The sequence below is a fragment of the Salvia miltiorrhiza genome, unplaced genomic scaffold (assembly GCF_028751815.1).
Source record: "Salvia miltiorrhiza cultivar Shanhuang (shh) unplaced genomic scaffold, IMPLAD_Smil_shh fragScaff_scaffold_173, whole genome shotgun sequence".
Lineage (NCBI taxonomy): Eukaryota > Viridiplantae > Streptophyta > Magnoliopsida > Lamiales > Lamiaceae > Salvia > Salvia miltiorrhiza.
In genome coordinates, this window is record NW_026651437.1 from 489,888 (window position 1) to 561,976 (window position 72,089).

Sequence of the window (72,089 nt, forward strand, 5' to 3'; positions counted from 1 at the left end):
TGGAAGGCCCGGATGGCACGACCAACTTTCGCGGCTTACGATTGTCAGGAACCTCTGCGCGGAGCATGGAAGGCCCGGATGGCACGACCAACTTTCGCGGCTTACGATTGTCAGGAACACCCTGCACGGAGCGTGGAGAACCCGGGGGGTGTAACCAGCTTTCGTGGCTTACGGTTAAGGACAACCTCTGCGCGGAGCATGGAGGACCCGGGGGGTGTAACCAACTTTCGCGGCTTACGATTATGTGTCACCTCTGCGCGGAGCATGGAAGGCCCAGATGGCACGACCAACTTTCGCGGCTTACGATTGTCAGGAACCTCTGCGCGGAGCATGGAAGGCCCAGATGGCACGACCAACTTTCGCGGCTTACGATTGTCAGGAACCTCTGCGCGGAGCATGGAAGGCCCGAATGGCACGACCAACTTTCGCGGCTTACGATTGTCAGGAACACCCTGCACGGAGCGTGGAGAACCCGGGGGGTGTAACCAGCTTTCGTGGCTTACGGTTAAGGACAACCTCTGCGCGGAGCATGGAGGACCCGGGGGGTGCAACCAACTTTTGCGGCTTACGATTATGTGTCACCTCTGCGCGGAGCATGGAAGGCCCAGATGGCACGACCAACTTTCGCGGCTTACGATTGTCAGGAACCTCTGCGCGGAGCATGGAAGGCCCAGATGGCACGACCAACTTTCGCGGCTTACGATTGTCAGGAACCTCTGCGCGGAGCATGGAAGGCCCTGATGGCACGACCAACTTTCGCGGCTTACGATTGTCAGGAACCTCTGCGCGGAGCATGGAAGGCCCTGATGGCACGACCAACTTTCGCGGCTTACGATTGTCAGGAACACCCTCTGTTCTGGTGAAGCACGATCCCTCTGTTTTTCCCTTGGCTTGCTGAGAAGCCATTTTTGAATTTAAAAATTGGGACCTACGGGTATACACCCTACTCCCCCCTCTGGTGACATGTGCAATACTCCGTTATGAACATGTTGGTTCCATTATTTCCTACTCCTTCCACGGCCCGTAAACTCGCGTAGGCCCATTATCTCTTAGCCCATTTCCTGAGCCCAGTATCGCCTCTATATATATCCTCCACCCTTCGCGAATTAGGTTATAATTCCCTCATTTCTTTTCCGCCGCCCCACACTACTTTCTTTTCTAACCCTAGATCTCCTGCTCCCTTGGCGCCAGCTGCCTCCTCATCCTGGTTGTAACGCCCTCAGTCGGAGGAGTCAGTCCTTTTGAGAAAGTACACCGGCTCCCATTGGTGGCTGAGAAAACAGGACTCTCCTCCGCCTGAGGGTTTTATCTCCAGGATTCCTGAAGAAAATTTTCTCGTTGCCCTTTCTGATCTCCCAAACCCTGGATCTGCCGACATTTTGCCTCCCTAGATCGGTTGTAAGGCACTCAAGTAAGGGAAGTTCCCCTCTGAACACTCACATCCCTGAGCTTCTGATGCAGATCTCTAACTTTGTGGTTGTAATGAGCGGACTTCCCTTGCTTGAGAGCATTATTACCAGGCTTCCCAGATCTAGACGTTGGTCCTCCGGATCTGAGCGTTGATTCCTCGGATCTGGGCGTTGATTCCTCGGATCTGGTCATTGGTTTGCCCCTTTTCTGTATTTCTTCTTTGTAGCATTTTGACTTGCTATTTTCCTTGATATTCTGCAGACACAAAGTGGAGTTGAAGTAGATCTGAGAGATGAGCGTGTCCCAGCAACGAATAAGAACTCGGAGTGTTGGATCGTGGAAGAAAAGGTGTTCATCCCTGATGTTTGTTTTCCCTCTGACCTGCTAAGAAGCAATTTTTTGTATTTGTTTCGCCCCTGTCCTGTTAAGAAACAGTTTGTATTTTGAATTTGCAAATTGAGGATTACGGGTATACACCCTACTCCCCCCTCTGGTGACATGTGCAATGCTCTGCATGAACATGTTAGGTAGCATTTGTAATGTAAGAAAACGATAAATATAGTAAATAAAACGACACCGGGGAATTCCCTAGAACCACATATCTGTTTTATTGATATTATGGCCCCGGACCTCGTTAAAACCCCTGTGGGGAAAAAGAGTATCCGGTCTACAAATGATCATTCTTGCTAGGTAGCAGTTACACATAGAACTTTTTAAGCGTGTTTATATTCCATGGTCTGGGGAGAGCTCTGCCGTCTGAATCCGACAATATGTACGCGCCGCCTCCCAAAACCTCTGTGACGATATATGGCCCTTCCCAATTGGCCTCGAACTTGCCCACCGCCTTTAACGCATCAGCTCGCTTGAGAACCAAATCTCCCTTTGACAATTTCCTCACTCTGACTCGCTTGTCATATCCCGCTTTGATAATGCCTTTGTACTTGGCCGCTCTGACACGGGCTTCCTCCCTCTGTGCTTCCACCAAGTCCAGCTCTGCTCGGCGGAGCTCCTCATTGTGCTCAGTGTCATACGTGGTAATCCGGTATGATTCTAGTCGTGCCTCTGCTGGTATCACCGCATTGGATCCATACACCAGCGTGAATGGTGCCTCCCCTGTCGCCGTTTTTGGACTAGTTCGGTGAGCCCAGAGAACGGTGTCTAGCTCTTCTACCCACTTCCCTCTGCTCTGAGTTAGCCTCTTCTTGATTCCTTCACATATGGTCCTGTTAGCTAATTCCACTTGTCCATTTGCCTGTGGATGAGCCACTGAGACAAACCGCTGTGTAATATCCATTCGATCACAGAAATCCGCGATCCTCTGCCCTGTAAATTGAGTCCCATTATCAGATACTATGATTCGCGGCACTCCGAATCTGCAACAGATATTCCTCCAGATGAAGCGTTCCACAGTAACTTCATCAATCTTGCTCACAGCCTCAGCTTCGACCCATTTAGAAAAATAGTCTACTGCCACAATGAGAAAGCATTTCCCGCCAGGTGCTGTAGGCAACTTCCCAACTATATCAATGCCCCATTTGTCAAACGGACAAGCAGCGTACATTACACCCATGGGCTCCCCTGGTATGTTGATTCTGCCGGCATGCCTCTGGCAAGCTTCACATTTGCGGACGAACTCCCTGGCTTCCTTGTTGATATGAGGCCAATAGAACCCTGCCCGAATGATCTTGCGTACAAGGTCCCGAAATCCCGTATGCCCACCACAGCAACCTGCATGAATCTCTTTCAGAGCAAAGTTAGCTTCATCTGGCGATAAGCATTTTAACAGAGGTTGAGTAAAAGATCTTTTGAAGAGTTGATCGTTGATTAGGCAGTAATTCTCATAACGGGCCCTCTGGTTGGACTCTCTGCTTAGTCGTTCCCCTGTCTTTAGAAAGTGTATGATCGGAGCCCGCCAATCATCCCTGATTTCTACCGAGAACACCTGCGAAGTCTCCATCTCTCTGGTATCACAGAGTAGAATAATTTCATCACTCCAAGTTTGTTCTACCGCACTAGCCATGCGTGCCAGTAGGTCTGCCTTCGTATTCTCCTCCCGAGAAATTTGCTCGAGCTTGAATTCCATGAACTTTTCTTTCATCTCACTGATTTTGGTATGATACGCTTTCATCCTCTGATCTTTGATATTATAACCCCCCGAGAATTGTTGAGCTACCAGCTGAGAATCTGTCCTGATGATGACACACTCGACCTTAAGTTCTGACAAGATATGTGCCCCTCTGACCACTGCCTCATATTCTGCCTCATTGTTAGATAACCGGCAGGTGAATTTAATAGCGAACTGATATGTTCCATATCCTGGCGAAGTGATATATACCCCGATTCCACACCCCTCTTTTGTCACTGATCCGTCCACACAAGCCACCCAGAACTCTGGTATGGGACGACGAGTTGTTTCTTGTATGAAGTCTGCCAATGCCTGCGCCTTGATTGCCGTTCTCGGCTCGTACTCTACATCATATTCCCCTAGTTCCACAGCCCATTTGACCATTCTTCCCGACAAATCCGGGCGCCCCAAAACTTGTTTAAAAGGTAAAGACGTGCGTACCACCACTCTGTGTGAAAGGAAATAAGGCCTCAGCTTTCTTGCCGTGATCATGACCGCCAGAGCAGCCTTCTCGATCTCTGTGTAGTTGAGCTCAGGGCCCTGGATAATTCTGCTGACAAAATAAATGGGTCTCTGATGACTTCCCTCCTCCCTGATTAACACAGAGCTGATTGATTCCTCCCCCATAGCTATGTATAAATACAACGTTTCTCCCGGAACTGGTTTGGTCAAAGTCGGTAGTTTTGCTAGGTATACTTTAAGATCCTCAAATGCCGCTCGGCATTCCTCTGTCCACAGAAACTTGGTTCCCTTCCTCAATACTTTGAAAAACGGCATGCTCCGTTCTGCCGATCTCGATATAAACCTGCTTAGGGCAGTGATACACCCGTTCAGAGTCTGCACCTCCTTGATTCCTCTAGGCGGTGTCATTTCCAAAATTGCTTTGACCTTTTCGGCATTAACCTCAATCCCTGCAGGCGTGACTTTATATCCCAGAAATTTCCCCGTTGTGACCCCAAAAGTGCATTTCGCTGGGTTCAGCATAAGCCGATGCTCTCTGACCACCATGAAGATTTCTTCCAGATCGGAAACATGATCTTCTGCCCTGACACTTCGCACAAACATATCATCCACGTAAACTGAAATGTTCTTTGACAATTGTTCTTTGAAAATTTTCTCCATCATCCGCTGATATGTAGCTCCCGTATTTTTTAAGCCGAAAGGCATACTTCTCCATCCATATACCCCACAACAAACAGCGAAAGCCGTTTTGGCGATGTCTCCCCTGTTCATTTTTACCTGATGGTATCCCTGGTATGCATCCATCATAGATAACAAAGCACACCCTGAAGTAGAGTCCACCAATTGGTCAATCCTCGGCAGAGGATAGTGGTCCTTCGGGCAGGTAGCGTTTAAGTCTCTGAAATCCACACACATCCTCCAGGTGTTTGTTTTCTTGGGTACCATCACCGCGTTTGAGATCCACTCTGGATATTGCACTTCCACAATGTGTCCAGCTTTCAATAGTTCATAGACCTGCTCTCTGATGGCAGCATCCTTTTCAGCCCCGAAATTCCTTGTCCGTTGTTTCACCGGCTTGACCTTAGGGTCCACATTGAGGCAATGCTCCGCCAACCCTCTATCAATTCCCTTTAACTCTGCGGTGCTGAAAGCAAACACATCCGCATTTCGCCGAAGACAACCAATGAGCTCCTCTCTGACCTGATCACTCATGGCCGATCCAATCTTAGTCTGGAAACCCTCTTTCCCTGGAAATAACTCGATCATGTTGCACACATCACTGGTGGACACCAGCGCGGTTTTTCCTGTGGAGTCTCTGTTTTGCAGTAAATCTGTCAATTCTTGGCGCTCCTCGGCTGAGGCATGCACTTCGCCTACCTTCCCCTTCTTCCGACTATCCGCCCCCTCTGTCAGTCTTTCCCTTTTCTGCCCCGCTGACTGTGTCAGCATTTGTACATGGCATGCTTTTGATGCCGTTTGATCGCCACAAACTTCTCCCACTCTCCCTCCCTCGATGGGAAATTTCATTTTAAGGTGAAACAAAGAAATGACTGCTCTGAACGCCGTCAAGGCAGGCCGGCCGAGTATGACATTGTACGAGGGTTTATGCATATCCACCACTAAGAAACGTACCATCCTTGTTTTGTTGCCCGCAACTGTACTGCCAAGAATCAATGGCAGCTCTACATATCCTAGAGGCATGACCATTTCCCCCCCGAACCCAAACAGAGGAGCATTTGTCGGCTCAACACGAGCGTTAATTCCCATATTTTGGAGACATTCCTTATACAAGATGTTTACAGCGCTGCCCGAATCCACGAAAATACGGTGGATAATGCAACCAGCGATGTCTGCCGTTATGACCAGTGCATCATCATGCGGGTACATTAGTGTACGTATATCCTCTGTCCCAAAAGTGATCGCCGGCTCCTCTGCCGCGCTGGTGACTTCCATGACCCTTTTAGGATAATATCCTGTTTTAACTGCTCTGACGACTTGCTTTTTAGCCCTATTTGATGTGGGCATCCCGTTCTCCCCACAAATCATGTGAACTTCCCTTCTATACGGGGGAGGAGGAGGCGCTTGCCTATCTGCCCCCTCTCTGCGATTATCGCGGTTATCATCCGCTCTGCGATCCCTGTTGTTCCCCTGATCTTGTCGGTGATCACGGTTATTCCTTTGATCCCTCTGATCTCGCTGATCCCTCTGATCTCTTTGATCCCTCTGATCATTCCGCCTCTGACCCTCATTTCCTCTATCAATGAACTGGTCGAGGTATCCCTGGCGTACCAGTAGCTCCAATTGGTGCTTAAGATGCCCACAGTATTTTGTGTAATGCCCGAAAGAATTGTGATACTCACACAACTTATTATTAGGCCCCTCCTGTGGTGGCCCAGTCCGGTAGGTTCCTGGTGCCCGAAAGAACTGCTGATCTTTTATCAAGTGAAAAATTTCGTCCTGTGGTTTATTCAGGGGCGTGTACTCGGTGAACCGCGTAACCTCATTCACAGTGCGCTGTTGTTGGGGCGGCATTCCTCCCTGGGGTGGGAGTACTCTCGGAGGCAACCCTCTGAACGGGGCCCTATCTTGATGTCTCTGTCTTTCGGGTGCCTCCTCAGCTTTCTTGACCCTGTGTTTCTCATTTTCCACCTTCCTCGCCATTTTGGCATCCTCCAACTGTAGATAACCCGGCAGCCTTGCCATGATGTCATCAAAATCCCTTGCTGGTCGAATTTGTAATTCGTCAAAAAAGATCCCCGGCCTGAGTCCTCTGACATAGGCGCAGTTTTTAATTTGCGATTCTGCCTCTGGCACCTCCAGAGCGGCAAGGTTAAACCTCGCTGTGTACTCCTGTAGCGTTTCTCCCTGCTCCTGCTTAATATCCATCAGCGAAAGGGCTGACTTCCCTACCCTCCGTGAGCTCGCGAACTGACGCAAAAAACGAGTCTGTAATTCTTCGAAAGAGTGAATGGAATTTGGGGGCAGTGTCCCAAACCATAACTGAGCCGGTCCAGTAAGAGTAGTGGAGAAGATTCGGCATTTAATGCCCTCAGTGTACATGTGCAATGTGACCAATCCCTCAAACCGATTGAGATGCACTTCCGGATCGGTAGTGCCATCGTAATCCAACGAGATGGGCTTGTAGCTTCTGGGTAGGGTATCTGCCAAAATATCATCAGAGAAAGGACTACGGTTGTTGATGGGATGATATCGTGAAATCCTAGCCCTCTTGTCCCCCTTTTGCCTCCCCTGCTCCCTTCTATCCCTGGGTGTGTCATGAGCGTGGCGCTTGTGAGTTCTATATTCATGTCTGCCAGAGGAATACTCTGGCTCCCTCTCCTCTGATCTTTCCGTATATCGGGATTTCTCTTGACGGTGGGACTTCTCTACCCTGTACGAACGCTCCCCTCTGTTCGACCTCTCTGATCTCTGACCTCTGTCGTCTCTCCGGGATTTCTCCCTCAGAGATTCCTCCAGATCCTGGAGTTGATGTTTCAGCTGGGATACTTGGTTTTTCAACCGTGCCTTCTCCTTCGGTCTCTCTTCTTCGAACACAAGGGAGACGGATTGACTATCAGATTCGTCAACCCTCTCCTTTCTAACAACGCTATTGAGCCTGACACGGCTCCCCTCTGGTCTTCTTTCCACTTCCCTGTCAACGGGATCCCCTTGCACCTCCAAGGGCATCACCACCTGTTTGTTGATTGCCAAAGTGTTTACCTCCTGGGCAGCGGGAGGTGGGGCCTCAGTGCCCTGCAAAGTAGCCGTTCCCACCAATGGAACTACAGTGGGAACAGTGGACAACATGGGAGCTCCTAGTGCCTGACGCACAGCGGAGTAGTGAAGTAGCGCCATCATCTGTTCCATCGACCCAAACGTGAGCTGTCCCGCTCCAGACGCGGGAGTTAAGCATGGCATGTCAGATCCTGGAGTCACCAGAGCAGTTCTCTGGAGGCTTGCATTCAACCCTGTCAACGGGGTGGCGGAGATAGCCTGAAACCCTGGTGGGGCAGTGAAGGTAGCATTGCCCTGTAGGCTAGTGAACAAGGAGGCAGGCACCTCAGTGGTGAGAGCAGCGGAGTCGAACTCTTTCTCCAGGTTGCGGTGAGCATCTGACGATCCCATAGTACCTACATGTAAGCAAAGTGAGAAAAGTCCCAAGGACAAAAGAACAAACCCTCCGTTACCGATGGGAGTCCCAATATAAGAAATCCAATAAAGAATCCCGAGCACCGGTACAAAGACCGTTAAAAAGTTCCGAGTAATTCTACACTCTGGAAAATAAACCCAGAGTATAGATTGAGAAAAACAGAGCCCTCAGTAAAATCCAGCAGACGCGAGATACCCAGAGATAAGTACAAACAGAGCAACCACCAGAAGACATGTTAGCACGATTCATTAAACATGATAACAAAAAGAGTTATGTAAAATATTACCATAATACGAAGATTAGTCAAGGAAAACATGGAGAACATGAATAATAGTTTCCCATAAGTGAAGATCGTCCACAAAACAACAATATGAATCTCACCACAACTAAGACAAAGTGTTTAATTATCATATTATTGAGGTAAATCCCTTGCATCAACGACAATAAATACCCTTGAAATCGAAGACTAGCCACAAAACCCATATATCCACAGCAAGAAACCCCAATATATCAGGAACAGAACAGAACTTCCAATTCAATCATCGAAATCGAAGATCAACCACGAAAAACATGGAAAACACCCATAAACTCCCTCCCTTAAACGAAAAACGTCTATAAACCCCCGGCACAGAACCAACGTAACAAAAACAGATTATCAACCCCGATCCAACGATATAGAACCAAGATTTATCACCCAGGCAAAGGAAGTAACGGTAATTATCAACCTCAAACGAAGAAAACCCGCGGATTAACAACGCGAAACCAAGCACAACAGAAGCAAAGTACTAATCGACGTACTATCGATGCAAACCCATGAATTAACAGTAATAACCACACGGTTCACCGGAAACAGGGTAAAATTCGACAAATCATGAGCACAAATCTAAGATTATCGGAGAAAACACGAAGATCACCCACAGTTGTCACATTAACACGCAAAACACCCACATACAAGCAGCATAAACCCAAAATATCAGGGATCCGTAAGAAACGACTGATTAGTCACAATAGAGCATCAAACCATGATTTCCTCATGCAAAACATTAAATCGGTGGAGAAAACGTCAATTCGGCAAGGAAACCCCTTATTCGCAGACAACTACTCCAAACAGATGGTAAATAAACGTAAATTTCCCCCGATTCATGTTTTATGCCCATCGCCACCTTTCCCCATGCACTCAAAACATAAATCAACGCAGATCATAGAAAATTAACGACATATTAACCCAGAAAACACAATTAACCGATTAAAAACAGCTGGATGTCCGGATTATCGGACCGATCGGTGCCGACGCCCGCAAATCCAATTGGATTTACAGATCTGCGTACGACGGCGACCGTAACCTCACGTCTTAATTCAGTAGCCTTCCCACAGACGGCGCCAGTTGGTGTTTAACGTAACCAACACCTAAATCTATAAAGGGAAAACATAAAATTCTACCTAGTCGAGAAGGCTGGAAAGAGTAAAAGTAGCTTATCGGAAACCTTGCACGAGAAAGAAAACAACTATTGTATTCGAAAATATGAGAGAGCGTAAATTATAATACACGAGCTTGGGCCCTATTTATAGATTTACAAACGGAGGGGTAAAATAGTAAAAACATCTTCGGTGCATGCGTCTTGCGTGGTGGAAGGGTATACTGGTAATTTCGATAATACGCGGGAGACCTTCCCGCGCATTTAATGACTCCTCTGGTAGAAATGTCTCTTCTAGCAAAGGCGTCTCCTCTGGCGATGTAATCTCTGGTGGAGGTGACTCTTCTGGTAGACACGTCGTCTCTGGCAAAGGCTTCTCCTCTGGCGATGGTGACTTCCCTGGCGCGGATGACTCCTCTGACAAACACGTCGTCTCTGGCAAAGGCTTCTCCTCTGGCGATGGTGACTTCTCTGAAGAACGCGATTCCTCTGGCAAGAGCCATTCCTCTGATGGGTGAGATCCTTCTGGTAAGAATGGTTCTTCTGACCCATACGGCTCCTCTGACGGGAGTGATTCCTCTGATTTGTACTCTCTCCCTACTCTGCACATATTGCTCCTCACCAGTGTCATAGGCGGCAGCGGCGGCTTCGATTTCATCTTCGTCGACAGAGGCGCCATTTAAATTTCTTGGTATTGTTGATTTGTAGTTGGAGGCTATATAGTTATTTCTTTACATTATTTAAATAAAAATATTAATTTAGCATATTTAGTTTAATTTGAAGATATGAAATATAGAATAAAATAATAAAGTTTTAATTATTTTAATTATTATTATTAAATAAGGGGCTATAAAGAGTAAAATGGGGACTGTGAATAGAATCACCCTACAAGATAATGACAAAGGCAGAACACACGCTAAATTTTAGTAAACCAGACTTTTCAGAATGCAAAGTCGCTATGAATATGTTCGAATAAAGCCCAAATAGCCCATTAGTATTGGACTTGTTTTTCTCTTCTTAAATAAAATAACCCATTTCGTATTGGTTTGTAGCTGTTTTTTTTTTTTTTTTTTGGAGAAGTTTGTTATTAGATCATGCGTTTTCCATAACTCTTTTATTCTTTCTATTTTCTTGAGTTCACAAAGGATTAGCATCATTTATTGTCCCTTCAATGAAGATCTTTATGTTAGTAATGAGATTTATAATGTCTCTCTAACTTAAATAAAATAACAATTCGTCCAATGATTTTGAAAAAAAAATAGTAATAACTATTAGAAGAAGAATACATTTGGATCACTTCCAATGGATACCCTATTCAGAAAATGTATATGACAACATTATTGCTTATGGTGTCAATATTAAGTAAAATCTTGATTAATCAAACAATTCATTAGATTTTTGGGCCAGTCCCATTGAGTTCAGACTATTTTTTGTTGTGGTCAATGAAGGCGAAAATAAATTTCGGGATATAAAATTTCGAATTTAATACTTATTTTTCATTAAGTTTATAATTTCTACTGCTAGAAAATATGATTCTAACAACCAAAAATTCGGTTGTTAATACTCAAAAAGCAGTCATTAAAATAGTTAACAATAGATTTGAGGGATCAGATAGAAAATTTGATTGTTAATTTAGTGACTGATTAACTACCCAAAATTTCGGTATTGCAAATACTGATTTTAGTCGTAAATTTCAACCATTTTTTATTTTTGATGACCGAATTTTCGGTCATTTAAGATAAATATTAATTTTCAATTATAGCAACATAGCTTTGCCCCACGAGCCTTTGTAATGTATTTTGTACTCATTCGCACACACCTTCATAAGCTTCACAGTGGATCACCTATCATGGAACTGCTCTAAGTCAAGCCCGATTAACCATAAAATTTCTTTCGAGTAGTCATCAATCAATTCATTTAATCTCTTCTTTAATATACGGTATCATACATGCATATTCTTAGAATATGTCGAAAATGATACTAATTAAGACTTATGATGTTGACGGAAGAGTGACAAACAAAATAACGATTGATTTTAAAATAATATTCCCTCCGTTCTAGCCTTTAGTATTCAATTTTATTTTTTTGGCCATCCTACATTCTAGTATTTATTTATATTTTTAATAAAAGTAGGTGAGACTATTATTTTACTTTAATTATTTTAACACTCACGTACAAAGTGAAACTCTTATTTTATTTACAACACATCCAACCATTTTATTGGCACTCTATTGTTCATAATAACGAAAGAAATAACGATTAACACCACAGTGTAGGTACAGTTAAATTGATGTAAACAGTAGTACTAGATATTGGACATGTACACATGGTGTTATGCACTCTATTGGAAATATATGCTTTATGCCTATTTTTGATGACGTCCACCATCGAGTATTTTTTTGTTTTTTTTGGAAAGAAGACGTCTAGCTTTGCATATTGGGCGAGGCATATAATTGATATATCAGTTGACTCAGTTGGTACAGCCCTTCCAATAATTAATGATATATATTTTGATTTTATGAAAAAAACGAAGATATTTTTGATAAATTCCAATTCCCTTTATGTTATCTCCAAAGTCTGAAAAAACTCATCACTAGCTTATTGTTGTTTCAACTTCCTCCTCCATGGCTACCACCGCAACTCACTTCATAATTACAAGCCTCCTCATTGTGATCTCTCTTGATTTCACATGTAATTTTTCTTAATTTCTCTTAATTCACTAACCGTTTATATAATTATTATATGAGTTTGTGTTGCGAGCCCTATAATTTTACCAAATGCCCATTGATAACAGTGAAATACGAGAATTAAAATCAATTTATATTACAGTTGGTGGAGTAGGTGTCTGCTTCGGAAGGCTGGGGAACAATTTGCCGAGCGTACAAACAACCATAGCTCTGTACAAAAAGTACAACATCCGAAGCATGCGGCTCTACGACCCCCACCCGCCCACCCTCCGCGCCCTCGCCGGCACCGGCATCCGCCTCATGCTCGGCATCCCAAACGACCGTCTCCGCCCCCTCGCCAACTGCCCCGACGCCGCCACAACCTGGGTCCGCACCAACATCCTAACCTACCCCAACGTCACCTTCCGCTACATCTCCGTCGGCAACGAGGTCGACCCCGACTCCGACCCGGGCCGGTTCGTGCTCCCCGCAATGCAGAACATCTATCGAGCCATCCGAGCCGCGAGGGTGGGGGGCCGGATCAGAGTCTCCACATCCATCAAAACGGATCTTCTAGAAAGATCGTATCCGCCGCAAGCGGGGGAGTTCAAATGCAGCGTCAATTGGTAGGGTTGTTTTGAGGTTGGATTTATTTGGAATGTGGTTGTGGGTTTCGACGTATTGTGTATATTAATATTGATAACAGGTACATTAGGCCGATCGTGGAGTTTCTGAGGGACACGCGCGCGCCTCTGCTCGCCAACGTGTACCCTTACTTCGCCTACATCAACGACCGCCGCAACATCAACCTCTCCTACGCGCTGCTGCAGCCCAACAGCGGCGTCGTGGCCGGCGGCGTCTACTACGACAATCTCTACTACGCCATCCTCGACGCCGTGGAGGCGGCCATGGACAGGATCCTTGCTGCGTCGCCGTCGTTGTTTTCCGACCAGAAGCAGAGCGCCGGTAGTTCGCGTGCAGCTGGTTCGGAGACCGGCTGGCCGTCGAGCACGGGCGGCACGACGGCCCTTGACGACGGAGATGTTAACACCGTCGAAAACGCGAGAATCTACAACAACAATTTGATGCGCATCGTTAAGAGTGGGACCCCGAGAAGGCCGGGTCGACGTCGTCGTTTGGAGACGTATATATTTGCTATGTTTGATGAGAATTTGAAGCCCGGCCCCGCCTATGAGAGGCATTTTGGGATTTTCTCGCCCGACGCTCGACCCAAATACCCGCTCCGTTTCCGGTAGCTGCCTCGTTTTCATTTTTTTTTTCTAGGTGGGATAGATCATCTTTTCTATTCCCTCCATCCCACAAGAGTGTGCATCACTTTTAATGGTACGAGTTTTAATAAAATGTTATATGAGTGTATTGAGAGTTGAAAAAGTGATTCACTTCATTATAAAATAAGAGTAAGAAATAAGGAGTTAGTGGTGGGGTCATGTCCAAAAATGGCAAATGCACACTCTTTTGAGACGTCCCAAAATAGAAATAAGGACACACTCTTATGGGTCGGAAAGAGTATAATTTAGTGTATCTCATCGTTTCTCAATCTTAATCTCTTCATTTAGTCATAGGAAATTCTAGCCATATAAATAAAAATATAGAAATAATATTATTTCTGACTAAAATACTTTTTTACTGTGTAACAATGTAAAATACACTGTTACACACTTTTTCGAAAGCGAAAAAGTGTATAATAGTTTATTTTGAACTGTTGTACACTTCTTCACAATTACACTTTTTTACTGTTATTACACACATTTGCGAAAAAATGTGTAACAGTATAAAATACATTGTTACACGATTTTCGTGATTATTACACGATTTTTGTATTTTACAGTATTACACACTTTTGCCAAAGACTGTAATAGTCCTCATTTTGGAGGCGACAACAATTTTTTTTATTTTCTTAAAAAATCATTAAGGATATATTTGTACATTTACATAAAAAAAGACTAATTTTTTCAGTTTTTTATCCTTATGGATATTTTTTCCTTTTACTAATCGGGAATGTATAGTTTGATCTATTAACTCTAATAATTAACCATTCAAAAGATGTGGATCCTACTATTTTTAATCAATTTATAAAAAAAATTCAATATTCGTGTCCAAAAATTTTGGGACAATAATAGTTGGACGGAGGGAGTAATTGTTTGTTATAAAATTAGAAAATATTATTATATAATGAACTCTAATTAATATTTATGACTAAAAATTGAAATTTAAAAAAAAATTATATATCATATATAACTTTGAATTAGTTAACCCAAATAATTCATTATTAATTCAAATAAATATAAAATTAATTATAAACCCTAATTGAACGAGTGAACTCACAAAAAATAATTAAAAAGTATAACAAATTAAGAGTGGGACGCGGTGATACACGTTAAATTGTCGGATAGAGGATCTTAGGATCCCATCCATAACTAAATATCCATTGTAATTGGTATGATTATCTTATACTCCCTCCATTCACAACTATGCAACAATTTTCTTTTTTGTCCGTCCACAAAAAGCATGTCACATCTTTTTTTAATAGTAGGATGCACATCACTCCTCTCACATTTAAAGTGAGACCATTACTCTACTACTAACTCCACTCACATTTTATTAAAATCTGTGTCAAAAGTAATGTGACTTATTTATCGTGGGTGGAGGAAACAATGCATACATGTTGTCTATCTGAGAAATGCATATGAGGCTCCCCAAGGAAATATTACTCCATATTGATTGGATGAGATCCTCTGTTTTACAATTTATTGTGTCTCACTATATTCCACTCTTAGAAAAAAGATCATGTAGTACCCAAGTCTTAGGTAGTTTATAATATCAATTCTAAGAGCATCCACAATGGTGAGCCCCAAGTGGGTGCAAATGATGGTCCCAACTACTATTGCACCCACTTTCCACAATGAGAGAGCCCACCATTGGCTCTCTAATTTTTTTTTACGTAAAACATGAAAATAGGAATAAAAGAGGGAGGTGGCAACACGCGCAGTGGCTTGCACCCGGAGCGCTGGGGCGCTTCGGCCCTCTGCACCGCCGGTGCGGCAACGGGAGCGGGTGCAATAAATGGGGGCTCGCACTGGTTATTGAGCCCTCCATTGTGAATGCTCTAAATCACACATTTTGTTCATGTGACGCACTAAGAACGCCACATGTGGTAGAGACCTTCCAATGATAATCAATGTCTTAAACAAACTATCTAACAAATTCTTCACAAATAATAAATTTTACTAAACATCATAAATCATAATCAAGTACTAGGATCAAACAACATGCATCTTCCCTTTGTATGACCACTCTCATGGAAAATATTGTACCGCTTAGGTCAACGAGGACGATCAATTTTATGCTCTTCACTTTTTGAAATTGAAACTTCTACCTTGCAAATCGACCAGTAATGGCCAGTTTAATGGCATCTTGAACAAAAACTATTATGTGACCTTGTCGATGATTCTGCTGCAGATTGAAATTCTTGAGGTCCGTGGACGATTTGTCTAGGACTCTGTGGTGCACCAACTACCCTTGTCCTCACCTCCATAGGAACATCTCACACTTCTTGATGTGGGATAGAATTCACATCAGCAAAAATGCAAAATACATCTCACGCAGGGTTACTGTAGTGTAGTAACATATGAAACACAAGATTGTTTCGACTTAAAACATTGCAACATATAAATTAATAGCGTATACTGTGAAAATGGGGCTAAAATAGAAAAAACAACGAAAAACTATAAAAGCATACCATATAGCAGCAGCAACATGGGGCAAAAAATTAAGTCAAGATCAAACTTGAGATAAGAATAACTCTTAACACGGAGATCAACAGTATAGTTTTCGAATGCATTGATCGGATCCACCTCTATTGTTCGACCTTCTTCAGCTAAGGTTTCCAATTTCTTTTGCAGCCCACTCTTTAAGTGGATGAGTTCTAGGCATAGCCTTGGTACGCCTATCTACAAACTAATAAACTATCAATGTCCTTGATTGGGCGTATTTTATACGCATATTTTGAGTGTTTTTGGTGGATTTTAATGCATAGTTCATGCCTGTTATTATCTTTTGGAGTTAATTGTGGATCTAATTAATCTTTTTGATGATTTTTGATAGGTTTTAGAGAAAAAGCTCAGTTTTAGAAGAGTTTGGAAGTAAAAAAATCGTGAAGAAAAAGTTGTTGTGTGTCTGCTGTGCGGTGTACCCATACTGTCTGAAATGTCTGAAAACTTATTGGCGAGAATCTTGTGGGCCGAAACTTTTTATTCTCTTAGTGGACTATGTTTAGCTAAGTTTAATGGGCCTGAACGTGATGTTTAGGCTTAGTGCCTTTTTTTCCTTTTAGAGATTGGTTTTAATCTCTTATATATAAGAGATTCACACTACAACATATACACAATATAGACGCCACTTTTGAGGAGCAGCAACTGAACGAGAGTTTTGGGAGTTCAATCAAGTTTTTGTTTTATTTCTCGTAATTATTTATTTAATTTATTTTGTTATGCGTTTTAGTTAATTTCTTTTATTCCAGCAACAATTAGGGAAGCACTAGCAATATTATTTTGTGAGATCTAATTTATTCTTATACTTTGTTAGGTCCCGGAAGGTCTACAATAGGTGTATGGGGGGAATACACCTATAGGCTATTTTTCAAAACACACAGAACAACCTTTTGAAGTTAACTGAAAGAGTATCAAGTGATACTGACAGTTAACGAAAACTTAGTTAAACAAAGGTTGAAGACTGATACTGAAATTACTTCAGTAAAGATATATTAGTTAGGCTCAAGGCTTTAACTGATATTCGTGTAGAGCTTCAGTCTTGATTTAAAACAGAGGAGTGTTATGAATCTTACTGATTATCCGGAGATTTATCAGTTAGACTAATAACACTGGCAGTGGAAAACTTATCTTTTGAAAAAGCCTTTGATTATCACGTTGTCAGATTATAGTTTCACTTTGCAGTTAATCAGTTTCAGTTAAAGAGACGTTTGTGCACAGATAAGAAAGTAAAACTGAAAGCGATAAACGACAAAGGATCTTTACGTGGTTCGGAACAAGTTCCTACATCCACGGTCAGTTGATCACACTGACAAACACTCTGGGCTTGTGCTTACGGGTGCACAGCAAACCTAACAACTGAAAATCAGATTTTCAGTACCAATACACTGGGTTGGATTTCCCGCTCACTCTTAGCACGCTAAGACACCACAATGCCTTTTCAGCGGATGGCTAAGATCTCTTGGAGTCAGAACACTGATCTGAACTTCGCTCTACTCAAACACTCTTTTCGCTCAATTGAAAGGAGGTTCGGAGTACCAACTAGATCATAGAAAACAAGCTCTCTGTAATCAGAACTTAGGCTTTGGATATACAATGTATTTGCCTAAGGATCTAAGAGAATGTATGAAATCAGTAGTCTGATTTTGGGCTTTGGGTATTCTCTTCTTCGATTCAAATCTTCGAAGGCTTTGAATGGCTGAGTTGCGATTTTGGCAGCGTTTCAGCATGTGCTTTTGAATCGGTGAAGGTTGAAGTGATCCTCGAGCTCTATTTATAGGAAAGGTCTTGAATAGATCTGTTGGCGGAGATGGTCTTCAAGAATTCATCCGTTGTGAGAGTAATTCGAATTTGGCTGAGGCTTCAATCTTCGAGGCTCCTTGTTTGGTGAGAAACGGCGTCTCAGGTACAGGAGGTAAGGCTCCTCTGAAAAGTAATCACCAAAAAATAATGCTCTGCAGAGAAAGGACGATCCTCAATATCTCTGCATTTAATGTAACTGTACTTGAAAGTGTGTGGCTTCCTTTTAACTCTGGAGTTTCAGTTCGAGGAAGAATGTCAACTGATACTTTACTTTAATATCAGTCCGCTAAGTCCACGTAGCCAGCATTTGATGAATCAGTCATAACTGATTCTTCAGTTGAGAAACTCATTCAGTCAAAATGTCAATATTTGACTTGGTCTTTCATTGTAACTTTAGTTGAGTTCTTCAGTCTTCAGTCCTCCAGTCTTCAGTCTTCAGTCTTCAGAACACTAGACAAACTAGAAAGTGAAATCCAACAGTTGAGTTCAGAAAGTTCTAATCTATTACAAAGAAAATCTACTGATTTTGGTATCATCAAAACTAGGGTTAGGGTATTTCATTAAGTTCCCAATAATTTCTCCCTTTTTGATGATGCCAACACCGTACAATCAGTTCTAAGATAAGAAGCGGCTGAAAGCAAAAGGCAAGATACTAAACAGGGTGAATACTATTCCCCCTTAACAAATTATCCTAAAATTGTGCACTCAGATGAAAAACAAAACCGTTAAAGAACAGTACGAAGACAAAACTGAAATAAGTAATCAGAGCCTGGACAAAAAGACATTGTCTTCAGGTTGAGGTCAAAAGGAGTAGTATTTTCATTTCAAAGTAACTAATGAGAAATCAGTTTTGGTACAGAGCAAAGCATAAGAAAAGAAAATACATACAAACAAACACAAAATCAAATTTATTAGAGAAAAAGGAAAAAACAACAACCAAAAAAGAACTCATCGAATACACACAGATGTAATCTGAGGGCCAGACCTCATTAAAGCCTTCCCAGGAAAAACTCAAAGGGAAAATCCTGAGAAGAAAAAAGAGTACCTGTCTAAAACAGTGAAAAGAACAAACGCGATCTAGGGAAAGAGCGAGGGCCAACAAAGCTCCGGCCTGACCATCGCCCCAAGGCCACCCGTGACTCTCCCAGACCGAAAGAAAATAAAACAAGCCACCAAAGCAAAGACGAACATCAAGGAAAGATCTCAACGCCGACCAATTAAGGCAGAAAACCCTAGCCTCTAGCGCACCAAAAGGCTATAGAAAAAAAGTTCGAGAGACACCCCAGACACAACCCCCAAACATCAACAAGCAGAAGACCAAGAGGCCCCACAAAAATGATCCCCTAACCTCCAGCCAACCTCAAACCCACATTTCTTAAACACCGGCATCACGGGACAATGCGCACAAAAGAAGGAATGGTAATATCCTCATTAACGAGCTGAGCAATCTCCAGCAGCGAATGAGTCCAGAAACCTTCCGCCTCAACATGAGACGCCATGTAGTCGGCGACTCTAAACCCTTCCCTATAAATATGAGAGCACCGAATCTCATAATTGCTAACATGAGCTAACACATTCTTCCATCAGCCTTTGAAACGTCAAGGGCATCGTGTACAGACGATGAACGAAAAGATTCACAACAAAAGTGGAATTCGACTCAATCCAAAGTCGAATCCAATTATGAGCAATGGCCCGTTCATGAGCAATAATCAAAGCCAACGGCTCTGCTTTGAAAGCAACTCCTCTCCCAGCTGAGAAGTGAAAGCAACCGAGAACCTCATTGAACTAGTTACGAAAAACTCCACCTGCATGCATGATACCATTTCGGATGGAGCCATCAATATTCTCCCTAATCCAAGAAGGAAAAGGAAGCCGCCAGCTGAATTGAACAGATTTTGGGTTGGCCTTGGGTTAGCCTAATATTCATTAATTCATTAAAAATACTATAACGTATTAATTTATTAACTATATATTAAAAATTATATGATTTATATCTTCCATCACTAAATTACTTAAAAAACTATCTTCGGTTTTATACTCCCTCCGTTCACGAAAAATAAGTTACCTTTCAGTTTTGGTTCCATAAAAAAATACTCCCTCCGTTCACTAGACTTGGCACTTTTGAGTTGGGCACGGAGATTAAGAATAAAGGGTTAAGAGTGTAAAGTAGGTAGGGTCCACTTATTTTATGTGAGTAAAGAAAGTAGGGACCACATACTATTTTAGGAAAGTGTCAATTCTAGTGGGACAAACAAAAAGGGCAAGTGTGCCAAGTCTAGTGGGACGGAGGGAGTATGACATTATCCTTTCTAGAATATGACCCACATTTTTACCTTATATTTTATCCTTACAAATACCATTTGTTTACAATAAAAAATACCCTTAATTCTATCTCAATCACTCATTTCATATAATGGTGGGACCATTTCTCTATAAAAATCACCACCTATTTTATTAAAATCATTATCCACCAAAAATATTACTTTTGGTGGACGGAGGGAGTATTAAACATTAACAGAATAAATTTTCGATTTTTTATATTAATTATATATATTGTGATATTCATTATATATTATAAAATCTATTTGTATTCCCACTCACTTTTTATTTTTATGCTTTTTCTCTTCCTATTGTATCTCGGCATAACACGGAAACTTGAGGAATGTTATGCTACATACCTTATGTGAGCACCTTACGTGAGCACCACTCACGTTTAGCCCTTGTTAGCATTATCTTTTTTGTTTTAGACATTTACTTTTATTCTAATACTTCATAAATTATTGTTATGATCATTAATTTTATAAATAACAAAAAATCAAAGTCCGATTTGTTCATATTCTCTTTAACTTCAAATAATTAATAAAAAGAACAAATTAGACTTTGGTTTTTATGTTATTTATAAAATTAATGATCCTAATAACGATTTATGAAGTACTCCAAAGCGGAGTATTAGAATAAAAATAAATATCTAACACAAAAAAAATTATTCTAACGATAACTAAACGTGAGTGGTGCTCACGTAAGGTGTTCACATAAGGTGTATAGCATATAACATTCCTCCTCGGCATAACACGGAAACTTAATCTAATTTAGAATTGTACTAAAATCTCAATATATAAAATATTGAAATTTAATCTTAATAACTATATACATAGAAATCAGCAATAATAGGCTGAACATGTGATGCACATAAACCATTAATATCTATACCACACGTAGAAATCAACATTAATAGTATGCTGAACATGTGATGCACATATATATCATGGTTGAGATATTTTCGTCAAACTAATCAAATAGAGATGTGCTAGCTAGAGGAAATTAAGCCACCAATCTCAAAAACATGTGATGCACATATCAATGACTGATGATGTTATCTATTTGTCAAACTAATCAAATACATGTGCCCAAAAAAAAAAAACCCTCAGCCAGTCTATACCGACTTAAAAAGTATATTGGACACAAAATATAAATTAACTATTCTAATTCTATTACATATTTATTTTTAAGAGTAATTGTGTAATTATATATTAAGAAGAATATATTAATTTTTATTTTTATTTTTTAGGAAAGAATATATTAATTTATTAGATATCTAGAAGTCTTTTTAAAATCTTGAAAAAAAATAAATATCCTATAAATCTATTTACATATCTAGATAAATGAAAATAACAATAACTCACTATTATATAAATAACTAGAGTAAATATCACATATTCACTAAATTGTATATAACTATTATCATACATTATAATGTGTGTGTTTGAAAATTATAAATTAATAACTTTTGGGACCTAAATTTTTTTATAGAAAACTTAATTATTTATTAATTTATCGATATTGTTAGAGTCAATGTTGACTCCGACAATGTTGGGACCAATGTTGATAACCTTCGTATTTTCAATGTTGGGTGGAATGTTGATAACATTCATGGTGTCAACATTTCTGGGTTTCAACCAACATTCCGGAGTTTGCCTTGACTCCATACTTTGACTCTCCATTGGTAATTGTATATATTTAATCTTTACATTCCTTTCACGTTTTCTTATTCTTTGGTTGTGGAATAAAGGTTTTATGCTTGTTGACCACGTTTTTAATAAGTGGAAAGATGGTTTATCATGGTCCAAAGTGGTGGGCTGTTAGTTCCTATTTTTCAGGACCCATGATCTCTCAACCAACATTCCAGACTGGTCGACTGGCAGTTTTCGGAGGTGGATTGCGGCGGTTATAGGAAGCTTCTGGAAGTGGAAAGTGGAGGAAACTAACCACGACATGAAGGTCTATAAAAGCAGCAAGAAGCCTCATTCATCCTTACGTTTTGGGAGTGCGTTTTCACCGACCTAACATTCGTTCACAACCAACTCGTCACTTTTGTCTTGCTGCAAACATGACACCAGTTCTTCAAACCTTGCTTTGACGGAGGAGTCTTAGGCAGTCAATCTGTAAAGGCTTACTCTGTATTGACGGGAGGTCAAGGGTAAGGGTTGAAGATCGAGGACATTGGAGCGTAGCAGACTGCTTTGTTCGAGTAACATTTGTTATTCGACTGTTTTGGTTTTCTGTGTTGATTCAACACTTTAGTGCAGATTCTAGATAGGTAGATTTATCTTAGGCAGCCAATCTGTAAAGATAGATTACCAGAGATATCTGAATTTGTACTTTGTATTGTTGATGATCATAGTGAATTTAGCCATGAGGCACTCACGGGTTATTTATAATCCGTGAAAAAGTATTCTTGTGTGTTCTTTAATTTCCGCTGCATGTTGGTTTCAATGTTATTAACATTTTGTTGTTAACATTCCTATCAACATTACTCTTACGAATTACACAGTGTTACTTGTGGTAATTTGGGGCACTAAATTTTTTCAGATAAATTAATAACCTTTTAATTTATTATAATTTACAATGTGTAAGGACAAACGAGAGATAATATTTAAATTAAATACATGCATGTATTTATCAATTCATTGAAATCAATATTACTGGAGATCCTAATGATGATATGTTGAAGATGATTAATTCAATAATAAGTTCATATTTTGACAAGTTACCATGGTTTAGCGCTTTGCTAGACTTCTTTGATGATCTCTTTTGGTAGACAAGCTCCTTTCTGAGAGTCGGGCCTTAGTCTGCCGCTCTTGTGCTTTCAAGAGTTTTTAATTTTGTTTTTTATTTCTTTTTTATAAAATCTCAATTCAATTAATTTTGACAAGATACCATAATATTCATAATTGTAATATTTTAATAATTATTAATTTATAATATTAACATAATATATATATATATATATATATATATATATATATAATAAGGTGGTTCACTAAATTAATGATTTTCTGAATTGATTCAAATTGGGACATAATAGTTTATCGAGTTTATTAATTTATTGAATATTATTTTAGAAAGGAGTTACTATAATTGTAGAATCAAATAAATCAAATTGTTAATTAAAAAATTTAATATAATTAATATGATATCTATATTTTTATTTTATTAAATTAAATAATATTAATTATGCGTACAACATATACTCTACATTTAGTACATAAAAATGTGCCAAGAACGCCTTTGTTATTTGTAATAGCCTATAAATTTCAAAGCCAACCAACAAGACTTCATCGAATTGAACTAGTAATACGTAATGGTAACGAAATTCCCATCCCAATTAGAGCCATGGTCTCACCTCCCCGCCAAAATCGTCTTAGTCACCGGTGCATCCTCCGGCCTTGGCCTCGAATTCTGCCTCGATCTCGCCGCCGCTGGCTGCCTGGTCGTCGCTGCTGCACGTCGGACCGACAGGCTCAAGTCCCTTTGCGATCAAATCAACAAAATGGATGGTCAAGTTGGTGGTGGAGTGGCTGATGGCGGCTCGCATCGAGCTAAAGCCGTGGCGCTCGACATCACCGCGGACGGCCCGACTATCGAGGCCGCCGTCGATAAAGCTTGGAGCGCATTTGGACATGTCGATGTATTGATCAACAATGCTGGTGTAAGAGGTTCGGATTTCTTACTTTGGTTAAGCGATCAATTAATTATTTACATAATTATGCTAAGTTATATATAGTGCAATATATATGTTTGTTGCATGAAATTCTCCGAATTCTATGTCCGCAAATTTTTGCATGATCCATCTCGTGTTCTGTTATAAAATCAACTTTTTAAATATAAAAACTATGAATTTATTATTGAAATCTAAAGATCGTTAAGAAAACTATCCACCCGATGGATGAAACAATCAAGAGATGTTTTCCTATGCGTGTGAGGCTGTGATTGTACAATGAAAGTCAAATAAATAGTACTTCATCCGTCCCATAATCTTGAGTCTATTTCATTTTTCGGTCGTCCCACGAATCTTGAGTCAATTTTCTTTTTCGGTCGTCCCACGAATTTTGAGTAATTTCTATTTATAGTAAAAAAATTAGGCAAAAAAATAACGCATGCATAATTTAAGTTAAGTTAATTAAATCTTCTAATTGTACTAATTAATTAAAATCTGTCTATTACAAGGAAGCTTCTTGAAAAAAAATGAAAAATGTAATTTAAATTTATATATTCAGTTAATTTAAAATCATTTCAAAAAATAAAATAAAAAAAAGATTAAAGTACAAAGCTAATATAACCACTTTTCTATTTTATTACCTACACACTTAAAACACTAATCTCCAATTCCTTAAATTCTGTGCCGAAAAGAAATGACTCAAGATTCGTGGGACGGAGGGAGTAATAATTAATTAGTTATTATTAAATAAACTTTAAAGGGTGTGCTCATGGTGAACCTGAAATTTTGTCAACAATCAATTCTAATAATTAAATGTAAAATAATAATTAAGAATCCTATGTTGATATAATGTCCCCTCAATAAACTACTCCATTTGTCCATATAAAAGTGGAACAATTTTACTATTTTTGGCATCCACAAAAATTAGGGCACTTTTCTTTTTAGTACACGAGCCACATCTTCTGCTTTTTTTTTTAATCTTTAATTATTCTTATAAATACCTATTATTATTTTTATTTTTATTTTAAAAAACACATCTAATTCAATCTCAAACACTGATTTTGTTCAATGGTGAGACCCTTTCTCCGTTACTTAAAAATCACCAATCATTTTATTAAAATTTGTGCTTAAAAAATTTCTCCCACTTTCCATGGACGGAAGAAGTATAAAACTAAACTAAAATACAAGAAATAGAAATTATAGAAAAAACATTAAAACCTTTTGATAATGTGACATGAATTGGATACCAAAAGGTCGGATATATGATCCAAAATCAAAATTCTTTTACATAATATCCTCTGTTATTTTTCACTTTACTTTTTTAAAAAAAGAAACTACTTATCCCCTTCTCTATTTTTATCGAAGCATTATCAAAAACCCCTAGGCGCGCACTTGAGTAACAAGAACAACGAAAATTATATATATACATAATTATTCTATAGTTAATGTGTAGCAATTCACCACAACTCAAATCCTTTCTATTATATCACGTCCTCTTTCTCGTTCAATTAGACGATTTCACATTGTGATTTGGAAACAAATTTGTACTTCTTAATCAACTAAGAGTAATTAAATTAAAAATTATTAAACCAAAAGCCTCGTAACTTAATGATAACATTTCTCGTTCGTTGTAAGGATGATAATATGCCTCTCCTTGATAGTGTAAATCAATTCTATATTTCTATGTACCTAAAAAAGTTATTGGACATATGTAACCATATATGAACTAGGGCAAGTGAAACCGTCATTGGAGATCTCGGAGGAGGAATACAACAATGCGGTGAAAACAAACTTGATCGGGTCTTGGCTCGTCTCCAAATACGTGGGCGCACGGCTGCGCTCCACCGGCCGCGGTGGCTCGATCATCAACATCTCATCTGCGTCCGGCGTAGGTCGAGCGGAACCGGTCGGCGGTATTGCCTATACTTCGTCAAAAGCTGGCCTTAACTACATGACTAAGGTATTCTATTTTAATTATTGAAAAAAATTACTATACAGCTAATTAACCCTTTTTTATTATTGTTGTAATTAAATATTTAGTTGGATTAATTATTATGTTATTGGGACAGGTGATGGCACTAGAATTGGGAGCTTACAATATACGGGTGAATGTAATTGGTCCTGGAGTTTTCAAGTCGGAGATAACAGAAGCTCTCTTTGGAAAACAAGGGTTTAAAAATGCTGTGAAAAAACTAGTTCCGCTGAGAGCAGTTGGAACGACGAATCCAGCACTTACATCTCTGCTTCGTTACTTGATTCATGATTCTTCCGCCTTTGTTACAGGCAATATCTTCGTTCTTGATTCAGGTGTCACTCTCCCGGGCATTCCCATTTATTCTTCCCTTTAATTCTCATGTGTACATCCCACACTGCATCTAGTTTAAATAAATTTAATTATGTTTCATTCATTCTTAATTAGAATTTCAATTTAATTCAAATAGATGCACCGTGGATTAGGATGTACCTGGATGTCTTCTTAAAATAATTCATGGCTTTTATGTGTGATGAAATGATTTCCTACATTCCATTTTTTATAAGATTTGTTTAGGACATCCAGATTCTGTTCAGTCTTGGTAATCTTGTTTTATTGGTCATGACGGTTTGTTTTATTTCTGTTTAGGATGCGTTTACTTTAATTGTGAAAATTTTATTAGGAAAGGATGAATAAGAAAATATATATTTTTCTTCTTATTTTATTATATGTTTATTAAAGAGGTTATTGCCGGAAAATACATGTATATAGTTTGTCAATTTTCTGGTTTATAACATGACCTTATAATTTGACCAGAAAATACATCAATTTTCAATTTAATCGCAATTATAACATGACCTTATAGTCTGACCAGAAAATACCCAAAGTTTCAATTTAATCTCAATTATAACATGACCTTATTTAGATTATTGTTCATCATAGATGTATTAATATTTATTATTTCATATTAAATTGTTATGTATTAAATACTGTTAATTGATTGATTTATTTTTATAAAAATTAAGTTAGATGATTAATTATTTTATACTCCCTCCGTCCCAAGAAATGTGGCCACCTTTCTATTTTGGTTTGTCCCATTAAAAGTGGTCACTTTCTTAAAATAGATATATTTACTTTAATTAAATCTAACTAATTAATCTAATTAAAATGTGTAACTAAATCTAAGCCCTAATCAAATACACTCACACACACCACAAAACACACACAACTCACACTCAGCCCACCCACCCCTGACCCCCGCCACCCAACCCTTGACCATCGCCGCCCCGCTGCTTGACCCCCGCCGTCCCGCCGCCTGACCTTCGTCGCCGGCCTCTACTCTCTCCCTCTCGCCACCTCTCTCTCTCTCTCTTCACCATGCTCTGTTTCTCCTCGTCCACCACCTCCCACCACCGCTACCGGCGGCGCCTCCATTCGAGCTCCCGAAGCCGACCCCCCAACCCCCAGACCTTCCAAAATTCCACCCTATCTCTCTCCCCCCATCGACGACGGCGGCCTCCTCCCTCCCTCGCCTAGGGCTCCGGTGGCGGCTCCCTCGCCTAGAGGGGTGACCGAAGAACGACCAACAACAGAATTTCGTTTGCGATTTGCAATTTGCAGGTGCAAATCTAGTTCATTTTTTCAAGATTTTCATTTCCAATTTGGGTGTTTGATATTGGGCATCTGATTTTTGTTTGCGATTTGGGTGTGTGATTTGTGGAGGTCGTCGTTGTTGCCGTTCTAATTCAGGCGGCGGCTCCTTCGCTGCCGCCGTTCCGATGTCGCCGGCAACATCACTATGGCCGGAGAAGAAGGTGAGAAGAAGAAGTATCCGGCGCCTTTGTACTTTCATTTCCCTTAATTAATTCCTTAATTTTGGTAGACCACGTCTAATTAACACATAACATTCAATTTCTTAATCTCCGTGCCCAAAAAAAAATGGCCACATTTATTGGGACGGAGGGAGTATATATTATTTCATAATATATATATATATATATACACACACACACACACCAAGATATTATATATACTCCATCTTGATGATTTAAAAATACATAAAAGATACACACACATACACACGCGCTTTTGCGCGCGCGCGCGCACACATATATATAGGGAGAGGTTCAACCCTAACTCAATATATATTTGATTTTAATATTTTACACGCAATTATATATTTCTAATTTATCAGTCCTAATATTTTTTCTAATTTCATAATTTAAATAGGTAAATACTTATTATATATGTAATATATTAAGATAATATTAAAATCAAATTTATATATATGCATTTGTGTGTCGAAAATGTACAAATATAGATATATATATATATATATATATATAAAATAATTAATCATCTAACTTAATTTGTATAAAAATAAATCAATCAATTAACAATATTTTATACATAACAATGTAATATGAAATTACAATCAATATTAATACATCTATGATGAACAGTGATTTAAATAAAGTCATGTTATAATTGAGATTAAATTGAAACTTCATGTATTTTCTGGTCAGACTATAATGTCATTGTATAATTGCGATTAAATTGAAAATTAGTGTATTTTTTAGTCAAATTATAAGGTCATGTTATATAAACTAGAAAATTGGCAAACTACATGTATTTTCCGACAATAACCCCTTTATCAAAACTGAAAAGATGAGAAAATGTTGGATAATATTATCCAACATTAAAGAAAAAATGAGCTGCCCGAAAAAATATTTCACCCTACTCAGAAAAAGTTTTTATTATAGTAAATATGTGAAAAATGAGTGAAAATATACTTTTTTTTAATCTCATTTTCCATCAAAATAAACGCATCATGATTTTAGGGTTACTTTGGTACTCCTTTTATTATAAGGTTTCAATGACGCTATAAATCAGTGTTTTACAAAGTCATCTGGTCCCCCCTATAAACTGTGTGACACATAAGATGAAACGAAAGGACGTCGCAATTTAGTTGTGTTGGTGGAGTAGACTAGACAGTAAGTAGAGTAGGTGGGTTGGTGCATGTGAGTACCAACACTTTAAGCCTGAATTCATTGCTAACTAGTTAAAGCCATTAATCCAAGGTCAACAACTAGACTCGAATAATGGATCTGCATCATGTCTTGTAATGCAATGCTCTCTCTCTCTCTCTCTCAGCCATGACACCTAGGGCCTCTTTGATATGGGTTTATAGGTAGGATAAATTAAATTAATACAGATTAGTGTGATGTTTGATATCATGTGCAGTTAATATGATCAACTCTTACTTAATCCTACTTCTCCATGCTATTTTGTGGGATTAACCCATACTAATAATCCGCCCACCCCCCTCGGATAAATTTAATACTGAGAAGTTGGATAAAAATTCTGCTACCCTTCCTCACGCATATCGATGCAAATGCCCAAGTAATGGTGGACATACATGATATTTTTTAAATTATGTGAGGATAGTTTTGGTATTAGATAATATAATCCAACATAATCCTATGGATATCAAACATAATATAGGATTAAGTAGCCATGATATCAAACACCCATGAAATAATATAAATCCACACTAATTTCTCAAGATAATTTTAATCTTAATCAATCCTAAACTGCAAATCAAACGACCCCCTACTCTACTGGAACTTTGGCTTTTATTTTCTGTAGAGGAGCTACTGCTTCCATCATCTTGATTCTTTCCCGTGGCGAAAAGGCCAAACATTTCATTGCCAAATCAAATATAGACTCTACACATTCTAACTTGCCCCAAAATAGTGGATCTTCTCTTGACAACAATCCAACAGCTACAATTCCGCTTATGGCGTTTTCTTCTAATGCATTTTCCACCCACTCCTTTATGTTCATTTCTCCATTGAACATATCATCTGTCGGCTTCTTACTCGTGAACATCTCCACCAACAATATCCCAAAACTGTACACATCTCCGTTGCTGGAAACCATTCCTTCCGAACCAAACTCTATTAAAACAATCATATAATTAGTAATTTCAAAACAAATTAAGCAGGATATAAACTTATTAACACATCACCTGGTGCTGCATAACCGATAGTCGCCATGTTTATCGTGCGAACTGCATCTTCACCGTTGTGAAAGAGCTTGGAAATGCCAAAATCACCAACACGCGCATTCATATCCGCATCGAGCAGCACATTGTTTGGCTTTATATCACAGTGAACAACCGTGAAAGTATGATGATGATGAAGATATTCCAAAGCCAACGCCACATCTATTGCTATATTCAGTCGTTGCACAAGATCCAGACACAAGTCGTCCGAATGCAGCCATTTCTCCAGGCTTCCATTAGGCATGTATGCGAGAATCAAGGCTTTGAAGTCGGGGCTACTGCAACAACCAAGTATCTTCACCAAGTTTCTATGTCGAATGCTGCTCAGTATCTGGCTCTCTGTCTCAAAGCTCTTGGTAGCTCTTTCTGATTGCAAGTTGAAGACCTTCACTGCAACTTGTGTCCCATCTGCAAGCGTTGCTTTGAATACTGAACCCAACCCTCCTCTTCCAAGCAGATTCGTCTCACTAAAATACCCCGTTCCCTCCTTGATTTCTCTCTCTGAGACTCTCTTCCAAGCCGATGGAATCTCAGCTTCAGGCGGCAGATTCCTCTGTCTGCGCCGCCGCCTGATGAGGACAATCACGACAACCACCAAAACCACGACTCCAAAGAAGGAGGGAGCAATATACTTCATCACTAGCCAGAAAACACCACTAGTTGATTTTGATCTTCCGCAAGGCGGCACTTGGAATCTTGGTGCACCGCAGAGATCAAAGTTGTGGAGAAAAGATTCCGCAGTGAGGTTTTCAAAGCAACCCTTATCCGGAATCTCCCCTTCCAATCTGTTGTGGGATACATTAACTTCTTCAAGATCTAGCCCTGTCAGTGACCCAGGAATCAAACCAGAAAGCTGATTCTTGGAAAGATCCAATTTCTTCATTCCTTTGAGCTCCCCCATTGATTGAGGGATGGATCCATCAAACATGTTATCTGATAAATTCAAGTATTCAAGTGATTTACAGCCGCCAATTGAGCTCGGAATATGCCCTGAAAAATTGTTATAGGACAAGTCCATTTCTCTCATAACATTCAAATTTCCGATTGCATCTGGAATCTGACCACTCAAATAGTTCGAAGACAAGTAGAGCATTATGAGGTCCTTGAGATTGAACAAGTTGGAAGGAAGTGAAGAATTCAGCTTGTTTGAGGCCAATAATACTTCTCTTAGCGATTTAATTTCCCCCAAACATTCAGGTATTGGACCAGCAAGCATATTACTACCCAAATACAAATTCCCCAAATTACTGATATTGCAAAGATCGCGAGGGATATATCCTTGCAACTGATTAGAATAGAGATATAACTCGATGACTTGCTTCAATTTTCCCATTGTTTCCGGGATGAATCCTGTGAATTGATTCTCAGATAAATCCAATTTTTGCAAACTGTTCAAGTTTCCAATTTCAGAAGGAATGACACCTCTAATGCTGCAGTTAGATGCTGAAAAAGTGACAAGAGAAGTAGATAGATTCCCAATGGAAGCTGGGAGGATTCCATTCATATGTGGATTGTGTAGTATTTCTAAGACCTTCAAATCTCGGCAGTTAGTTAAAGAAGAGAGAAATGTGAGCTCCTGATTAGGAGATTCAGCTCCTGTCAAATTATTTTCCCAGAGTCGAAGCGCTCGCAGCTGTCTTAGATTACCAAAGTCGGGGATGGGGCCGGTGAACGAGTTTCTATTCAATTCCAACATAGTAAGCTTAGAAGCATTGTTGATAGAGGTTGGAATTTCGCCGGTGAGTCTGTTAAAATATAAATAAAGCTCTCGCAGGTTGAGAAGCGAGCGCCCCATGGTTGGAGGAAGAGAGCCGGAAAATAGATTCTGTTGAAGAGCTAATATCTGCAGAGATGAGATATTGAAAATGGAAGGTGGGATGCTACCATTTAACAAATCATTGAAAGGCGCTGCAAAAACCTCAAGGCTTGCTAGATTACCAAACTCTTCCGGCAGTTCGCCTGTCATATATACAAGGATTAACTGCACTTGCAAATACTAACTGTCACCTAATTCTGATTTTGTACATCAACTCAAACATACTGCGTCAAAATAAATAGTAATTTTTTATTTGAAAAAATTAATGTCACCGTGACTAATTGAAATGCACACAATACGTAGATATCCAATTAAGGGTAATTTTATCAGTCCTAGGTTGAAAATGCAAAAGAATATTAAGGGTATGGCAACCATATATTTTTACTTATTTTTCATTCTTTTTAGTGGATAATTTTTTTGGACATGATGGAAAAAATTGAGCCTCCCCTTTTTATTTTCATTCTTGATAACATTATCAATGAACTGTTGCATATATTTATCATGCGATATATATTAGTGTAATAATAATTTTAATTTAAAATATGAAAAAAAATGTTGGATATTTTTTTTCCCACTCTGTGGAACATTGAATATAAAAGGTGTGGATCACTGAAATGTGATACTAATATTTTTTATTTTATTTTTTGTTACTTTTTATTTTCTTAGGGTAAATTTACAACATAAAAAAATGGACCATAATTGTTACTTGATCAACTTTAACGTGCAATCTAATGGATCATGGAACATTTTAAGCTCTATACGGTGGACAAAGATTTACACAAAAAGAAGAAGTCTATCTTGAGATATAAGAAACTATGCAACGTGACAAATTAATTAAGATAGAAGTTTATAAACATACCTGTGAATTTATTGTAAGCAAGATCTAGTTGTTTTATCGAAGTAAGATTGCCAACTTGCTTTGGTATGCGACCTGAGTTGCACATTGAGATAGAAACATTAAGAAAATATACTTCCTCGGTCCTATAAAATAGTCATAAAAGGGAATAACACGAGTTTTAATAAAAAATAGTTAAGTATATTGTGAATGGAGAAATAGTATCATTTTAAAGATATTGTCAATAATAATAATTAATTATATTATGAGCCAAGAAAAAGGACTCACCGTGTAATAGAATAGATAAATAAGATATAGAGGGTAATGCATTGTGGAGTAATGTACATAAATAGAATAATATTATTTTTTGTGAACACACACTGAAAAAGAAAATTAGAACTATTTTTTTATGACGAATGAAGTACTACTCCCTCTGTCCCACTCCAATTGGCTCATTTCTTTTGGGCACGGAAATTAAGAAAACTTATTTTTTAGTAAGAAAGTGGTAGAAAAGTGGTGTGGTCCATACCAATTAAGTATATACTCCCTCCGTCCATGAAAGAACTTCCTAGGAGGGAGTGGTACGGGTTTTAAGAAAAAAATATTGTTGAGTGTATTGAGAATGAATAAAAAGTAGTTGAGTGTATTGGGAGTGGTGAAAATGTGTTTTAATTAATATTGAGAGTTGTGAAAAGTGAAAAATAAGAGGATTATAAGTGGTGGGGTATAGTCCAAAAATAGGTAGGAAGTTCTTTTGTGGACGTCCCAAAAAGGAAAGATAGGAAATTCTTTCGTGGACGGAGGGAGTATTTTTTATTCAAAATGAAAAATGAGCCTATTAAAGTGGAACATCCCAAAAAGGGAAACGGGCATATTAGAGTGGGACAGAGCGAGTATAACTTTTTAAGCTACGCCTTACTTTAACTTGTCACATGGGTGGTGAATTGAAACCGATACCTGCTAGGCTGCTACACTACAAGAAAGAATAAAATCCCAATTAAAGACAAATTCTTCATTTGTAGAATTTGTAGAATTTTTCTAGATTTGGATTTGGAAAATAAGACTAAGGGTGTGTTTACTTTAATGAATAAATTTATCCATGGAAAATGATGGCTAATAAAAATTTATCTATCAAAATAAACGCAGCTAAGTGAAAAATGATAACAAGTATATATAGTATAAATAACTTCTCAGAGTCAAACTAAAGTATATATAGTATAAATAGCTTCTCTCAAAAAAAAATTGCTGTTGTACCTGTCAAGTTGTTCCGAGAAAATATCATATACTCCAATGACGTGAGATGTCCAATTTCTCTTGGTATACTACCTGTAAATTTAGTTTAACATAATAAACCAAATTGGCTTTCGGAATATTTGAACATTCTAGAGATAATTACAGTATTGGAAATTTACACTATTTCATTTAGGGATTGTGACAGGAATAGTTTTGGGCAGATCTATGATCTATCCAAGCTTTTTCTTTTTTTCCTTTTATACCTGCCTCCATAATTAATTCAAATTTAAATACTCCCTCCGTCGATAATTAATTCAAATTATTTAATTTTCCCACTCTTCTACGGATAATTCTGGAAAAAAAATTATGAAAAGGCCGGGTTTATGCACACAAATAAGACAAAATGATACCTTGAAGTTGGTTTGAACCCAAATATAAATTCCGAAGCATCGTCATATTCCCGATTCCGGTCGGCACACGGCCGGAAAACCTATTTCCGGCGAGCTTTAGCGTTTCTAGTGAAGACAGCCTGCCGATCTGCTCCGAAACACTTCCGTGGAGAAGATTGTAGCCCATGTCCAAAGTCTGCAGATTCGAAATATTAAACAGAGGAAATGGGATTCTCCCTGAGAATTTGTTGTTGTTGAGATGCAGATGTTGGAGCTGAGATAGGGCTCCGAGCCACGACGGTATTTCTCCGGTGAGGTTGTTGAATCCCACGTTTATCTCCTTCATACGACGCAGTTTAGAGAGCTCGGAGGGTAAGGCCCCCGCGAAATTGTTGGAGCTAACGTCGAGGGATTGGAGAAACGTTAGGTTTCCGAGATCTGGAGCGAGGTTTCCCCGGAGTGCGAGGCCGGAGAGGTTGAGGGCCGTGACCCTTCCCTGTTCGCCACCGCACGAGACGCCGGTCCAGCCGCAGATGGAGGAGTTTCTGGACCAGTTGCTGCTGATCAAGGCGCCATTGGTGATGCCGTTTATGAAGGCGAGTAATGCATCTTCATCGGTGGTTGAGTAGACAACTGTTGTCGATGAGCTGAGTGTTGTTGATATCAAAAGCATAATAAGAGCACAAGAAATAAAGGAGAATGCATCCATTAGATTAATCTGTCTGTGATTTGATTTTTTTTTGGCCTTGCATTTTAACACCGGTAGTGTGTTTGACATAGTTCGGAGATGTACCCATAAACAAGACATTTGAAGGAATAAACTTTTGATATCTCTCATTTTCCAATGATAAATTTATTCATCAAAATAAACGCATCCTTATTGGAAAATCATGGATAATAAAAGACGAGAAAATATTAGTTTTTTTATCTTTTTTTCTATATCATATGTTACTATAGATGAAAATGTTGGAAAATATTTTCATATCACTGCTCAAAGATAATATTTCCTCCGTCCACGAAAGAACTTCGTATTTTTCCTTTTTGGGACGTCCACAAAAGAACTTCCTACCTATTTTTGGACTATACCCCACCACTTATAATCCTCTTACTTTTCACTTTTCACAACTCCCAATATTAATTATAACACATTTTCACCACTCTCAATACACTCAACTACCTTTTATCCACTCTCAATACACTCAACAATATTTTTTCTTAAAACTCGTGTCACTCCCTCCTAGGAAGTTCTTTCATGGACGGTGGGAGTATTATCTAACATTTGAGATAAAATGAGTGAAAACGAACTGCCTGATAAAATATTTCACCTTGTCCGAAAAAAAAATTATATCATAATCAACATGTGAAAATGGTGAAAAAATTGTGAAAAGATATTTAATCTCTCTTTAGCATCTTTCACATGAATCCATCATGTTATAAGCCAACTAGTTTCTATATTTTTTCTCTCTTAAGCATATTTTTTCATTTAGCATCCTTCACTCGAATCCATCATGTTATAAGCCAACTAGCTTCTATATTTCTCCTTTAGTTTCAACAACTGATTTTGGGATTGTACTCAGATTTCAATTAAGCTGGCTCAGAATATGAATAACTATCTGTAGCTACTGGTTCGAGTGGATTTATGTTAAACTTTCAGATTCAGAGAATTACAACAGATTTTTCAGTGTTAAAAGAAACAACAAAAACATGTATTACTCTTACCAAATCAATGGCATTAAAGTGGATTTGAAGAATAACCCAAAATTTCTTTTCATTTCAATGATGTGTTCATCCCAATACAAGAACAAGCTCACAACGCTACATGAATGGTACATCTCGTGCATCTAGTGTACACCTAACCATACTTTACATTGTAAAGTTGTTTTTGAAGGTCTTTACATTGTAAAGTTGACAGTGAACAATTGCAATTCCCTTCTAAACACATTGGAAGAAGGATCGTTAAAGCATCTGCTATTTCTGGGACTAAAAAGGTCAAATTAAGTAAACGAGTAGAAAGTTAAAAGTTGCCACTTTCTCTTTTTCCATCAAATTACACTACTAAAAAAATCGATTATTATGACACTTGAAAATGTCATCAGAAACATATTTTCATGACACTTTACCTTTAATGGCACTTGGTGCAGATGTCATATTAGTAAATGTAATAATAGATTAAGTGTAATGATAGAATTTCTATTACTACACTGACAAACGTCATAAAAAATGATATATAATGTCACAAAAAAGTGTGTTGAAATGTTGTATAATACTACACTAATTTACCAGGACAAAAAATTATAAATTGCCCCCCACAAATATTTATAATTGTGCATTTTCCCCATAAATGTCTATTATTTACATTTTTACCTAGAAATATCTATAATTTGTATTTTTCTCCCTCAAATATTTGTAAATTATATTTTTATCCTTCAAATATTTTAAATTTATATTTTCTTCCTTCAAATAATAAATATAATTACGTTTTTTCACTGCTAATATACTACTATTATTTAAAAAAAATATATTTAGATATAATGTTTAATACTAAAAGATTAAAATTACATTAACAGTAACAAAAGTATGAAATTTATATTAAACTATTAAAAATCATCCAACAAAAAAAACTAATGGACAACCCAATCAAAAAATACGCAAATTAAACATAAAAAGATCCAAATATGTAATGGTCTCATGCCACATATGTAAATTGAATACATACCCAACAATATAAAGTGTTGTGTCTTCTACTATAATTTCACAAGTATAAAAAAAATCTATAGAGTTCACTGCAAGAGCTTTGATTGAAACAATCCATGGCAAATTATAGGAGAGCATTTATCCAAACATTTCCATGTATTCGTCCACTCCATATTTTCTCTTCGATCGTATTACCAAGCTGTGCAACACTCTAAATCTGTCTACGCTGCATGCAAATCAAGCCAAAATATATTCAATATATTTTAGAATCATAGCAGGACAATTGAATTTCAGAAATAAAAAAGCACAGGGAATATAAGTAATCTAAATCAAATATTTATAATAATCTCAAAACTCCACAGTTCAAAAGATGGTGTTGAGAGATTAAAATTAAGAACTGAGGCAATGAGGCATAAACTCACATGATTCACACCTTCAAAGATATAATAAACTATAAAAACTATTTTTCCAGCAAAAAGATTAAAACATGAAAGGGTTGAAATGTTATCTTCTGTTCAGAAATAGGTGCAGAGCGGGACCCAACCAAACCACTCGTGCCATTGACTAGTTAACATATTCGAATCTTTAATAATACAAATCAAAAGCATGGTTTCCTGCATCAGCAAATTAAGTGCATATCTCAAATCTCTAAATGGAAAAATAAACTAATGAGCTCTATCCTTTTATGCCCTTATCATTTCTTTTGAAATTTCCACAAAGAATAATACACCTACTAATCATGTGCACATTCCAACACAAATAATTTCCACAAAGAATAATACACCTACTAATCATGTGCACATTCCAACACAAATACCAAGGGATTCACATATGATATAAGTATCCATGCCATTTAATATATCCCAAGAATAATAACACAAACAATACACTTTGTCAACATAAATTTAGAGTACCTGTCATCAGATGTAAACCGAGCAATCATTAATATTCAATGTGGTGAGGAGCAATATATGCAGAGTAGGGAGAGAGTACAAATCAGAGGAACCACTCTCATCAGAGGAGCCGTATGGGTCAGGAGAACCATTTATACCGGAAGGATTTCATCCATCAGAGGAATGACTCTAGCCAGAGGAGTCATCCGCACCAGAGAAGTCATTCTTGACAGAGGAGCCCTCTCCTCCAGGGAAGTCATCGTCATCAGAAAAGTCAACTCCATCAGGGAGGTCATTACCGCCAGAGGAGACGCCCTTGCCAGAGAAGACGTGTTTACCAGAGGAGTTCTTCATGACAGAGAAGACGTGTTTACCAGAAGAGTCCCTCATGCCAGAGATGTCAATATCACCAGAGAAGACGCCTTCGCCAGAGAAGACATTTCCATCAGAGGAGCCAATAAACGCGCGGGAAGGTCTCCCGCGTATTATCGAAATTACCAACGTACCCTTCCACCACGCAGGACGCATGCACCGAAGATGTTTTTACTATTTTACCCCTCCGCTTGTAAATCTATAAATAGGGCACGAGCTCGTGTATCATTTTTTTTACGCTATCTCATATTTTCGAATACAACAATCAGTTTTTCTCTTGGGCTCCAGTTTTCCGATTGCTTTACTCCATTCTTTCCGATCATCTCTAGGTATAGCTTATACTTTTCATGTTATAGTTTAGGTGTTGGTTCCGTAAACACCAACTGGCGCCGTCTGTGGGAAACAATGGGCTAAGGCGTGAGAATTCCACCCCCTGCGTATGCAGATCCGGAATCGTCGCCAGATTTGCATGCGTAGGTCCCAATTACGCCATCATTCGGATATTTCGAGTTATTGTAGATCAGTTTTCATGTTTTCGTGCAAATTTACTTACAAGTTCGGGAGATCTACGTTCAATTGTGTTTTTGTGCATGGGGAAAAGGTGGCGACGGTTATAAATTATGAATTAGGGAAAACTTACGTTTCTTCACTGTGGATCGGGGTAATTATGGGCAAATGTGAGTTTCCTTTGGAGAATGGAGAGATTATTCGTAGATCTAACGGTTTTATCGGTGAATTATGGAATTTTAGCTCTGTTTTTGCTTAATGATTGGCTCTGTGTTGGGAATTTGTGGGTTTGCAGCGATAGGATGTTAGTTAGCACTCCATTTTTGTTATGATTGGGCTTGCGTGGTTGATCTGTGAGTGTTTTTTGTTCGCGGATGGTGATTATCAGTATTTTCCATGTTTTTATGGTTAATCCTCGTGTTTTACCGGTGAATCGGGGAATAGTGTTTTGTCTTCGTTATGATGAGGCTGATACTGTTAATTTACTGGTATTTTTCATTTAAGAAGGATGTTTATCAGTGGTTCCATGGTTTCTATGGTTAGTCTTCGTTGTGCTTGGGCTCGTGTGGTTAAATCTGTGGGTCTTCTTCGTTTAAGGTTGATAATTACCGTTACTTCATTTGCCTGAATGACAAATCTTCGTTCTATACCGTTGGATCGGAGTTGCTGCCCTGTTTTTGTTATGCTGGCTCTGTGCTGGGGGTTATAGACGCTTTTCGTTTAAGGGAGGGGGTTTATGGGCGTTTTCCATGATTTTCGTGGTTAATCTTCGATTCCGATGATTGAATTGGGAAGTTATGCTTTGATCCTGATGTATCGGAGTTCTTTGTTGCGGATTTACGGGTTTTTGTGGTTAATCGTCGATGTCGAGAGTATTTATTGTCGTTGATACAAGAGTTTTACCTCAATAATATGATGATTAAACACTTTGTCTTAGTTATGGTGAGATCCATATTGTTGTTTTGTGAATGATCTTCACTTATGGGAAACGATTATTCATGATTCTCCATGTTTTCCTTGACTAATCTTCGAATTATTAGCTTCGTCTCTTACATAATTCCTCTTCTTATCATGTTTATTGCAACCGTGCTAACATATCTTCTGGTGATAGCTCTGCTTGTATTTATCCCTGGGTATTTTGCGTCTGTTGAAGTTTTATTGAGGGCTCTGTTTTCCCAATCTATACTCTGGGTTTATTTCCCCGAGTGTAGAATTACTTGGAAGGGAATTTTTTAACGGTCTCTGCACCGGAAACCGGGATTTCCTATTGGATTTCTTACATTGGGACTCCAATCGGTAATAAGGGGTTTATTCTTTCGTCGTTAGAATGGTTTCTCACTTTGTTTATGTCTAGGTACCATGGGATCATCAGATGCTCACCGCAACTTAGAAAGGGAGTTCGACTCCGCTGCTCTCACCACTGAGATGCCACCTTCATTGTTCCCGGGCCTCCAGGGCAATGCTACCTTCACTGCCCCACCAGGGTTTCAGGCTATCCCCGCCACTCCGTTGACAGGGTTGAATGCAAGCCTCCAGAGATCTGCTCTGGTGACTCCAGGATCTGACATGCCATGCTTAACTCCCGCGTCTGGAGCGGGACAACTCACGTTTGGATCGATGGAACAGATGATGGCGCTGCTTCACTACTCCGCTGTGCGTCAGGCACTAGGAACTCCCATGTTGTCCAGTGTTCCCACTGTAGCTCCACTGGTGGGAACGGCTACTTTGCAGGGCACTGAGGCCCCACCTCCCGCTGCTCAGGAGGTAAACACTTTAGCAATTAACAAACAAGCTGCGATGCCTCTGGAAGTGCAAGGGGACCCGGCTGATAGGGAAGTGGAAAGAAGACCAGAGGGGAGTCGGGTCAGACTCAACAGTGTTGTGAGAAAGGAGAGGGTTGACGAGTCTGATAGTCAGTCCGTCTCCTTGGTGTTCGAAGAAGAGAGACCGAGGGAGAAAGCTCGGCTAAAAAACCAAGTGTCTCAGCTGAAACATCAACTCCAGGATCTGGAGGAATCACTGAGGGAGAAATCCCGAAGGGAGGACAAGGAACAAAGGTCAGGAAAATCGCACCGGGTGGAGAAGTCCCATCGATCGGAAAAATCGCGCTACACAGAGAGGTCAGAGGAAAGAGAGCCGGAGTATTCCTCTGGCAGACATGAATATAGAGTCCACAAGCGCCACGCTCATGAAGTACCCAGGGACAGGAGGGAACAGGGGAGGCATAAGGGGAACAAGAGAGCTAAGACATCGAGGTTCCACCCGATCCACAACCGCAGTCCTTTCTCGGACGATATTTTGGCAGATGCCTTACCTAGAAGCTACAAGCCCATCTCACTGGATTACGATGGCACTACCGATCCGGAGGTACACCTCAATCGGTTTGAAGGGTTGGTTACTTTGCACATGTACACGAAGGGCATCAAGTGCCGGATCTTCTCCACTACCCTTACTGGACCAGCCCAGTTATGGTTTGGGACGTTGCCCCCAAATTCCATTCACTCTTTCGAAGAATTACAGACTCGTTTTTTGCGTCAGTTCGCGAGTTCACGGAGGGTGGGGAAGTCAGCCCTTTCGCTGATGGATATTAAGCAGGAGCAGGGAGAAACGCTTCGGGAATACACAGCAAGGTTTAACCTTGCCGCTCTGGAGGTGCCGGAGGCAGAATCGCAAATTAAAAACTGTGCCTATGTCAGAGGACTCAGGCCAGGGATCTTTTTTGACGAATTACAAATTCGACCCGCAAGGGATTTTGATGACATCATGGCAAGGCTGCCGGGGTATCTACAGTTGGAGGACGCCAAAATGGCGAGGAAGGTGGAAAATGAGAAACACAGAGTCAAGAAAGCTGAGGAAGCACCCGAACGACAAAGACAGCAAGATAGGGCCCCATTCAGAGGGTTGCCTCCTAGGGTACTCCCACCCCAGGGAGGAATGCCATCTAATCAACAGCGCACAGTGAATGAAGTAACACGGTTTACCGAATACACGCCCTTGATTAAACCACAGGAAGAAATTTTTCATCTAATAAAGGATCAGCCGTTCTTTAGGGCACCGGGGACCTACCGGACTGGGCCGCCGCAGGAAGGGCCTAACAATAAGTTGTGTGAATATCACAATTCCTTCGGGCATTACACGAAATATTGTGGACATCTTAAGCACCAATTGGAGTTATTGGTGCGCCAGGGATGTCTCGACCACTTCATTGACAGGGGAAATGAAGGTCAGAGGAGGACTGATCAGAGGGATCAGCGGGATCAGAGAGATCAGCGAGATCAGAGGGATCAAAGAAATAACCGGGATCAGCGGCGAGAGCAGGGGAACAACAATAGAGATCGCAGGCTCGATGATAACCAGGATAATCGCAGAGAAGGGGCAGATAGACAAAATCTCCCTTGGCAAAATCTTCCTCCCCCCCCATATAGAAGGGAAGTTCACATGATTTGTGGGGAAAACGGGATGCCCACATCAAATAGGGCTAAAAAGCAAGTCGTCAGAGCAGTCAAAGCAGGGTATTATCCTAAAAGGGTCATGGAAGTCACCAGCGCGGCAGAGGAGCCAGCAATCACTTTTGGAGCAGAGGATATACGCACATTAATGTATCCACATGATGATGCGCTGGTCATCACGGCAGACATCGCCGGCTGCATTATTCACCGTATTTTCGTGGATTCAGGCAGCGCTGTAAACATCTTGTACAAGGAATGTCTCCAAAATATGGGAATTAATGCTCATGTTGAGCCGACAAATGCTCCTCTGTTTGGGTTTGGAGGAGAGATGGTCATGCCCCTGGGGTATGTAGAGCTGCCGTTGATCCTTGGCAGTACAGTGGCGGGCAACAAAACAAGGATGGTACGTTTCCTAGTGGTGGATATGCCCAAACCCTCGTACAATGTCATACTCGGCCGGCCCGCCTTGACGGCGTTCAAGGCGGTTATCTCTTTGTTTCACCTAAAAATGAAGTTTCCAATCGAGGGTGGAAGAGTGGGAGAAGTTTGTGGCGATCAGACGACATCAAAAGCATGCCACGTGCAAATGCTCACACAGTCAGCGGGGCAGAAAAGGGAAAGATGGACAGAGGGGTCGAACGCCCGGAAGAGGGGGAAAGTGGGCGAGGTGCATGCCCCAGCAGAGGAACGCCAAGAGTTGGCGGATTTATTAAAAGACAGAGACTCCACAGAGAAAACCGCGCTGGTGTCCACTAGCGATGTTTGCAATATGATAGAGTTATTTCCAAGGAAAGAGGGTTTCCAGACTAAGATTGGATCGGCCATGAGTGATCAAGTCAGAGAGGAGCTCATTGGTTGTCTCCGGCGAAATGCGGATGTGTTCGCTTTCAGCACCGCAGATTTGAAGGGAATCGATAGAGGGTTGGCGGAGCATTGCCTCAACGTGGACCCTAAGGTCAAGCCGGTAAAGCAACGGACAAGGAATTTTGGGGCTGAAAAGGACGCTGCCATCAGAGAGCAGGTCTATGAACTATTGAAAGCTGGGCATATTGTGGAAGTGCAATACCCAGAGTGGATCTCAAACGCAGTGATGGTACCCAAGAAGACAAACACCTGGAGGATGTGCGTGGACTTCCGCGATTTAAATGCTGCTTGTCCGAAGGACCACTATCCTCTGCCGAGGATTGACCAATTGGTGGACTCCACTTCAGGATGTGCTTTATTATCCATGATGGATGCGTACCAAGGGTATCATCAGGTAAAGATGAACAGGGGAGACATCGCCAAAACGGCCTTTGCCGTCTGTTGTGGCGTATATGGGTGGAAGAGTATGCCGTTCGGTCTGAAGAATGCAGGAGCCACATATCAGCGGATGATGGAGAAAATTTTCAAAGAACAGCTTGCTAAGAATATCTCAGTATACGTAGACGATATGCTCGTACGGAGTAACAGGGCAGAGGACCATGTGGCGGATCTGGAAGAAATCTTCACAGTAGTCAGAGATCACAGACTCATGTTGAACCCAGCCAAGTGCACTTTTGGGGTCACAACAGGGAAATTCTTGGGGTATAAAGTCACACCAGCAGGGATTGAGGTCAACGCCGACAAGGTCAAAGCTATTTTGGAAATGACACCGCCTAGAGGAATCAAGGAGGTGCAGACTCTGAACGGGCGTATCACTGCCCTAAGCAGGTTTATATCGAGATCGGCAGAACGGAGCATGCCGTTTTTCAAAGTACTGAGGAAGGGAACCAAGTTTTTGTGGACAGAGGAATGCCGCGCGGCGTTTGAGGATCTTAAAGTATACCTAGCGAAACTCCCAACCCTGACCAAGCCGGTCCCGGGAGAAACGTTGTATTTATACATAGCTATGGGGGAGGAGTCAATCAGCTCTGTGCTAATCAGAGAGGAAGGAAGTCATCAGAGACCTATCTATTTTGTCAGTAGAATTATTCAGGGCCCTGAGCTCAACTACACAGAGATCGAGAAGGCGGCTCTGGCGGTCATGATCACGGCAAGAAAGCTGAGGCCTTATTTCCTTTCACATCGAGTGGTGGTACGCACGTCTTTACCTTTTAAACAAGTTTTGGGGCGCGCGGATTTGTCGGGAAGAATGGTCAAATGGGCTGTGGAACTAGGGGAATATGATGTAGAGTACGAGCCACGAACGGCGATCAAGGCGCAGGCATTGGCAGACTTCATACAAGAAACAACTCGTCGTCCCATACCAGAGTTCTGGGTGGCTTATGTGGATGGGTCAGTGACGAAAGAGGGGTGCGGAATCGGGGTTTATATTACTTCGCCAGGTTATGGGACATACCAGTTCGCCATCAAATTCACCTGTCGGTTATCTAACAATGAGGCGGAGTATGAGGCCGTGGTCAGAGGGGCTCATATCCTGTCAGAGCTTAAAGCTGAGTGTGTCATTATAAAGACAGACTCCCAGTTGGTTGCACAACAATTCTCGGGAAGTTACAGTGTCAAGGATCAGAGGATGAAGGCGTACCATACCAAAATTAGCGAAATGAAAGAAAAATTCATGGAGTTTAAGCTCGAACAGATTTCTCGGGAGGAAAACACGAAGGCCGACCTACTGGCCCGCATGGCTAGCGCAGTAGAGCAAACTTGGAGCGACGAGATCATTTTACTCTGTGATACCAGAGAGATGGAAACTTCGCAGGTGTTCTCGGTAGAGATCAGAGATGATTGGCGGGCTCCGATTATACACTTTTTGAAGACAGGGGAACGACTAAGCAGAGAATCCAACCAAAGGGCCCGCTATGAAAATTACTGCCTAATCAATGATCAACTCTTCAAAAGATCTTTTACTCAACCTCTGCTAAAATGTTTAGTCGCCAGAGGAAGCTAACTTTGCTCTGAAAGAGATTCATGCAGGTTGCTGCGGCGGGCACACCGGATTTCGAGACCTCGTACGCAAGATCATTCGGGCAGGTTTTTACTGGCCTCACATCAACCAGGAAGCCAGAGAGTTTGTCCGCAAGTGTGAAGCTTGCCAGCGGCATGCCGGGAAAATCAACATACCAGGGGAGCCCATGGGTGTAATGTACGCCGCCTGTCCGTTTGATAAATGGGGCATTGATATAGTTGGGAAGCTGCCTACAGCACCTGGAGGGAAATGCTTTCTCATTGTGGCAGTGGACTATTTTTCCAAATGGGTCGAAGCTGAGGCCGTGAGTAAGATCGATGAAGTTACAGTGGAACGTTTTATCTGGAGGAATATCTGCTGCAGATTCGGAGTGCCACGCATCATCGTGTCTGATAATGGGACTCAATTTACAGGGCAACGGGTTGCGGACTTCTGCGATCGAATGGATATCACACAGCGTTTTGTCTCGGTGGCTCATCCACAGGCAAATGGACAAGTAGAATTGGCTAATAGGACCATATGTGAGAGCATCAAGAAGAGGCTAAATCAGAGCAGAGGGAAGTGGGTGGAGGAGCTGGATACCGTTCTTTGGGCTTACCGAACTAGTCCAAAAACGGCGACAGGGGAGGCACCATTCACACTGGTGTATGGATCCAATGCGGTGATACCAGCAGAGGCACGACTAGAATCATACCGGATTACCACGTACGACACTGAGCACAATGAGGAGCTCCGCCGAGCAGAGCTGGACTTGGTGGAGGCACAGAGGGAGGAAGCCCGTGTTAGAGCGGCCAAGTACAAAGGCATTATCAAAGCGGGATATGATAAACGGGTCAGAGTGAGGAAATTGTCGAAGGGAGATTTGGTTCTCAAGCGAGCTGATGCATTAAAAGCGGTGGGTAAGTTCGAAGCCAATTGGGAAGGGCCATACATCGTCACAGAGGTTTTGGGAGGCGGGGCGTACATATTGTCGGATTCAGACGGCAGAGCTCTACCCAGACCATGGAATATAAACACACTCAAAAAGTTCTATGTATAACTGCTTCTTAGCAGGAGTAATCACTTGTAGACCGGATACTCTTTTTCCCCACAGGGGTTTTAACGAGGTCCGGGGCCATAATATCAATAAAACAGATATGTGGTTCTAGGGAATTCCCTGGTGTTGTGTTTGTTTATTTCAATTTTTATTTTCTTACATTACATATGCTACCTAACATGTTCGTGCAGAGCACTGCACATGTCACCAGAGCGGGGAGTAGGGTGTATACCCATAATCCTCAATTTTTAAATTCAAAATGCAGACTCAAAATGCAAACTGCTTCTTAGCAGGACAAGGGAGAAATAAATACAAAAACTGCTTCTTAGCAGGCCAAAGGGAAAACAAGCATCAGGGATGGACGTCTCTCTTTCCACGATCCAACACTCCGAGTTCTTCTTCGTGGCTGGGACACGCTCACCTTTCAGATCTACTCCAACTCCACTCTGTGTCTGCAGAATACCAAGAAAAACAACAAGTCAAAATGCCAAAAAGAAAGAATACAGAGGAGGAACAAACTAAAGGCCAGATCTGAGGAGCCAACGCTCAGATCCGGAAACCCAACGCCCAGATCTGGGAAATCAACGTCTAGATCTGAGGAGCCTGGTTATAAAACACTCAAGCAAGGGAACTCCACTCGTTACAACCACAAAGTTAGAGATCTACACCAGAAGCACAGGGGAAAAGGCGGAGCCCTCGGGGATGTGAGTGTTTAGAGGGGAAATTCCCTTACTTGAGTGCCATACAACCGATCTAGAGAGGCAAAACATCAACAGATCCAGGGTTTGAAGGATCGGAAGAGGATATATATAGAGGCGATACTGGGCTTAGAAAATGGGCTAAGAAATAATGGGCCTACGCGAGTTTATGGGCCGAGGAAGGAGTAAGAAATAAACGGGACAACATGTTCATAACAGAGTATTGCACATGTCACCAGAGGGGGGAGTAGGGTGTATACCCGTAGATCCCAATTTTTAAATTCAAAAACTGCTTCTCAGCAAGATTAAGGCAAACCAGAGGAATCACGCTCCACCAGAGCAGAGGGGTCACGCTCAACAAGTCAGAGGGGTTGCTGACAATCGTAAGCCGCGAAAGTTGGTTGTGCCGCCCGGGCCCTCCATGCTCCGCGCAGAGGTTGCTGACAATCGTAAGCCGCGAAAGTTGGTCGTGCCATCCGGGCCTTCCATGCTCCGCGCAGAGATAGCACTTAATTGTAAGCCGCGAAAGTTGGTTACACCCCCCGGGTTTTCCATGCTCCGCGCGGAGGTTACTTTAACCGTAAGCCACGAAAGTTGGTGGCACCCCCCGGGTCCTCCATGCTCCGTGCAGGGTGTTCTTTCAATCGTAAGCCGCGAAAGTTGGTCGTGCCAACCAGGCCTTCCATGCTCCGCGCAGAGGTGGCACATAATCGTAAGCCGCGAAAGTTGGTTACACCCCCCGGGTCCTCCATGCTCCGCGCAGAGGTTGTCCTTAACCGTAAGTCACGAGAGGTGGTGTGCACCCCCCGGGTCTGCCAAGCCTCGTGCAGGGTGTCCACTTAACCGTAAGACATGGAAGGTGGTGTGCATCCCCCGGGTCTGCCAAACTCCGTGCAGGGTGGACCTTTAACCGTAAGCCACGAAAGTTGGTCGCACCCCCCGGGTCTTCCATGCTCCGTGCAGGGGGTTACTATTCAATCGTAAGCCGCGAAAGTTGGTCGCGCCATCCGGGCCTTCCATACTCCGCGCAGAGGTGGCACATAATCATAAGCCGCGAAAGTTGGTTATACCCCCCGGGTCCTCCATGCTCCGCGCAGAGGTTGTCCTTAACCGTAAGTCACGAGAGGTGGTGTGCACCCCCCGGGTCTACCAAGCCTCGTGCAGGGTGTTCATTTAATCGTAAGCCGTGAAAGTTGGTCGTGCCACCCGGGCCTTCCATGCTCCACGCAGAGGGTTACTATTTAATCGTAAGCCGTGAAAGTTGGTCGTGCCACCCGGGCCTTCCATGCTCCACGCAGAGGGTTACTATTTAATCGTAAGCCGTGAAAGTTGGTCGCGCCACCCGGGCCTTCCATGCTCCACGCAGAGGGTTACTATTTAATCGTAAGCCGTGAAAGTTGGTCGCGCCACCCGGGCCTTCCATGCTCCACGCAGAGGGTTACTATTTAATCGTAAGCCGCGAAAGTTGGTTGCACCCTCCGGGTCTTCCATGCTCCGCGCAGAGTGCTCAAGCATGGATGGGAAGCAGCGTGGATGGGAAGCACGAAATCGCCAGCAAAGAAATCAACCAAATCCTCGTTAGAGGAGGCGGTGAAATCCTTTCCAGAGGAATCAACCAAATCCTCATCAGAGGAGGCGGTGAAATCCTTCCTAAAAGAGTTAACCAAATCCTCGCCAGAGAGGTCATCACAATCCTCGCCAGAGGAGTCATCACAATCCTCGCCAGAGGAGCCATCACAATCCTTGCCAGAGGAGTCATCTCAATCCTCGCCAGAGGAGTCATCTCAATCCTCGCCAGAGGAGTCATCACAATCCTCGCCAGAGAAGTCATCACAATCCTCGCCAGAGGAGTCATCAAAATCCTCGCCAGAGGAGTCATCAAAATCCTCGCCAGAGGAGTCGTCAAAATCCTCGCCAGAGGAGTCACCCAAAATCCTCGCCAGAGGAGTCGTCAAAATCCTCGCCAGAGGAATCATCAAAACCCTCGCCAGAGGAGTCATCAACAAGCAGCAAAAACAATATAAACAATAGAGATAAAGGAAGCGAGGAAGGGAAGGAAATTTCATTAAGACGAGCCCGGAAGGCAGAACTATACATCAAAAATGGGAGGTAAAATGTTCAGTTGGTACAAATTAAAAAGTTACAAAAAATTCTTTCTGATAAAATCAGGAAGGAAGTAAGGAGCATCAAGAGGGAGGGATAGAGGCAGCTGGGACAACAGCAGAGGAGACAGGAGTAGAGGCAGATGGAACTGGGGAAGAAACACCGCTTGCAGGGATCTGGCTAGCAGAGGCAAATACCGGCAGCATACCAATCTTCTTCACCTTAGGGAGACAAGTCCCTAAATCCAATAGCTTGGCAGCCTCCTGCACATACAGATTCTCATCTTGGTACAGATCAAACAGCTGATCCATCGTAGCAGAGGAAGAGGCAGAGTCGGTGAGGGCAGAAGCTGCTAAGTCAGAGGGCAGGGGAGGCTCCATGCTGAGTTGAGAAAAGGTTCGGGTGCTCTTGCCAGAGGGATCTTGCAGCCGGTTCACAAAGCGCTCTAGGGAAGCAGAGAAAGCAGGCGTGAACATAGGGGCAGCGGGCAATGACTCAGATCCAATCCCAAAGGTAAAATAGGGAATAGCTTTTTCCAACACCGGATACCACCATTCGGGTTTCCTGGGAGGATGAGCAGGGATTCCCATCCGCTTGTTTATCTCCTCATCCTTGAGGTTATCCATCAGAGCATGAAAATTCAAGGTGGCGAGCTGCTCCGGGGTTGCCCCTGCCATTTCCAACGCCTTTGTGGCAGATTGTTCTATCACATAGGCAAAAAGGGGCCCAAAATCCTCCAAGTATTCTGGGGTCCGTTTGAAGGCCTCCAAGGTGCCCTCCAACACCACTCCCAGAAAGCGCTGACCCTGCGGAGACAAGAAGTACCTCAGGCGCTGATCCCGCGTGCCCAAGATGTAAGCACGGGTCTGAGTTTCCACAGATGTCTTTTTCCAGTCACGCCTGGCTCCTTTGTAGGCCTGCTCGTACTCCGTCTTGAACCTGGCAAGGACTTCGTGGCTTTCCTTAGTCGTCCTGGTCAACTCAGAGACCAGAGAGGACTTCTCTACCTCTGCTTGAGCTAGCCGGGCCTTCAAGTCAGCAATCTCCGCTTCAGCCTTACTCAGGCGTTCCACCACCCCAGTAACAGCATCATCACGTTTGGCAACGTCCGCTTGTTCTTTCTCTCTCTCTTTCTCTGCCACCTCGTAGTCATAAATGCATTTAACAGCCCCCCATATCCCCGACTCCGCCTGCAAGAAAATAAAATGGGTTACAACAAAACGATAAAGGGCTAATAATTTAAAAATTTCTTTAACAGAGAGTATAAAATGCAGGATACCTGAAGAGCCAACCGGCAGAGATGAGTAGCTAAAGCCGGCCGAGACAGTTTCTCCATTTTCTCTTGATCCTTCGAGTGGACACGGGCTATCAAGGCGTCGATCAATCCCTGCCCCGATAAGCTCGAAATCGGCCCAGGAACAAGATCCTCTGGTTCATCAGCCGAGGACACCACAGCTTTGCCCTTACCCTTTCCAGCAGCAGAGGGGAGAACTTTAGAACCACCAGCTGACTTCTTGGCTGGCCCCTTGCCCTTGTCCCCAGCAGAGGGGAGAATCTTTACACCACCAGCAGACTTCCCTGCTGGCTCCGAAGATTTACCGGCCTTTTTCAGGCCCTCTCGTTTCTCCTTCTCACCCACAGAGATCAGGGAGCCCCTCTTCCTTTTCCTCGAAAGCTCGGCAAGGGTGGCATTGGGAGCCGAATCAGGCGAAGGAACCTCATCGGTAATATCCACGACTTGGATATCTTCTTCACGGGAGCCAGCGGCATCACCAGCACTGGAGCGCCTACTTCTGTGAACAAGAGCCCCCACATCAACTTCCTCCGCATCAAAGGAGTGCGAGGCATCCACATTCTCCTCTGGGATTTCAACTACAGGGGGAATGGGGATCAGTTGGGAACCAGCAGGCTGCTCCGAGGGACTTGTTCTGGAAGCAGAACCGCTTGGGCCATGTGCTCCGCTGCCAGCAAGAGAAGGGGTGTCAGGCAAATTGTCCCCACATTTCGATCTCCAAGACATATCTGCAAACCAAAATTTCACATCATTAAAAGCAGGGTAACAAAAGCTAATGTGTTTTCTAATGTATATTTTTTACCTATTGATCTCGCTGGATACAGGGGAAACAGACCATTATATGCCAGAGAGGAATTGTTCTCGGCCAGATACCTACAGTCTAGAGGCTGGGCCTTATTCATAGCATTAAGATGAGCTATAATACTCAGGTCGCGAGTGGAGGGGACTTCGGGAGAGGCTGGCTTATAAGTAGTGCGACTTGTATGCCATTCTAGTTCCAAAACGTGATAGTCGCGCCAGGTGCCGAAAAGGGTGCGCACATAACAATAATGCTTCAGGAAACCCTTATCGAAAGAATTCAGAGAGGAAAGGAAGGTGGTAGGATATTTCGGGTGAGCAGCAAAGCTATACAGGGGATTGCCCTGCATGCGGAGGGTCTGGGTCTGACAGAACAATTTGGCGGTGTCCCCAACACCGTGAGCTCGGCACAAAACATGAAAGGCATATAATCTCCGAATGGCAGAAGGAGCGACTTGAAAAAAGGGGATGTGAAAATAGTTACAAACATCAACCAGCAGAGTAGGAGGAGGGAGTCTCAAACCAGCATCTATTTGAGCTTTCCAAACAACTATCACCTTGGGATGACGAAGGCTTTCAGGAGGCGTTGAATCCTTACAAAAGGCCTCGAATTTTAAACCATCAGGACGCCTACATTTGCTTTTCAATTTTTCCACCTCCGCGACATTAAGGCGGGATGGAGGAATACGTTTGGGGGGTTGGCGGGGTTTTTTCCCTTTTTTCCTAGGTGGAGAAGGAGGGGGTGCAGTTTGAGATTCGTCAGAAGTAGAGGGGGAAGGAAGATTTTCAGGATCTTGCAAAGATGGGGAGGAAGATGAAGGGTCTTGGGCAGAAGGAGAGGGCGAGCGAGAGGGTTGAGGGGCGGAGGTGCAGGCCATGATGGGAGATGCCAACCCTAGGGTTTCTAGCACGCTCAATCAGAGCACCAACAGTTATACCACTACACTACGATTAAATACAAAATTGCAGTGAAGAGGATACACGAGTTACCTAGACCGGAAAAAGATGGACGGTAAAACCTGGAGCGGAAGGGTCGTGGGAGAATGCCGGAACAGTGAGGAAATCGCCGGAAAATGCAGAAAATTCGCTCGGAAAACTTGGAGAAGAAGAATAGTGAAAAAAGGGGAGTTCGAATCGGCTAAGTAAGATTGTACGCGGGTAACCACCAGCACGCGGGATGAACGGCACGTGGCATACGGAAGAAATCGACGGATGGGAATTTATACGGAAAGGCGAAAGGACGCAAAGGTTAAAAAGTAACCTCGGGTACGGGGAAAATACTGTAGACTGGGCAGACATTTAATGCGGATGACGTCATCCACGCGGGCGAGTCCTCTGACTAGTTGCACCTCTCCAGAGTGAACTAGCCAGGCCAGGGAGCGGGAGTAACAAAAATGCCAGAGAACAATTTACAGGGTCTCTTTTTACTCTCATAATGTCAAAATGTCAAAATGCTTATGTCTTTATGATTTACAGGGGCCAAGGAAAATAACAAAGCTTTGATGCTGATAACACACCACTGGTTGAACACGAAGAATACCCGGTTCAACCAGACTAGAGGGGGGAGTGGTTGGTGAGGAGCAATATATGCAGAGTAGGGAGAGAGTACAAATCAGAGGAACCACTCTCATCAGAGGAGCCGTATGGGTCAGGAGAACCATTTATACCGGAAGGATTTCATCCATCAGAGGAATGACTCTAGCCAGAGGAGTCATCCGCACCAGAGAAGTCATTCTTGACAGAGGAGCCCTCTCCTCCAGGGAAGTCATCGTCATCAGAAAAGTCAACTCCATCAGGGAGGTCATTACCGCCAGAGGAGACGCCCTTGCCAGAGAAGACGTGTTTACCAGAGGAGTTCTTCATGACAGAGAAGACGTGTTTACCAGAAGAGTCCCTCATGCCAGAGATGTCAATATCACCAGAGAAGACGCCTTCGCCAGAGAAGACATTTCCATCAGAGGAGCCAATAAACGCGCGGGAAGGTCTCCCGCGTATTATCGAAATTACCAACGTACCCTTCCACCACGCAGGACGCATGCACCGAAGATGTTTTTACTATTTTACCCCTCCGCTTGTAAATCTATAAATAGGGCGCGAGCTCGTGTATCATTTTTTTTACGCTATCTCATATTTTCGAATACAACAATCAGTTTTTCTCTTGGGCTCCAGTTTTCCGATTGCTTTACTCCATTCTTTCCGATCATCTCTAGGTATAGCTTATACTTTTCATGTTATAGTTTAGGTGTTGGTTCCGTAAACACCACAATGAGTGTCAATATTGAGTAGGTGTCACCTGCATGTATAATGTAAGTACGTAATAAGAATCAAAGTATAATGTAATTGGTCATTATATGTTAAAAATCATTGATAATTTTTACCAAAGAACATGGCCAAGCAATCATATGACCAACTGTTTGGGAAAGCTCTTGAAAATTGTCGTAAGGCCTGATCAATTGCTCCTTAGGTTCAACCACAACTTTCACATTTACTTTACACCAATTTGATCCTAACATTTGTCCCCCAACTTTTGTACTTGGATCGATGCTATGAATACATCCTTTTGCAACAATTTCTTTTGTAAAGAAACTTTTTAGAGAAACATATGTGCCAAGCTTCAAAAAAAAAAAAGATTAGTAGTGATTTCTAATTACAATTCTAAAGAAAATGCAAAGATACCTGAATAGGAAGAGTCATTGAAGCATGTAGCGAGAGAGAGTCAGAAGTTGTCGTATCTAGCCCAGTGTTGACTTGTGAAGCACAAGCAGTCTGTTGTGTTGCAAGCATAGCCTCTAATCGTGCAATTTTTGCTTGACACTCGACTAGGGCACGATTCGATGTACTTCTAGAGGTTTCATTCCATACATCAGATGGGCAGATTCCTTGACCCATCATCCTTACGTGACCATGTTTGTCCTTGCCCATAACTTGGGCAAATATATCATTTGGAGCAATGGCATCTTCAGAACCTTCAACAAGTTGACGACTACGCTCTTGCATTGCAGACTGTTTATAAAGTGTAAGAAATCAATGTATATATTGTGGAAGAAATCAATGTAAGAAATCAACAAGTAAACAAGTAGAATGTTTAAAGCTGCCACTTTCTTGGTATATTTGTTTTAAGTTAACTGCTATGGACCTGCGAATTGAATAAACATTGAAAACTTTCCTTAGACATTAGGATCGAAAACCTAGGAAGCACCGGTACGTTTCAGGGTGAAGCGTCCTGGTATTAATACCAAAAAATACCAAGACGTTAAAAATACGCCTAAAAGACGTATTTAATACGTTTTTTTCGTTTTTTTTAAGTTACTTTTAGGGTTGGGAAATACGTATTTAATACGTTCCCGAGACGTTTTTTGACTAAAAAATACGTCTGACCAGATTTAAAGAAAAAAAAAAGAAGAGAAAACCCTAACCCCTGCGCCACTTACGAATTAGACAGACCCACTCTCATTTCTCTCGTAAACCTTCACCCACCCTGCGCAAGAAGACAAGGCACACTACAAAAAAACGTCATATTACCGGCGAAATTTACCGGAGGCAGCTCCGCCACCGGCGATTACTGGTGGCTTTCCGACGGCGGAGCGGCCGACCCGTAAATTTTAAATATAAGGCGTACATACCGGCGGCAAAATCGCCGCCGGTGATCACCCGCGGCCTCGCCGCCGGTAAATATTAAGGCCGCCGAGAATTTTTTTTTTTTAATATTTAACAAATAGCGGCGGCAAGATTGTCGCCGGTAAAAAGAGTGCGGGTCGGGGCTTTAGCGGCGGCAATGGGCCGCCGCTAATTTTTAAGCCCAAATTCGGGAGCCCACCCTCTCCAGACCAGAACACCCACCCCCTCCCCTCCAGCCCCCCTGCCCTGCCGCTGCCCTGCTGCTGCCTGCCGCCTGTCGCCGTCGCCTCCGTCAAGGTAAGCCCCTCCTTTCCTTCTCTCTCTCTGTCTCTCTCTCTCTCTCTCTCTCACCCTCTCTTCATCTTTCTCCTCCTAATTTCAGGCCAATCCTGCCACCTCACCGCTCCTGCCACCGCACGGTTCCGTCGTCGACTCCCACGGTACACTCTCGTTTTTAATAGACTTTTATTTATTTGTTTATTTATTTATTATTTATTTGTTCGATTAAAATTAACTTAACTCTAATTAATTTATAGGATGTTTAAAGTATGATTAATTGAAATTAATTTGCTAATTAAATTAATTTTGAATAGATTTAATTTAACTATAATTACTTTATAGGATGTTTAAAGTATGATTAATTGAAATTAATTTGGTAATTAGATTAATTTTGAATTGATTTAACTATAATTACTTTATAGGATGTTTAAAGTATGATTAATTGAAATTAATTTGTTAATTAGATTAATTTTAAATTGATTTACTGTTTCGGATGAAATGATATGTTATTATATATTGTGGGATAAATTTAATCAATTTCTTAAGAATCTTCTCCCTTTGGGATAGAAATTGATTATTTCTTAAGGATCTTCTCCCAACAAATGATTGTGTTTGATTTTACTACCTTATTTTTTTTATTGTTTTATATGTTATTTTATTATTGTTTCGACATTGGGGGGCTGGGTAGACCTAGTATAGGTTTAGTAAATTAGGACCACTATGGTCACTATAGTTGCTGGTAGAGTCGAGCACTTGGTAGTTAGGATAGTGGGGTTATGCTGTCAAATTTTTCTTAGATTCAAGTAATTTATTGTATTTGATTTATTTTTATTTTCAATTAGAATTTGCAAGAATGAGTGATAATCGATCGTGGATGTACGCGAGATACGATGATCGTGCTGCATTTGAAACAGGACTTGAGAGTTTCCTCGAGTTTGCGATAAATCAAACAGCGTATACAGATGAAATTGGTAACATTAGGCGGAGATTCATCGCGTTGCTGCTGAGACAGGACGAGAGGACCAACTCGATGAGGTCTACTTGGAGCTCGTACGTCCCGGTAGGTCACGACTGTACGGCACTGGAAGTGCCGGTGTGAGCCAGTTTAGTAGGGGGTCTACTAACAGTACAGGCTCTTCCCAGATGTCTCAGCGGATGTATGAGACTCGGATCTCCACACTGGAGGAGCGTCTCCAAAGGGCTGAGGAGGATAGGGTGGCCCAAGAAGCAGCACGTGAGGCCGAACGAGCAGCACGTGAGGCCCTTGAGGAGCGGATGACATACTTCGAGGAGATACTGAGGCGGTCGGATCAGCTACCTTGAGCATCACTTCTATGTATCTATATCATGTTGAACTTTTTTTTTTTGCTGTATGTTATGTTTCTGAACAAACACAATTACACTTGAACTTTGTTTAACATTTGTGTTTTGTTGAACAATTTAATTGTTTTATGTTTTCAAATCGTCCTATTTATTGTGAGTGAATTCAAGGTATGCAAATGAATTCAAAATACATTATAATTACAAAATGAAAATACTTATACTCTATAACGTAGATTGATAAAAAAATTTAATAACATATTGATTAATAAATAGACATAAAAATAAGGACATATATGCAAATGAATTCAAAAATACATTAAAACTATCAAATTAAAATACTTATGATTAATAAACTATATTGATAAAAAAAATTTAAAAAAAAAAATTAAAAAAAAATATTTATTTGCCATAAAAATACGGGCGGCACGAGACTGGTCCGTAATTAACAACATTACTTGGATATTATCTCCTCATATTCAAATGTTATGAATATATGATATATATTGTATATTGAAATAGCATTTAAATGATTTAATAGGCAATAGATATATCAATTATACGAGTGTTCTCTACTGGGGACAATTCAAAAGGAACTTCAAGGTTAAGCGTGCTTGACTTAGAGCACAACTAAGATGGGTGACCCACTGGGAAGTTCGCCTAAGGTTTGAAATATTGTATAAATACAAAAATATTAGTGGAGATAAATAAATAAAATAAATAATTATATTGCCGCCGGTAATTAGCGGCGGCACGGGCCCGCCGGTAATCTCCCAACATCGCCGACCATCGGTGTGGTGGTGGTGATCACCGGCGGCATCTCTACCGCCGCTGATTACCGGCGGCACATAGCCGCCGGTAATCAGCGGCGGCGAGAACCGCCGGTAAATGTTCGGGAAACCACCTGAGTTTCCCGAGAAAACAATCTCCGGCGGCTGAGCTTCGCCGCCGGCAATCTCATCTCCGACGAGATTATTACCGGCGGCAGAGGGCCGCCGGTAATGCCGTCGGTAATGGAATCGCCGGCGGCCGCCCATTTTTACCGGAGGGAATTGCCGCCGGCAATCAGCTTTTTTTTGTAGTGGCAGCGCCGTTCTCCGCCACCGGTCTGGACCGCCGCCGCCGCCGCCGCCGCCTTCTAGACTGCCGTCGTGACCGCAACTGTTGTGGACCGCCGCGGCGCCGCTGCTTTAGGACCAATTCGTGATACGTTTAGAATTTGCTAAGATTATCTAACTTTTGTGGGTATTTAACGTAAGACAGCAGTGGGTATTTTTTGGGATTGAATCTTTGATTTGTGTGAGGTAGGGTGAGTGGGTTAATTAATAATTGATTGTTTATTGCTATTGGGGTATATTGGCGGTGGGTATATTGATATTGGGGTGGGTGGCAGATTGCCTAATTAGGCTAATTTTGTGTAGAGATTAGAGAGTTTAATTTTGTTATTTATTGGAGGTGGGTGCCAGATTATTTGTGAATTGGAACTAGACTTTATTTAGTAATATTTGTGTGTTTTATTTGGATTTGTGAACTAACTTCTAAGTTTTAAGAATTAAGTAGTTATTTGCACTATTTGGTTATGAATGAGTTTCTATGATATATATACTAATATTATTTATAAAAAAATTAAAAAAACTAAAACGTATTTTTAACGTATTCGTATTGTGATTTTTGGGATATTGACGTATTTTCGTACTCGTCTCGTATCGTATTCGTACCGGTGCCTCCTAGTCGAAAACCATGCATCCACTTTCTTGAAGACTGTTTAGGTAAAGACTACAAGGGAAAGATAAGCCTAACTAATGATGAAAGTGCACGATATAATTGTTCATTTTGGATTGAAGTAGTGTAAGTTGTCCTGGCCTACCATTACCAATATAATAATGAATTCGTGTTCATGCATCACGTTTCCTTTTTGTGTCACATGTGTGTGTTGTGGTGAGAATGGAAATAGACAAATCATTAATTAGTACCATGAAAATGTTAGCTTGCGATCCGCAGCATCACATGGGCTGTTGATTAGTGATTGCTCTTGCTCATCGTTTGGAAAGTTTCGTGTGCATGATTTGTCGTCTAGCTCATCATACCACGTAAATCATCTTTAATTTTTATTGATTTCACACTAGAAAATGCTAAATCAATGCAATATTTTGATAATTGTATTTTCATATATTTTATTTTGTGTTAATAGGCAAAAATGTTCAGTTCCTTAAGTTCTATAGTAAAAATACCCTAAATTATAAACTTATGCATTCTATGCCCTAATTATGTGAAGTACCTATTTTACCCTTTGATGTTGATGAGTTAATTTGCTTGGATTTTTGTGAAAGTCTTACACATTTGACCGATTTGATTGACAGCCATCAGTCATAAAAATCAACGATTTGACAGCTATCAGTCAAGAGTACATATAACCGGTGGGTGGTTAGATCATGTGTCCGCCCGAGCGGACACCTAATTTTACCAGCCGGACACATCGGTCAAATCGTTGACACATATTTTTGACTGATAGTTGTCAAATCAGTTAAATGTGTAAGACTTTCACAGAAAACCAAACAAATCCATTAAATCAAAGGGTATTTAAAAAATTAAGGCATAGAATGCTTATATTTATATAAAAAAAAGAACATTTTTCATATATAACTTAAGGAATAAGGCATTTTAAATTTTCACTCTTAATTTTGTGTGATTGTCGTGTAGCTCATCATACTACGTAAACCATCCTTTTGATTTCACACTAGAAAATGCTAAATTAATGCAATATTTAGATAATTGTATTTTCCTTTATTTTCTTCTATGACTAGCAAAATCCACAGTCGTTATATGAGGTGGGTATTTTTTTTTTTTTGAGGGAATATGAGGTATTGGATAAACCACGCTCGTGTATAATGTTCCATTCTTTTCATTACAAATATCTCAGTTCCATAATGAGACGTTCATTACAAATGTTTCATTCATTTTTTGGTAAATAATTAAGAGACTAATTAACTAATGGATCCACCAACTACTCTATTTTTATACCTACTTTTACAAATCCTAATTCATTTTCTCTCTCTTCACCAATGCACTTTATCTACTAATTACATATTCTTTAATCCATGTGCCAAAAAATAATAAGATATTTATAATGGGACGGAGAGAGTAATTTGCAAATTGTATATGAGAAATAAAAACACCATATTTATTTTTGAAAATGAAATATGTCAGATTCGATTTAGAAGGCCTAGTGAAAATCGAACTTGAAACTTCATCCTTATAATTCTCACTCTATCACTAGGTCATTCTTAACGGCTCTCCGGCACGAACGCCAATTTGGTTTTCGTAGTTTACCACCAAATAATTCTTACAATCCTGCTAAAAATCAAAGTGAACATAGAAATAAGTAGGGTTGAACCACAAAGAATGGATTAATGCACTCAATTTCCTAAAGACTGGGGCCTTAAAATTGAGGGTTTTGATTTTATGAACTAAGAAACTAATAAATCAACTAAAATAACAATCAAGATATAAATCAAGAATAAAACCGACTCAACTCTTATAAATTCACATTAGTCACTACTCTAATCATAAACATAAATATAAATTAATTCTCATGAACCAACGTGTTATAGGATATTGTAAATGCAGCGGACGTGCCCCAATTCCCACGCACTTTATCAATTGTTAGCAAGAGACGCTTAAACTAACTATTTCCTTTATCAAACCACAACCTAATTGGAAACGTCAAACACAACCTAATTGGAAACATTAGCGGAGTGTAACACTTTTGGTGGACACGGGTTTAAGAAAATAGTTGGTAGTTGTGTATAAAATAGAAATGAGTGGTTTTAGTTAAATTGAGTGTGAGACTATAAAGAAATGAGTGGTTGTAATTGAAATCGGATAGTTGGGTCATGTCCTATAAAGAAAAGTGTTGCATTTTGTGGACGCCCAATCGAATAATTATGTTACACTCTTGGTGGACGAAAGGGAGTAAAATATTAAAAGTATTTATATATAGACCATTTTACCCCCTTAACCTCATTTCTGATCTTAGCCTCCAAAATTATGACAAATAGTATTATCTTCAACTCTTAAACTTCTTTTTTGATCTACGTACTTCTATATTTATTATGAAAGCTATCATTCTTCTTCTTCTTCTTCTTCTTTTTTCCCACTCTCAACAAAATTATTATTTTTCAGCTTTTTTGTGCTTTCAAAGGTTTCTTAGGTTTTTCTTCTCATTTTTAATAAAATCGCAATTTAATAATTCTTCTTCTTTTTTTCTTATTTTCGACGCTTTATGTCACTTTAGCTATTAATTTCATCAGGAAATTAATGAAGACAAATCATCGTTTGGGTCACACACAATAATAATACACAATAGAGCACAAGTATTACCAATCAATGTCAGAATAAGATATAGTATCAAATATATAATACGGTTTGGGATTCCTGCGCTCTCCTTAATTCGGGGTCCTACTTGGCATATCTAAGAATTCATCATTCAAAATCTCTGCAATTTTAGAGCTTCTAGCTTTAAAATATACATCCTACCTGGCAAAATAATTTCACATAATTATTTTATTTTAATTTTTAAAAACATAACAAGAATTATTTCTCTATGCTAATTCCCATATCCCATCCCATCCCCTTCCCTCCCGTCTCTATTTCCCTACCGCGCCCCGCCCCGCCCCGCCCCTCCCACCACTGCGATCTGTTTCGCCGGACCACCCCGTCCCGTTCCCCCACCGCGATCTGCCCCCTCCCATCTCCACACCGGTTCTTTCTCCCCCAAAATTCCCAAATCTTAATTTCACAGACTCTCCCTCCCCCGTGTCGATTCGCCGTCCTAAGTCAGCGCCGCCGCTCCTTCTCCTTTCCCCGTTTCAACACCAGAGTCTCCCTCCCTCGCTTCAATTCGCCGCAGTTCGGCCCCAAGTCAGTGTCGCCGCCCCTTCCTCCCGTTTCAACACCAGACTCTCTCTTCCCGCAACAGCCCTACCCCCAAGTCGGCGCTACCGCCAATGGCTGCCTTGCGTCTGGCACCACCGCCGTCAATCCGCCGGACATTACTTGGCTCCGAAACAGTTCTTGATTAGCCATGGTAAGTATTCTATTATGAAAGATTATATTTGATTATTATGAATATGGAATGATTAGTGTGAATTTTAGAAAGAACAAATTTTGGAAAGAATCATTATGCAATACGATTATATGATTTACCTATCAATCAATAATCAGCCAATTTTAGATACAAATTAACAATGGAAACTTAATAATCTAGGTTTTAGCTATAAATTCATTAGTTCAAATGATGAGAGTTTTACAGCCAATCAATGGTGATTTGTGGCTTCCACTCTTCGTTATGGTTCAAAGTAAGCTTAATTTCATTATTTATTTTTTTAAAATATTATTATTTTCCCAAATGTGTTTTGAGATCGCCGCAATTTACCTTTATCTCCGTGTTGCAGATTGGATTTAGTTGTTGTTTCTTTCTTTTGGATTTGTTTTCTTGATTGGTTATATAGATTTATTAAGCTTTATTGAATTGTCAATGGTGTAAATCAATGATAACTTTTGATTATATTTGTTTATGTTATAGCTGATTTTTACCACCGTTTTTGCCTTGATTTTTGTTGGTGCTGCGTTCTCTTTAGTGCCAACAGGATTGATACTTTCCCCTTTGCATAGAGTGAAGATAATATATAAAGATCAATTTTTTTTGGATTTCTTCATGGCCTACATAAGCGTCAGAAGACTGATTCAAGTTTCGTGTTTCTCCGCTTTAGCTCATATCCTTATGTTCTAAAACCTGGACATTTTCATACTACAGCTTGTGAATCCGTTGAAAGTCTACAATTGAATTTTGATATGTTTGCAAATGACAGGTGAAATTTATTGGGTAGTAGATTTGATGTTCCTTAATTTTTGAAAAGTATCTTAATGTGTTTATATCTTTGAAAAACGGTGGCGTATGAGATTAAGTTATTAAGGTTAAACTTGCTTTAATTTCACATTCATGTGGTTGTTTATGCAGACTCTGAGCGACGTAATATGATATTTTGGAAATAGTTGTTGCTCGCTGCCTATGGCTCATGACCAGCTATTGTTGAGGTGAGCTTGCAGTAGCTTTGGAGTTATTCGTCTTTCTGCAGTATCGATGGGTTGGGCTTAATTTTCTTATTCCAAAACATATTGTCGTTTTGCATCAAAATAAATTGATAACTCAGCTGGGTTCAGCTTAATATAGCTCAAAACTTTCTTCTTTTGCTGTGTTTAGGGAGCAGAGCAAGCCTTGTAGGAAAGAAGGTCCGAGTCTTGGTGTTTTGAGCTCGATTATTTGGTACTTAGGTTTTGTGTTCTAGCGAGGAAGAGAATGTATGCGAATAGTAGTAGATCGTCTTGTCATGTGCATAGTTAGACTAATCTGGTCCGAAATGGTTGTGTGTGCGTGTATGATTTTGTTTTTTTGCAAGTGTTTCTAATGTAGAATGCATAGTGTATGCTGATTTTGTTTTTTGGAAGTAAATGGTTAGTAATGTAGAATGCAGAATTTATGTATGCTGATTCTGTTATCATTTTTATTTTCTGTTTCAAGTTAAAGATAGCATCTACATGGATTTTTCTTGCACTAACAACTTCTTTTTTATTTGCATTTTTTTTCCTAATTCAATTGGTAGGGGCGCTGGTGCTGTACCGAGTCAGGAGAAGGGGGGATTCCTTGGTGTGGTGTGTGTGTTGTTGGCTAAGTAGTCGAATCAGGGGCAGAGGGCGGAGATGGTGGCAGCGTATGGCTGCTGCTATCGGCCAGAGTGAGCAGAGGATAGAGGGAGAAGAAGGTAAGAGGAAGAAAGAGATGTGTGGTTCCAGCATTTTAGGTTTAAGGATTTCAAAGGATTTTGTATATTTTACTTTAGAATAATACTGGAATAATATGGCCTTATATATGGTGCATATTGTTCCATATTTCATATGAGGATTTGATTCCTCCTTATTTCACTTTTTATTTTCTCCAAGTAGGCGCGTCCTGTTGTGCTAATGAATGAGATTAAGAGCCCCTGTAACTCAATTTTGTAATATTGTTTGTGAGAGGAGAGAGATGCAATATGAATCTCCAACTGGATGTCTAACACTTTGATCAGTTAGTTATATGTGTTGTGCATATTTTAACCTATGTGGCATGTGGTTGTTGGATACATTTTGCAGATCTTAACCTCTGTTGAATTTTGTTATTGGATACATATAGCATTGTGACATGTTTATCCTATATTAAGACAGGAGCATGGCTCAGCAGATCAATGATCAATTAAAACAATGAGAAAGTTGTACAGGGAAAAGGAGAAGATATGAAATTTTTTTTTTATCCTTATTATTATACTAACCATATGTTTTTTACAAATGATCGTTTGTATAGTGTCAAACTAAAAAAAAATATTTTTAATTAAAAGTAATTAAAAGGTTTATCATGAGTAGATGCGCAATACAGCCTAACTTCATATATTTGGTGTCATTACCGGCAATTGGTTGTGATAGAGTACAATATTGCTTAGACTTGGGAATTTATACAATCATTGAGAAATAAATGCATACATAAATCAAGAAACGTAAAGCATGAATAGCAACATAGATGAAAGAGAACACAATTATGATTGTGTATACATAAAAAATGGCGTGTATGAGGATTGAGATCCCACTGGTGTACAAGAAATTGAAAATTTCTCTAAAATTTGCAGATGATTTATTTGTTGGGTGATTTATTGCATTTGTTAGGTGGTTAATTGCAGAATGTCGACGCCGAGAAGCAGCAGCGCCCCTACCTCTCAAACCTCGACGGGTATTTGATGGGTAGCGGATGGCAGATATCCGACGGATAGCAGATTGGTGGATACCCTACGGGTGGCGGGTATCCGCGGGTCATGGGTATGGGTGACAAATAGTAGTGCACAAGAATTTGAAAATTTCTCTAAAATTTGCTACAGTTTCGTGGTGATTTATTTGTTGGGTGGTTGATTGCAGGATGTCGACGCAGAGAAGCAGCAGTGCCCCTACCTTTCATACCTCAGCGGGTATCCAACGAGTAGTGGGTGACGGGTATCTGACGGGTAGCGGGTGGTGGGTACCCAACGGGTGGCGGATATCCGCGGGTCGCGGGTATGGATGGCAAATAGTAGTGGGTGACAAATAATTTTTTCGAATATATGTTTCCATAAGCCATGTTAGGGATGAAAGTCCTCTTTAATTTATTTTTTTATTTTAGTTTGATATGTAACGTCGACCTATGTCATGTTAACACTTATTTTATTGAATAATATTTATTATTTATAAATATATTATGAAAGGGATGTAGACTTTTTAATTTATAATTTATAACATCAAATAATTCCCGTCGAATTTCGACGGGTTACACACTAGTTTTTTTTGTATTTCTGAAGTTGTCTTTTTTTCGACGAAAAAGATGACATTATTAAAAACAAATGCATGGAATATGAAGCCCAAATATAGCAATAGAAAAATTACAAGCACTTCTAGCTTAATTGTTTATCTTCAGATTTTCTAAAATTGCCTTAAAATTCCTAATATCGGCTTCATTCTATTCCACTCTCTCAACATCAATTTCTTTAAATCCTACACCAAAAAGAATTTTATCGTATATATTACTCCCTCCGTCCCACTATATCTGAGACTCTTTCTATTTTGGGTGTCCCACTGTAAGTGAGACTCTTTCCTTTTTTCGTAAATTTTTTTGGCTTTAAACACCTTTTCACTTTTTCACCTACACACAAAATATACCTTTCTTAATTCTCGTGCAAAAAAAAAGGTCTCACTTACCATGGGACGGAGAAAGTAAATTCTATTAAGACACGAATGAATGAATCTATTTCACATCTCCAAATAATTAGGACTTCTTTGAGATCCTTCTTCTTCTTTTTTTTAACCTTTGGATTTATGCTATGTGTTTTTCATGGGATCCTATCGCCATCACTTGAAGTACTATAGCTGTCAATCACGTACTGCTCGTGCCATATGGCGTGATTCTATTATTTGATATTTATATTTTTTTTATCCTACATTTAAATTTCTAACATTCCAAAATCCAAAGTGACAGTGACACAGAAGTATTCTTTGAATAATAGAAAAATGTGTGCAGCAAGAATTTGATTGAACATCTTGTTTGAGTTGTTTTTAATTTTAACAATTAATCTGCTTAATAATAAAATCTTGATAAATTATGTGTATCAGTACCGCACACATGAAAATCGACTCTAATTAAGGTCCCACTTGAATATTCCACATGTATATATGTATGAAAACATGCATCCGTTTAGAAAACACAAAGTAAGAAATTAATGGAGACTTTTTGGTTTTCCTTTGCTCTTCTGATCTTGTTGCTAAATAGCATTACGCTTTGCTTGGGGTCAGCAATCTTAAATTCTGTGACAGACAAAGATGCCCTTCTTTCCTTCAAAAACTCCATCATATCCGACCCCGACGCTATCTTGAGCACCAATTGGTCGAAAAATACATCAGTTTGTAATTGGATTGGCGTGACGTGCGGCCTCAAGCACCGCCGCGTCACTGCCCTCAATCTCTCTGGATACGACCTTGCCGGAAGTGTTGCTCCACATCTCGGAAACTTATCGTTTCTGAGATATTTGGACGTGGGTTCCAACAGGTTGAGAGGGATCTTACCATTTGAGCTCTCTAAACTGCGGCGTTTGAAGGTGATGAATGTGGGAGGGAATTCATTCACCGGAGAAATACCAACATGGTTGGGCAGTTTGCCTCAACTGGAGCAACTCTATCTCTGCAACAACACATTCTTAGGTACAATTCCTGCGTCTTTGTTCAACAATTCCAAGCTGCAGGTCTTACATGTGAGTTTCAATTTATTGGGTGGGAATATTCCAAAGGAGATTGGTAATAGCTCTTCCCTCAAGGCAGTGAGGATAAGCTACAACCATTTGAGTGGGAATATTCCACACCAGATTGGAAATCTTTCATCCCTCCAAATATTATACTTGAACCATAATAAGTTGAGTGGGTCAATACCATATGGTATATTCAATGTGTCTTCCATGATGGAAATTAAAATTAGGAATAATAGCCTATCAGGTGGGCTCCCAAGAGACATGTGTAATAATCTCCCAAATATGGAAGTACTTGCGGTTTCCAGCAACCAACTTTCTGGGGAGATTCCACAAAACATATGGAAATGCAGAGGCCTTCAGCTCCTTCAATTATCCATCAATCATTTCCATGGAAAAATCCCAAGTGAAATTGGGAGTTTGAGCATGCTTAGAGAGTTGTACCTGGGCCTAAACAATTTCCAAGGTATAAATATTCACTTTTCACTTCTATATTTTTAATATATCTTATGGCTGATATTTATCTGAAGGGGGAAATTTGTACTCGAGTTCGAATCCTGAAGGGAGCTATATATATATATAGGGAGCGCTCCAATGAGACCTATCTTTAGTGAGATCTTAGACACGATCTCATGCGTTTATTTTATCAATCATATGGCTGATATTGTACCTAAAGAGCGAATTTTTTATTAGGGTTCGAATCCTGGAGGGAGCCAAATATTCTACATTTCGTTATTAATCGGTATATATTGTCTTGTTCATTAGTATATATGTCTTATTTATTGTACTTAGCATCTCACAAAAAATAAGGGTCTCATTGGAGCGCACCCATATATATATATATATATATATATATATATATATATATATATATGGTGTGGTTATAATGAGAACCACACTTATCGTGAGAACATAAGAACCATTAAAATCAATGCATCTGCTATATAAATTAATGCATTCGCTATTAAATTTAATGCATCCGAAAATAACAAAAATTTTGCTCCCTTCAGGATTCGAACCCAGGATCTGCATTCATCCACCAAGATGATGCATCCACCGTAGATCTTGATGATCGAATGGCTTAAAATGGTTCTCCGTTCTAATTTTATTTAGTGGTTCTTATTTGAACATCTCCCTATATATATATATATATATATATATATATATATATAGGGAAGGACTACCGTGAAAACACTTTTTAAAATAAAAATAAAAACGTTTTTCAATGGTACAAATTTTATGTAGAACACGTATGAATTTATCCAACAGGGTTACGAATTGTGAAAAATAAATTTTTGCTACCTTTGGGATTCGAACTCAGAACCACGAATTCATCCAACAGGGTTACGAATCAACTGTAGATCTTGATGATCTAAGGACTGAAAATTGTTTATATTTTATATTTTAAGAAGTATTTTTATTTTAGCACTTCCCTATATATATATATAAGAGATCAATAGAGAATGTCAAATGTAGAGAGAATGGAGAAATGTCGGTACAAAATAAGTCAAATAACTTTTACGAATACACCAACAATTTAATATATTATAGTAAAGGGCCCAATTTTATTGTTTTGCACATGGCTTTATTTTTGTTTCGCACATCGATCGGAATTATTAGTCGTAGAATTTTGGTTATATGTTGCTTCAGGAGGAGTTCCCCCAGAAATAGGGAATCTTTCACGACTACAAATATTAGACATTTCAAGTGCCTCTCTAGCTGGAAATATTTCATCTTCCATTTTCAACATGTCTTATTTGACATCCTTGGGCTTCCACAACAACAGCCTATCGGGTAATTATCTCAACATAAGTACTAGAACAAAGTTTAATTAGTTACATTCCTACCTGCATCTATCTATATACTTTGTTATATATATAAAAAAAAACAATGTATGTTTCACTACAAAAAAAAAAATGTTTCTATTAGTGACATGAGGCTTAGTAGCTAATATTTGTATCATAAAAATTAGGTGCATTCGTGTCACACTCTAATTTTCACTTATACATTTCTACTCTTTATCTTTTCTGTTTTTCTCTTTATTTATTACTTAATTATGAACAGTTTTTGTAATTAAGAACTAATTAATGATACTTAAGTATGAACAGTTTTTATATATATGTGTATGATAATTAATCTCTCAATTTTCAGACTCACTAATTAATCTCTCAATTATCAGGCTCACTCCCAAGTGATATGTGTGATAATCTCCCAAATATTGAAGCACTTAATCTTTGGGGGAACCAACTTTCTGGGGAGATTCCACTAAATATATGGAAATGCAAACACCTTCAGATCATGGTATTATCCAGAAATCATTTCAGTGGAAATATCCCAAGTGAAATTGGGAGTTTGAGCATGCTTAGAGAGTTGTACCTGGATGTAAATGATTTCCAAGGTATACACACATCACTTTGTACGTCTATCTCCGATATTTTAGCATTGTTTGCAAAGATATCAAACTTGCTTATATTAAAACATGCAAGTATTATTTTTTACTTTTTATTTGGGATCAAACTGATCGTGATTTATGAAATGCATGCCAACATGAAAACACTTAATCTCTCTCGGAACCTACTTGAAGGGAAAATTCCACCAAATATATGGAAATGCAAACATCTTGAGATATTGGATTTAGACTACAACAATCTCAGTGGCAGCGTCCCACGTGAAATGGGAAATTTCAGCATGCTTAGAGAGTTGTACTTTGGGTATAACCATTTCACAGGTATATATACTACTCCTTCCGATCCCTCCCCTATATTTATACATATAGTATTTCTTTTTTGGTACGTACCTCAAATTTATGCATACTCTATTTTCACAAATTTATCCTTGTAACTTACATTATTTATCCACAATTTATTTAATAATACCCTTAATGTGGGACCATTTTTTCACTGTCAATATTCTAAACATTTTTTATTAAAACACGTGTCGTAATTAACTATTCATATTTTATAAGTGACAGAGGGAGCATGATTTATGATTTCGTCACATTGTTTATTCAACCTGTGCATTGACGCTAAATTAGATTTCATAGCAGTCAACATCTCTTTTTTTCTGCAACTATATATGCACTATTAACATTTTGTTACAATGACTAAAATTCTTTAGCAAATATATCCCGTTAAAGAAAAAATACTATATTGGAACATCTTTTAAACTGACATAATATCTGCAATTGTGTTTGTGAATTACAGGAGTTCTATTTAAATTGAGTTAATTGGTTGTATAAATTTATAAACTATTAGTGTTTTTTTTTTTTTTTGTATTTTTTCATACTTTACAAAATTGGTTAATAAATATACTAACTTTGATGATTGTTGAATTTACCTAAAATCAAGATTTCGGCCAACTCGAAATTGGCATGGTATTGAAATTTATAAGGGCTAGGGTTTCTAAAATTTCTAAAGCCAGTCAATTTCGTGCTAAATGAAATCTTGATTTTGGAACTGATGCCTCGAGTGAGTATGTACTGGTGTATGAGGAGAACATCAGTTAGCAACTTTTCCTTTCTTGGAGATAGAACTTGTAAGTTTGTATAATAGCGGACTTTTTAGGTGATTTAAGATTAGCACACTAGTCGTGAGCTGACTTAATCCAAATAATGTTTTTATCATAAAAGAGTACTTAAACAGTAAGATTAATTATTTTTAGTGAGAAATGAGAATAATGAATAAATTAATAAAATTAATGAATAAGGCAATGCAACACATTAACTAAATACGACTCTTCATGTGTTACAATATGATTTATTGCATTTATTTGTTATTCTCTTTTTTCACAATCCAGTCATTTCCATTTCTCACCACATTATTTAGTCATTTTTACTGAATCATTTGTCTATATATATGCACGGCAGGTCAATTACCACAAGAGATTGGTACTCTACCAATGCTTGAGATTTTTGATGTGTTCAACAATTCCTTATATGGCTCCATCCCAGATTCCATATTCAACATTTCAACCTTGAAGATATTAGAATTTTCATTCAATGAGTTTTCAGGTACTCTTCCTGCAGACATAGGCCGTTCACTTGTGAATCTTGAATTGCTTCTTTTGAGTAACAACAAACTCAATGGCCCAATTCCAATCTCTATAGCCAATGCTTCTAAACTTACCAACTTGGAAATAAGCAAGAACTCATTTAGTGGTTCCATACCAAACTTTGGTAACTTGAAACTCCTACAAGTTCTTAACCTTAAAGGAAACAATATGAGTGGAGCCGAATCCCCAACTCAGGAATTGACATTTCTCTCTTCATTATCTAATTGTACAAATTTGGAGCATTTGGTTGTATCAGATAATCCATTGAATGGTGTCCTACCAGCTTCAATTGGGAACTTTTCTTCTTCTCTTGAGACCATTTGGGCATCAAACTGCAACATCATGGGTGTCATTCCTTCTGAAATTGGAAACTTAAGCAGTTTGTTAGAGTTATATTTGTATGAGAATCATCTGATCAGTGGACCCATTCCACCAACAATTGGGAATCTAAAGCAACTCCAAAGATTAGATCTTAGTGGCAATAAATTGGTAGGGTCTATCCCTAATGATTTTTGTCGAATGAATCATTTGGGGGTGTTAAGCCTTGCATGTAATAAGCTCGTAGGTCCAATACCTGAATGCTTGGGTGAAGTCAAATCCTTGAGAGAGATCTACTTAGGCTCCAACCAATTGAATTCCACTATCCCTCCCAACTTCTGGACTCTTACATACCTTCTAGTTTTGAACTTGTCCTCCAATTCATTCAATGGCCGATTGTCATCTGAGCTTGGAAAGTTTAAGGTAAGCATCTCTTTAGATTTGTCATCTAATCAATTTTCAGGCGTTATTCCCAGCTTAATTGATGGTTGCCAATCATTAGAATTTTTGAACTTATCAAATAATTTGTTTGCCGGATCCATTCCTCAATCCTTGGGAAAGGTTAAAGGTTTGATAACATTGGATTTATCTTACAATAATCTTTCCGGATCCATACCCAAGTCCTTAGAAGACCTCCACTTCCTTGACAATTTTAATGTTTCCAACAACAAATTGGAGGGGGAAATTCCAGATGGGGGTTGTTTTTGTAACTTCACTGCTCAATCTTTTTCCCACAACTTAGCTCTTTGTGGTTCAGGAACATTTCAAGTTCCACCCTGCCTAGAAAATCATCATAGACCAAGGTTAACGAAATTCATGGTGTTCTCAGTGATTTTAGCTGTCATTGTGGTGATTGTCATGCTCGTGCTCACAAGGATTCGTAAACAGAAAAAAGTAGCACTCGTCCCTTATATTTCACCACCAGTTACTGAATGCAGAAGAATTTCTTACATTGAATTGGAACGAGGAACAAGTTGTTTTAGTGAGACCAACCTACTTGGAAGAGGGAGTTTTAGTTCTGTGTTCGAAGCAACACTTTTTGATGGGTTAAAAGTTGCAGTAAAAGTGTTCAACTTGCAATTACAAGGAGCAGCAAGGAGTTTTGATGTTGAAACGACTATATTGAGCAACATTCGACACAGAAACTTAGTTCGAGTTATTGGATGTTGTAGTAATACAGAGTTTAAAGCATTGATTCTCACATACATGGCAAATGGGAGCTTAGATAAATGGGTACATTCCAACATGTGTCATCTGGATCTTATACAAAGACTAAAGATAGTGATAGATGTTGCATTAGCCTTGGAATATCTTCATCATGGCCATACTTTCCCAGTTGTTCATTGTGATGTAAAGCCAAGTAATGTGTTGCTTGATCAAGACATGGTTGCTCATCTTGCTGATTTTGGTATTGCAAAACTTTTCGATCAAGGGGAAACTGTCATTCAAACACAAACATTGGCAACAATTGGTTATGCTGCACCAGGTGATGAATCATTTTCCATCATATTATTTTCCTAAAGTTTTCAATATTTGTATCTAATACTGACAAAATGATGAACTAATATATATCGTACAAAATTAGAGTTTGGAATGGATGGGAAAGTGTCGACAAATGGGGATGTATACAGTTTTGGGATACTGTTGCTGGAGATGTTCACAGGAAAGAAGCCAACAAATGCTATATTCAATGAAGAAAAGAGTTTAAAAGAGTGGGTAAGTGAAGCATTAACAGAGCAAAATGCAGCAATTGAAATTGTGGCACCTACGTTGTTATCAAGGGAAGAAGATCCACAT

At 40.1% G+C, this 72,089-nt stretch overlaps 4 protein-coding genes and 1 long non-coding RNA gene across 7 annotated transcripts in view; 4 read left to right on the forward strand and 1 right to left on the reverse strand.

Moving 5' to 3' along the window:
• The first annotated feature begins 12,094 nt into the window (after nucleotides 1–12,094).
• LOC131002656 (probable glucan endo-1,3-beta-glucosidase At4g16260) lies at nucleotides 12,095–13,751 on the forward strand. The gene is made up of 3 exons (XM_057929127.1): nucleotides 12,095–12,253; nucleotides 12,392–12,854; nucleotides 12,935–13,751. The coding sequence occupies exons 1-3, from the start codon at nucleotides 12,187–12,189 to the stop codon at nucleotides 13,482–13,484; spliced, it is 1,080 nt and encodes a 359-aa protein (XP_057785110.1). The 5' UTR covers nucleotides 12,095–12,186; the 3' UTR covers nucleotides 13,485–13,751.
• Nucleotides 13,752–23,366: 9,615 nt separating this feature from the next.
• On the forward strand, nucleotides 23,367–26,171 carry LOC131002657 (uncharacterized). Its single transcript, XM_057929128.1, has 3 exons — nucleotides 23,367–23,815; nucleotides 25,548–25,777; nucleotides 25,887–26,171. Exons 1-3 carry the CDS (start codon nucleotides 23,461–23,463, stop codon nucleotides 26,163–26,165), a joined length of 864 nt encoding a protein of 287 aa, XP_057785111.1. The 5' UTR covers nucleotides 23,367–23,460; the 3' UTR covers nucleotides 26,166–26,171.
• A 3,209-nt stretch (nucleotides 26,172–29,380) lies between these two features.
• Nucleotides 29,381–34,975, reverse strand: LOC131002658 (probable LRR receptor-like serine/threonine-protein kinase At3g47570). Its single transcript, XM_057929129.1, has 5 exons — nucleotides 34,150–34,975; nucleotides 33,761–33,832; nucleotides 32,531–32,602; nucleotides 29,820–31,814; nucleotides 29,381–29,748 (listed from the first exon to the last, which is right to left on the reverse strand). Exons 1-5 carry the CDS (start codon nucleotides 34,964–34,966, stop codon nucleotides 29,402–29,404), a joined length of 3,303 nt encoding a protein of 1,100 aa, XP_057785112.1. The 5' UTR covers nucleotides 34,967–34,975; the 3' UTR covers nucleotides 29,381–29,401.
• Nucleotides 34,976–60,756: 25,781 nt separating this feature from the next.
• Nucleotides 60,757–63,228, forward strand: LOC131002660 (uncharacterized). The gene is made up of 3 exons (XR_009094375.1): nucleotides 60,757–61,162; nucleotides 62,096–62,172; nucleotides 62,739–63,228. It is a non-coding gene; the product is annotated as an uncharacterized LOC131002660 (long non-coding RNA).
• A 1,783-nt stretch (nucleotides 63,229–65,011) lies between these two features.
• The window catches only part of LOC131002661 (putative receptor-like protein kinase At3g47110), a 7,736-nt gene continuing 658 nt past the window's right edge, over nucleotides 65,012–72,089 (forward strand). For 2 of the 3 annotated variants that reach the window (XM_057929131.1, XM_057929130.1), the window contains exons 1-6: nucleotides 65,012–66,390; nucleotides 67,575–67,718; nucleotides 68,104–68,322; nucleotides 68,509–68,652; nucleotides 69,790–71,778; nucleotides 71,878–72,089. The exon at nucleotides 71,878–72,089 is cut by the window's right edge. In XM_057929131.1, coding sequence (XP_057785114.1) covers nucleotides 65,406–66,390; nucleotides 67,575–67,718; nucleotides 68,104–68,322; nucleotides 68,509–68,652; nucleotides 69,790–71,778; nucleotides 71,878–72,089 — 3,693 coding nt within the window. In that variant the 5' untranslated portion in view covers nucleotides 65,012–65,405. The remainder of the gene's footprint in view (nucleotides 66,391–67,574; nucleotides 67,719–68,103; nucleotides 68,323–68,508; nucleotides 68,653–69,789; nucleotides 71,779–71,877) is intronic. The other variant, XM_057929132.1, reaches the window with a different exon arrangement.

Bases quoted from the DNA above. Each gene is read 5' to 3' on its own strand.
- LOC131002656 (XM_057929127.1), top strand. From the start codon at position 12,187: ATGGCTACCACCGCAACTCACTTCATAATTACAAGCCTCCTCATTGTG. The intron at 12,254-12,391 runs GTAATTTTTCTT...TTTATATTACAG, and splicing joins GATCTCTCTTGATTTCACAT to TTGGTGGAGTAGGTGTCTGC. The intron at 12,855-12,934 runs GTAGGGTTGTTT...TATTGATAACAG, and splicing joins TTCAAATGCAGCGTCAATTG to GTACATTAGGCCGATCGTGG.
- LOC131002657 (XM_057929128.1), top strand. From the start codon at position 23,461: ATGGTAACGAAATTCCCATCCCAATTAGAGCCATGGTCTCACCTCCCC. The intron at 23,816-25,547 runs GTTCGGATTTCT...TATATGAACTAG, and splicing joins CAACAATGCTGGTGTAAGAG to GGCAAGTGAAACCGTCATTG. The intron at 25,778-25,886 runs GTATTCTATTTT...TTATTGGGACAG, and splicing joins GCCTTAACTACATGACTAAG to GTGATGGCACTAGAATTGGG.
- LOC131002658 (XM_057929129.1), bottom strand. From the start codon at position 34,966: ATGAGAGATATCAAAAGTTTATTCCTTCAAATGTCTTGTTTATGGGTA. The intron at 31,815-32,530 runs GTATGTTTATAA...TATATATGACAG, and splicing joins TGCTTACAATAAATTCACAG to GCGAACTGCCGGAAGAGTTT. The intron at 29,749-29,819 runs GTGATGTGTTAA...TTGTTTTAATAG, and splicing joins TATCGGTTATGCAGCACCAG to AGTTTGGTTCGGAAGGAATG.